This window comes from Protomyctophum bolini (assembly GCF_963924005.1).
Source record: "Protomyctophum bolini genome assembly, chromosome: 16".
Taxonomy (NCBI): domain Eukaryota; kingdom Metazoa; phylum Chordata; class Actinopteri; order Myctophiformes; family Myctophidae; genus Protomyctophum; species Protomyctophum bolini.
In genome coordinates, this window is record NC_137877.1 from 33,477,719 (window position 1) to 33,549,807 (window position 72,089).

The 72,089-nt window shown below is 43.2% G+C and overlaps 5 protein-coding genes across 5 annotated transcripts in view; 2 read left to right on the top strand and 3 right to left on the bottom strand.

Annotated features, from left to right (window-relative positions):
* Positions 1-18,114: 18,114 nt before the first annotated feature.
* LOC308330687 (atypical chemokine receptor 3-like) lies at positions 18,115-23,730 on the bottom strand. The gene is made up of 2 exons (XM_080785658.1): positions 23,575-23,730; positions 18,115-21,016 (listed from the first exon to the last, which is right to left on the bottom strand). The coding sequence occupies exon 2, from the start codon at positions 20,951-20,953 to the stop codon at positions 19,790-19,792; it is 1,164 nt and encodes a 387-aa protein (XP_080641784.1). The 5' UTR covers positions 20,954-21,016; positions 23,575-23,730; the 3' UTR covers positions 18,115-19,789.
* Positions 23,731-40,990: 17,260 nt separating this feature from the next.
* LOC308330469 (ribosyldihydronicotinamide dehydrogenase [quinone]-like) lies at positions 40,991-42,406 on the bottom strand. The gene is made up of 6 exons (XM_080785339.1): positions 42,328-42,406; positions 41,993-42,208; positions 41,777-41,907; positions 41,583-41,696; positions 41,390-41,491; positions 40,991-41,301 (listed from the first exon to the last, which is right to left on the bottom strand). The coding sequence occupies exons 1-6, from the start codon at positions 42,329-42,331 to the stop codon at positions 41,002-41,004; spliced, it is 867 nt and encodes a 288-aa protein (XP_080641465.1). The 5' UTR covers positions 42,332-42,406; the 3' UTR covers positions 40,991-41,001.
* A 4,625-nt stretch (positions 42,407-47,031) lies between these two features.
* On the bottom strand, positions 47,032-49,115 carry LOC308330921 (ribosyldihydronicotinamide dehydrogenase [quinone]-like; the record flags this gene model as incomplete). Its single annotated transcript, XM_080785991.1, has 6 exons — positions 47,032-47,331; positions 47,432-47,533; positions 48,361-48,474; positions 48,554-48,684; positions 48,770-48,970; positions 49,112-49,115. The coding sequence occupies 6 exons, from the start codon at positions 49,113-49,115 to the stop codon at positions 47,032-47,034; spliced, it is 852 nt and encodes a 283-aa protein (XP_080642117.1).
* A 12,265-nt stretch (positions 49,116-61,380) lies between these two features.
* nhlh2 (nescient helix loop helix 2) lies at positions 61,381-61,755 on the top strand (the record flags this gene model as incomplete). The annotated part of the gene is made up of 1 exon (XM_080785992.1): positions 61,381-61,755. The coding sequence occupies one exon, from the start codon at positions 61,381-61,383 to the stop codon at positions 61,753-61,755; it is 375 nt and encodes a 124-aa protein (XP_080642118.1).
* Positions 61,756-64,138: 2,383 nt separating this feature from the next.
* The window catches only part of LOC308330471 (vang-like protein 1), a gene marked incomplete at its 3' end in the record, with an annotated part of 22,002 nt that continues 14,051 nt past the window's right edge, over positions 64,139-72,089 (top strand). The window contains exons 1-2 of the mRNA XM_080785341.1: positions 64,139-64,268; positions 71,563-71,807. Of these exons, the coding sequence (XP_080641467.1) occupies positions 71,740-71,807 (68 nt within the window). The 5' untranslated portion in view covers positions 64,139-64,268; positions 71,563-71,739. The remainder of the gene's footprint in view (positions 64,269-71,562; positions 71,808-72,089) is intronic.

The following is a 72,089-nucleotide window of genomic DNA, read 5'->3' on the forward strand; positions in this document are numbered from 1 at the left end:
AACTCTACTCTGACATCTTTAAACATGGCACCCCAGATGATGATGTGAGAAGAATAATAGATCGATGTAAATTTATATCGAAGGGCATTTTTGAAGTTATTTTTGATAGAATTGTTGATAATGAATTTGGAACGGGAATGCAGGATTGTTTTTATGGACTGCTTGTCCATGATCCTTTTCACTCTATTTTTAAACGTACTACATCACACGTTGATACCAAGAGTAGCTATCACTCTGCATCTGTGGCAGCAGCAGTAGAGCTTGCCAGGAAGAGGCAGGGGAGGAGTTGCACAGAACAGATTGAAGATGAACGAGAGGAACGGATGGAGCAGCTAAAGGCAACAAGAGGAGTGGAAGAGCAGAAAAAGAAGGAAGAACTGGAGCAGGAGCAACTACAGAGGGCTGCCGCAGAGAAGCGAGAGCAGCAGAGGCTCCTGGCTGAGCAGGAGCAGGAGCAACTACAGAGGGCTGCCGCAGAGAAGCGAGAGCAGCAGAGGCTCCTGGCTGAGCAGGAGCAACTACAGAGGGCTGCCGCAGAGAAGCGAGAGCAGCAGAGGCTCCTGGCTGAGCAGGAGCAACTACAGAGGGCTGCCGCAGAGAAGCGAGAGCAGCAGAGGCTCCTGGCTGAGCAGGAGCAGGAGCAACTACAGAGGGCTGCCGCAGAGAAGCGAGAGCAGCAGAGGCTCCTGGCTGCTGAGCAGGAGCAGGAGCTACTACAGAGGGCGGCCATAGAGAAGCGGGAGCAGCAGGAGAAACTCCTGACTGCCATGAAGAAGCAACATGAAGAGATTCAACAAAAGCAGCCAGGCCTGGGTGCGCCGGCTGGTGAGGAAGAAACGAACATCAAGAAGCAGCTGGAGGTGACGGAGGGAGCAGCAGCGGTGAAGCCCAAAGACCCAGCCCAGCAGGGTTCAGATGCCCTGGCCTCACATCCCAAGGCACCAGGGGATTCGGTGGGAGTTGGTACTCTGCAGGCCGGAGAGGCCGAGCCTAATGCAGTGGCTGCGATGGCCTACAAGGGGGCTACCAATCAAGACTCCCCGGCAGCAGTCAAGGGGGAACGGCAACCTAGAGGAGTGCGAAGACAACCAGCCATGGCTAGAAGGTTCAAGGCCCAGGACACTAGGCTCCTGGAAGTCAATGCTGAGCATGCTCTGATTGGAGATGGAGTACTCATGGTGGGAGAAAGACTGCATGCCCCATTCCTGCCGATTATTTTTAAAATTCTAAATGAGTATGGGGTCACGTAATTTGATGTAAAATCATGTTTTGATTTATGCAACCTGGTTTTAAATCACTAATGATTTTGGTGGGAGTGTAACGGACCCACAGGGCTGTTTCCATGATTAATTTGTGTTTTCTTTGAGCTTTTATTTTGACGTGTTTCCTGCCCCAAGTCAGTTCTCCAGGGCTTTCATTGTAAAGGTTTCCTGCCCACAGGGCCAAATCAGTTTAATTGAAATGATCAAGTTCACCTGTGACTGTGAGGACAACGCCCAGGATGGGGCTGCAGATAGCAGCACTTGATCATAAATGCCACCTGCCAACCTCAGTGGTAAGAGGATTGAGGAACAGATACTGCCATGAGAAGGAATGGCAACACATGGAGAAGTTTGTCAAGGAAGGAACTAAGGACGGATGGCCAAAGAGCCCTGGAACAAACTGCACATGCCACTTTATTAGCGCCTAGCTGGAAGGGGAACAAGGTTAATACTTTTATTTGTCATATCTTGTATTTTCACTGCTTATGAATTTGATTGGCTTATTGTTGTGGGGTTTGTCATGGTTGATACAAAGGGGTTTTGAGTTATGTTTCACAGTAAAAAGTAAACCGTGATTAACTTTAATTATTGGTTCATGTGAACATTTATGCTGTTGGTTTAGGTCTACTGTATATGCATATGTCTCAACCTTTACTGTGTTTGTTTATGGATTTATTGATTTACTTATGTTATGTATATTTATCTTTTCTCAGTTTCTACGGTGAATTTTGAAATAAAGTATCAGTCAAAATCATCAGTCAGTCTCCAACCTAATTGGCCAGCTGGGTCCGCTACACAGCTTCATATTGGAGACTTTATTCAATTTCAAACAAATGAAGCTCTCTGTTCACTGTAACTCACACCTTCTGCCCAATAGGAGAGGAAGAGAACAAAACAGTGGAATATACAGTATATAGAACATAAATTCATAGATATCCTACTGTACCTTTTGATATTGCAGAGTCAGTGTGGTTGAACCGTCCCTCACCTCTGGGCAGGAACAGAGCCGTAAAAACAGATTCCTGCCAGGGATCCACAAGTGTCTTAATACCACAGGAATGTACAAACAACAAAATGTTGCATCTTGACAACCATAGAAAAGGAACACGACAAACGTCCTTGTCTCCCAACAGTGGTGCTGTTGTTGTCGTTTGATGTTGCAACATCAAATAACCTCATAACAGTAGCTCTTACGTGAAGGAACAGATTGTCAGAACACACATAATTGTAAATGTATATAAACATCGTAACCACGTAAGCCCTATATACAGGTATTACGTCGTACGACAAATTCATATCGAAAATAGCCGGTATACAAGCTCACAATGTGTCACAAACTTATTTTTATTTCATTTTGAAATCTTTTGAAAATCATAAATCTGCAGCACACACACACACTGTCTTCTAATGCAAAAATGACGTTTTAATGCGTAACACAACCTTTCAGTCCGGAGACCTTCATCAGGTTATCTTGTTATGTTGCCTCACCTCACCTATAATGACAACATGCCCAAAATAGGGATCTACTGTAGGTTGAAAGTGGTTAAGCTTCTAAATACAGTATATGATGTGGGTTTACATTGATTGCAGCATATTCTGTTTCACGTCAAGGGTAAAGGTAACTTAAAAAAAAGCATATGTGTGTGCCTGTGGAGAGGGGTGTGCGTGTATGATTTACAATGGGACTAGTCAAACCCATTCTATGTGGCATATACAGTATATAAGACCGAACATAATGTTCAACCACCCATTCATATGGTCATAGGAATATGATAACCGTTACTGTTATGGCTGTGCCTAGTGGGAATATAAAGTTTCAGCACAGACCCAGGATAAGATTCGTATACTATATACACCACCAAGCTACATCACAAAGACAGGGAGAGCTCTGTCATTGTCTTGGCAACAACTCTGTGTTCTGGGCTGGAATTTCTTTTCTTTTTCAGGAAAGACCAACTCGTTGCCATGCAGGGACCCATTTTCATAGTTACTGTATGTCCAAGGATGAATCTAGAGCTTGATTTGTTCCCTAAGTGATTAAAAGGTAAACTAATCTAATCACATCCATTCAGTAAGGTTGTGTTAAATCTACGATGAGGATGTAATATAGTATCATTCTCCTGCTAATATAGGCTTGAAGGCATTCAGGTGTGCCAAGTACTGTGGTGGATTAAAAAGTCAGATGGGTGGGCCCACTGGGCTGCATGCATTTTCAGAGCATGTTTATTTTAATAGTCAATCAATCGATTGTATTGCAGTTTGGAGTAGAGAAACTATATGTAATATCGGTATCACAATTAAAACTTTTATATTTATTTTAATTTTAAAGAAAATATTTATTTTCTATCATTAAAATACTAGTATTTTGGCATTTTTTGGGGGGCCCACTTACAATATGTTCACAGCCCGCAGGTTGAGAAACATTGCTCTCTATGGTACCACTTTAATCATCTAATTTCTCATTATTCATAAATCTCCATTGGTTTTTATGGTATACTTTATTCCTATAATCGCTGTGCTGCAGTTTACTAACCTTTTTTTCTGTATCTGTCCTGTGTTTCATTACTGCGATACTGCCATGACAACTGAATTTTCCCTGTGGGATCAATAAAGGTCAATCTCAATGCTCTTGTAAAGACATTTATATGTGTATATATAGCCTCAAATGTCACTCGTTGACACAACTTTGACACATCTCTGTGGCCTATAAATCAACCACAGAAGCCAAAAACACAACATGATGCAAGAGTAGGGGGTTCAAACAACAAAAGAAAATTCTTACTAGAACAGTGAGGTTTACTAGAGGGACTCCTACAGTACTGAACGGTGACACCCCCTCCCTCATGGGACGGCCTGGCCTATTTGTCTTTGGGCACCATAGACAGCTCGGCAGCTCTCTCAGGACCCCATAGACATCTCGGCAGCTCTCTCAGGACCCCATAGACATCTCGGCAGCTATCTCAGGACCCCGTGGTCTACCTGAGACTCAGAGAGGTTCCCAGTAGCGTGAAGTAATGCTGAAGGCCTGTAGAACCGCTGCACTGACCTGTCCCTGAACTCAAACTGCTGACCCCCTCCACTAGACCTCTATCACTAGTGGAGGCAGGGCTGGACTGGGACAACAAGAATTTGGCCCAGACCGGCCCACCACAACCAGCGTGCAGATAGCAGAAACTCTACCGCTCGCTCCGTCTCGGCATACACACAAACAAACAAGCCCTAATACCACCACTTTTACAGAACAACATAGGCCTATATCATAGCCCCTGTCAATCACAGTGTATGGGACACAAACATGCGATGTGCCCCTGCCAGTCATTTTCAACAAAAACGTGCCTTCCAGAAGCCGAAGAACAACACAGATACACGCATTCGAGAAAGTGCCTCAGCTGTGCATCATACAGACACAACTTCCTGGGACTTCTCACAGCATAGAGATTGGCAGGCAACAAGACTCTTACCAGGTTCACTTTAAAAAGGGCTCTGTACTTGGCCCTCCTCAATTTTTCCCTCACAAATAAATATCTAACTCACACAAGCCGTCATACTGCGATACGTCGCCAGCTTGTAGGTTTGCTATTGCCTAATGTTTGCCTATTTTCATTTATATACTTCCAGAATGGGTGCGCTATAGGGTTCATGTTGTTAAAATGATGATAGCAAGGCTCTGCTATCAATGAGATAAGTCCATAACTGTCATCTGAGGAGAACCAGGTGATGAGAATCGTCTTTGGAAGAGAAACTATGGTGGGCTAAATGTTCTCTAATGTACACTGAAACTCTCATGACTGATGCTAATGGAACAGAAAAGCTGATACTGTAACTCAGACACATAAGTCATGAACACCTTTGCCAGTGTGCTCAGTCAGATTGTGTTTCTCTTTAAATATGACAATCCAGTTTTGTGATGAAAACAAAAGCACAGACTTCTGGTAGCGCAAGCACAAATCCCAGACGAAGGTTGAACCTTTCACTTAAATCACAGATTTCAGGCCACCTGAAGCTTTTAGCGAGGCTGCCCTCGTGAGAAAGTATAAACTGTTCTGCCATATGGTCTCGCCAACTTCCATGACACACATTTTTACACACAAATACGCAATTACGCACATGCATATATGCACGCACGTGGCACGCATGCATGCTACGCGCTCGCACCACACGTACACACACACACACACACACACACACACACACACACACACACACACACACATGCACCAGCACATGTACTTGTATGCAAACATGCTATGCACATGTGCCCTGCAGACACGCATGCATGCACATACATCCACCACAAACAAACGTCTGCAGAGCACAGGTCTTGATTAATGAGTGTGTGATGAGAATGGGAGGGGGGAGCCCTTTGATATGTGTATATCAGTGTTTCCATTATGAGGCCACCAACTCCATGTGCTATTTATACACAATGCTTCGGACATAATCCACAGAGCAGGAAGTATCTGCTAATGGCATTGGCTGGAAAGTGACGTAAGAATGTAAGATTTAATTAAGCAGGTTTAAAGGCTGAAATTCGTTTACCCACAATAATGAAAATGAGGGAGGTGAAAGAGAGTGCAGTGCAAAAGACAGGACTAAGACACTGAGAAAGTTTCATGTGCTGAACAGTTGTGTGTGAGCGCATGATGTTACTGTACTAAGTTGTATGTGTGTTTGTGTTGCTCCAGGCCCTGTAACTAAAGACTAAAGTGTGTGCGTGTGCGTGCGTGCGTGCGTGCAATCCGTGCATGTGTGTCCAGCCTGTGGCCTGGTGTGAGTGAAGTTCTCTCTCTGCGTGTGTTCTAGTTGTGGACCGTGCTCTGCTGGACTGAGGTGATGGATGATGCCTGGCAGTACTGGAGCTGCTGTGTGTTCATAGGTGTGCTGTCTGAGCACATTTTCTAGACAGTTATGAATGATGGTACTTTTGAGTGTGTGTGTGCGTGCGTGCGTGTGGGTGTGCGCTTGCATACATTTGCACTTGCAGGCTAGTGTGTGTGAACGTGTGAGCGCATGATCACATTTCTGCATGTCTGTGACTGAATGACAGGTTACTGATGGCTGTTGTGGTTTGTGTCATTCTAGGATTATTGATTACAAAGTGACAGACATGTGAAGGAAAGCCATTTAACACTGTAGTGCAGAACGGTAAAAAAATATATATACCTGTACACACACCTCCTGCCCTGCACTTGTGTATGTGAGAACCCCCGCTCCTCATATAGTGTTACGTAACGAGGCCTGACCCAAGTACCAAGTCTAAGGCCATGATGGAAAGCTATAGGTTTGGGTTGCAGCCATTATTTAGCATGTTCAGTCTCAATGAAAGTGCTCATTCATCAGTCTCTGACAGAGGCAGGTATGGGTTTACAGGCCGGTCCAGCAACCTGGAGGAAACTTTAAGGGTTTCTCCACCATCTCATTTTGCTCTCTGTTGAAATCTGCCCGGCAATGCTTGCAGGGCAAAAACATGAAACCATGGACATAATAGAGTCCAAACAAACCCAGTCTGTATCTTGAGAATAATGCTGGATATAGTTTCAAGAAGATTGTTCGTATTACAACGACACATGTTGCAAGCGTCTTTTGATTGTATTCCTGTGGGAACCTCTTCAGGACAGTGTCCTGGCTTTTACATTGTGTCATGTACACTGTATGTTCCTCTTCAGAATACATTGACCTGTATTCAGAATTGAACATGCAACGATTTCAAAGATTTTAACTGACTGTGTTCAACTCACCCATCGATAATTCACACAATCCTGTCCGACTGTGTCTCCCCCATTTAGCTCGACCGACTTCACACGGGTGTGTCGCAGAGGACCCGACTCCGAGGGCGTCGGATCAGCAGTTCCTGTATATCAGCAGAAATATCTATAAATCCACAGATCTGTATTGAAGATTCTACTTTCAAATGTTCATGAATTATGTTTTGATTGCATTGTTGTATTGTGCTTTTTGCTTTGGCAATGTAAATGTATGTTTTCTCATGTGAATAAAGCCCTTTGAATTGAATCTGTCCGTTTGACATGCCTGTGTATGTGTCTTTATACCCACGGTAGAGGTTCGGGCCGACACTTGATATTTCTGAGTCATAGTGACAGGGTTTTGTCTATCTGTGTCCCTTTTGTACCTATGTTACCAAGTGGGATTGGCTGTTTGACAGTGACAAAAACCTTACAATGTCAGGAATCATGGACCTGAAAGCAAGCTTGCAGGTGAAAAAGCGTTTTCAATGTGTTCCAGTTCCAGGCCTGGATAACATAAGTGGACAAAAACAAACGGCAACTCAAACAACATAACTTAGAGAGGTAGGTGTCAGCTCTCCCTTAACCCTCACTCAACGGAACCATTCATATAGTCTACACAGACTCCACCCATGGCTAAGTAATCAACCAACCCCAATATACTAGCAATTCACCCAAGATGCTCCCCATAATGTAATCAGCTCTTCAGGCACCTCACCCCACACTGCCCACAGGCTTCTGAGCAGATAAACACAAGCATTAGATTCCATGATGTCACAGCAGATATATGTGCACCTTCTGTGGGACTGAGAATCTACATGTCACCAGCATACAATACAGCATAAATACAATGAATGTGTATTGTTGAACATTAGACAATTAGGCTGTTATAGGCTGCTCTGTCACGATTAAAGCTATACAGTTTGGAGTTCTCTTTATCTGCCTGACGGTGTCTGTCCACCTGTGTCCATTTATATGCCCATACTGTATCTGTCGGTCCATGTCCCTTTTATTCCCATATATGAGCATGACCATACCTGTATACCTACAGTAAGGGGTGCCCAAGGTAGAATTACTTAAAAAAAGTTACTTAAAAAACCTTAACTTAAAAAACACTTAAATGCACGTAATTTATTCGAATTGTTGTTATTGCAATTCACGAGCTGCGTTCGCGCGTCTTACTTGTATACCCCTGGTATATGGTCAGGTAGCATATATCCTGCTCATTACCATTAATGCCTTTTGAGAATACACACAATTTGCGGCCCCCCACACAAATCATTCTACAGTTGTGGCCCCCGAACTAATCTAGTTGAATAGTAGTATTAACACCTTTCAGTATGGCTGTATTTCTCAGCTTGAGAGTGTGCAGTCAGGCCCGTGAATGTCAACAATGAAGTGTGTGTGAGGTGTGAGTTCCTGTATGGATGCCAATGAAGCATGGAAATGTGTTCATGCTGTACAATGAACTACAGCCAGAGTATATGTATATTCTGTCCTCATTTGATTCTTAAAATGTATTTCACAAACCATCTTTTTCCCATCCAACTGACCATCCCTTAAGGGACACTTCACCCTTTTTGCAAAGAAAAAATATGTTAATGACATTTAGAAGATTTAGAACACTTACTGTGGGTCTTTATGTGTGTAATATGAGGTTTTAGATATTTTTGATTTTAGCAGTGAGCCCATGCAGTGTCTCTGATGTCATCGACAATGGGCACACTACAATTCCCATAATGCTTTGGTGCACTGCTCCTCCTTGTGGATAGGGGGAGAGGCTGTCTTACTGAGACAACATCCAAGGGCTATTAAAAGAGGACAGAAAGCAAAGACCATACGGTGGAATCCATATTGCTCCCTGGAAGGAAAGAAACATGCGCAATGGGCTATATGCAGCTAACACTTCCATGTTCAGCTTCCTTGGTCTCAATTGCGCATGTTTCTTTCCTTCCAGGGAGCAACATGGAGTCCACTGTACGGTCTTCGCTTCCTAACCTTATTTAATTGACCTTGATGTAGTTCAGGAAGTAAGTGAGTCCAGTGTCCATGACATCAGAGACACTGCAGCTCACTGCTAAAATCTAAAATATCTAAAACCACATATTACACACATAAAGACCCCCAGGAAAGTGTTCTAAATCTTCTAAACGTCATTAACATAGGCCTATATTTTTTTTGCAAAAAGGGTGAAGTTTCCCTTTAATTGACTCTGGACCCCGATGGCCCTTAGATGTTCTATGTCACAGGTAACAGTTGATGGGGCAACATTGCAAGGTTATGGACACTCATCCAGTTTCACTGGGATGATTCTCAATACAAGGAAGAAATATGTACAGTTACAGTATATATGTCCAATAAGACCTCCTGTGTCCAGTAAATAAAAAAGATCAGGGTTGGAATGTGTTTAACTGAGGCCCATAACCCTCTCTAGTCTCTCTAGAGAGGCTAAGCTTCCTGCATAGAATCATATCAATACGCCATTTTACGCTTTGGTTTGATAGAATATTCCCATTTTAGTCGCAACTATTATTAATGCTAATAAAACATATTGATATAGAAGTTCTAATTGTCTGAGGTTATGAATTAGAGCCCACATTCTGTCAAGGTCAAGTTCTTTCATTTAAGGTTCATATAAATCCAAAATCTGTCCCATGTCTCTTTAATTTTTCTGTCTCCATTCACTTTGCCCAACATATATTAATATGATGAGATTTTAACCATTTCCTCATTCCACTCATTAAGCCCGCAGGTGTTCTAGGGACCTTCCTCTTATTCCATTTATTAATGCTAATACCAATATACATTTTTCGCAAGGATATAGAAGTCACTCTTTCGCTGCAACCAAATCTGTATTATTTTAACAATGAAAAATATCCAAGGTTACAGTTGTGACAACCACAGTGATGACCCGAGGCTAGAAAAGCAGTAAATGATACATGAGGTGATTTAAAACCAGGCTGCTTAAGGGGATGAAAAGGGAGCACGGGGCCACTATCCCTTCAGCCTCTGAAAATACTCTATTCAAAATATAAGTCCCAAGGGGGAATACAAACTCTGGTGTGTTTTCATTAGGTCAATTGTGCCGGTGAATGCTGAGATTTGGTGTCAGATATATTGGGCGTGCCGCCTCTCAGCTTCCCCACCTCCCCACCCCTTGCCCCAAACACGGAAACGGCAACTTCCTATCCCCATTCATCTCAATTCAATTCTGTTTTATTCCGCAGAAGCCATTTTCTTTTTACAAACTCATTTGTCATGCCGCACAAAAGTTTATTGGATGTGGTGAAACCGAGCCTGGCGGAACAGTAGCGAGGAGAACTCTCCTTTATCACAAGCAGAGGAGTGTGACAGAAACAGCACACTGGGGGTTACCTGAATAATGCTGGTCATCGGTGAGTTGAGGCGTCATTATGCTGTGCACAATGGAGGCCAACCGCAGCTAACTTCAGCCAGTGAGACACGGGAAGTTCAAATTCAGAACCAGGGTTTTCAGTTATCTACTCCACTTATTAGGGAGAGTTCAAATCCAGTTCACTGAGTGTGTGTGTGTGTGTGTGTGTGTGTGTGTGTGTGTGTGTGTGTGTGTGTGTGTGTGTGTGTGTGTGTGTGTGTGTGTGTGTGTGTGTGTGTGTGTGTGTGTGTGTGTGCGTGTGTGTGTGTGTGTGTGTGTGTGTGTGTGCGTGTGTGCGTGTGTATGCATTTGTGCATTAAAAAACTCACTGATCACACTTGGATGATTTAGGCATGTCGTGGTATAGAGTGTATGCGCGTGACATCATCATCAAACCAGGAAGTTATGCGGGAACGCCTACTGAGTGGCAAAAAACTACTTTCTGGCCATGACAGCCCATGCATCCAAAGAGAAAAGTCCTATCTGATTGCATTAAACAACGTTAAACAATGTTAAACTCACTTGCATGTTGCTTTGCCATTCACTTTAAGCATGCGCATACCCTCTATTGCCTGAGCTATAGTATATGGACCTGCAACCAAAGCCACAAGCTTGCACAGGGTGAGTGTAGTATCAGTGAAGACTATGGTGGGGGCCTTCAAATGCGGAGGCCTGATCCTGACAAGGGATGATGGCTATCCCCTGTTTCAGTCAAGACACTTCGAGGTGTTTTGTTGAATGAAATCCAGACCGTCTTTCCCACCCTGGGGTGTGAAGTGTTGAAGTGTGTGTGTGTGTGTGTGTGTGTGTGTGTGTGTGTGTGTGTGTGTGTGTGTGTGTGTGTGTGTGTGTGTGTGTGTGTGTGTGTGTGTGTGTGCGTGCGTGCGTGCGTGCGTGCGTGTGTGTGAGAGAGAGAGAGAGAGAAACTCCCCTGTAAAGTGATAGCCACACTGATACCAGCATCTGTCACTACCCCACTATCCAGAGGAGGAGGAAGAGTGAGAGAGAACGATAAAGAGACAGAGAGAGACTCTTTTTCGCCCAGTGACAAGGGAACCTAAACACTGACACGTCGTCAGTGACAGAGTTTGTTGAAAGCTTGAATATATACAATGGGGTGTCTGTGACAAAGCATGTGAATGGATGATGGGCAAGGATGGCGGAATTCAATGTCACATCTGCAGCTATGTAAACCCTACAATATCACACACACACATTAATGCAAGCCACCGGCAACAAGCTTTGATTAAATCTCCTGCAGATCCACCACCTTTTGTGATGTAACGTTAAGCCATATGTTATGTCTTCTTCTTTATTTTATTCTATTCCTTTTGGGGGTTGGATTGAACTGTGAGTTTTGTGTCTCCAAATGTCGCGGAATGATTTCCAGGCAAAAAGCCAGTGAAATGTATTAAGCTTTTTGGCAACCTATACTACAGTATATGGATTCCAGTATCCCCTTGGAGAGAGAGAGAGAGAGTGTTAAGAGTGTATTCATTAAAGCGTCCAGTTCAGAGGGCTTCATCTCATCATCAAAAAGAAGTACAGTACATGTGTATAATGCATGTAACAGAGAGTGCAATCAATGGTGCAGATGTTTGTACATGCATACTGTGTGTGTGTGTGTGTGTGTGTGTGTGTGTGTGTGTGTGGGTGTGTGTGTGCGTGCGTGCGTGAGCGTGTGCATGAGCGTGTGTGCATGTGCGTGTGTGTGTGTGTGTGTGTGTGTGTGTGTGTGTGTGTGTGTGTGTGTGTGTGTGTGTGCGTGTGTGTGTGTGTGTGTGCGTGTGTGTGTGCGCGCGTGAGTGCGCATGCATATAGTCCATTGTGCATGTGTTTGTAAGTGGATGCAAACATTGTGGTGTGTGAGCCAAGACACAACACTCCATCTGGCTATTCTTTACAGAGGCCTCTTGCGTGTGTTGTATATGTCTTGCGTCGCAGCAAGGAATGCGACTAGGAGTTTATAAAGCTATAAACCTTATTAGGGAGGGTTCTGGTTCAGAGATGTCGTGTGGACTAGTCTAAAGGCGTCGCATGGGTTGGTCTAGCTGCTTTTGTCTGAGCAAACAGTCATTTTACTGTGGAAACTCAGAGTCTGACCCCAGACAGGAACAGAGAACATTCATCTGCTCAAACACCGTCACGCACCGAACCAGGGAATGAGGGAACAGAATAATAGTATATTTTTAGGTGTCACTAAATTTCCCACCCTATATAGTTGTGTTTGTCATCACTCACGAGTTCTCTTAAAGCATTGCCGGCGGTAAGGTATGCATTATCTTGTGAAGAATAAAAAGGGATGATTGACAGACTGTTATGATAAACACATCCACAGAAGAGAACAGGGGTTCTGCGTAAATTACAGCTTTGTGTCTTTTATGGTCCATGCTGCAATTCCCATTATCTCCATGTGAGAGTTATTATTTGCAAAAAAAAGGAAAAGAAAAGTACATTATGCAAGTAAAAAATAACATGACAAGAACGTATCATGAGTAGATAGTGGATGGAGCCTGCACACCATAGGTACAAGAAAGACGTTCTTTATTGAAAATTCTCTGACATTCTATTTGATTACATCAGTTCATGTGAACAAACTGAACATACACAAAAGTTTGTACTTTTATACCAAGGGAGTGCCCCCATTAACCAATCAAAACACCACATTTTGGTGCCCCTCCCATCACTGCAGGTGTGACACGTCAACCCTGAGTGAAGTAGGTGGGGACCCAGACATATTGATGTAAATATAATATGTTCAGAAATGTTTAGTGCACTAATTAAAAACATTTTAAAAACATTTTAAAACATACATGTATATCTATACTCATTTCACCTGTACATCAAATAAAGATCTACTAGGTCTGTGGGCTTAATTTACATTTCCAATGTTTTTCCTTTTGTTGTATTGTTTTCCTTTTGTAAGGTAAACTCTAGTAACTAAACTGAAAAACTGAAAAATACTGAAAAGACAAGAAAAGAAAGAACGTATCATGACCCAACTCACACACACACATCACCGACTGCTCACATACAATTACAATTTACAATTTAGGCATTTAGCAGACGCTCTTAATCCAGAGCGACTTACATTAAGCAAGAACAAAAGCATGGGAATACATCACATAAAAACTGTACTGTAGCTGAGTCATAATAACTGCATGGCAAAGAGTTTGGTAGTGTTGTGCATTTTGCCCCCTTTTCCGGACATGGCTTTGAAGTTCCATCATTAACGCTGACACGAGCGTGCTGCTGATCTGGGGTGAGCTATAGGCAGTCTGCTCTCTTCACTGGACGGAATGTCAGATGAATTAAGTGGCGCCTAAACAACCGGATCCACAGCTCAGGCACGGATCGTGGCATAAATCACCTCCATATAATATCAAGGCTTCATGGCCATGTGTCCTGCTTACGGCAGTGAGTGTGTTGGGTCTGGAAGAATTTATAACTTTCACCCTCATATAGTGAAGAAAGAGTGAGAAGCCTCTCCGGGTTTACAGGCCGTAGGCAGCAGTGATAAAAAACAACATGGCATGCCATAGGTTATATTTCAGGGTAGATTTGATGGTTGTTTTTGAAACTCTATGGGGCAAATCTCTACAGGTCAATCTTTGTCAAGACCGTGTGTGGTATGTACGGTCCATGGGGGAGACTATTTAAGACATGTGATTATATATTGTGGGGCTTGTGGGTTGTGTTTAATTATCGTCTTTATTTGGAACAATCTGTTTTCCCTCTGTAAACAAAAAGATGTCGGGATAGTCAAACGTTACTTTATGACATATTCCATGATGCATCATATGTTCACACATTAACACAACTCAAAATAAGTCACACCTCAGTTCCTGTGGTCGTATTCCTGTATAGTCTGCGGTGTTGAATAAGGAAATGCTACCATGCAGGCCTGGTTTAAATAATCTCTGGCTGTGTCAAATGATGAGCTTGATTGGTGATGTTTGATCCAAATTCAGACAGCATGGCCTTTCACCTCAGTTTTTTACTTTCTTTCAGCTCAGCATCTGCCCAACATCTGTCTGTAACACCGTTCTCCGGGAGGGAGCACTAAACTATCCTCCTACTTCTTCGGCTGCTTCTTGTATTCACACCAAAAACTCCCTCTGAGCTACAGCAGCTGCTGTTCTCCTTGAGCTTCATTAATAATTCAAGCAAGGCCTTTCATTTGCAATACATATGGAATTCATCCCAGATCCACTGAAGCAAGCACAAACTTGATTGAGAATTAACCCTGGGTATAGGCCAGAAACAATCTTAGTTGTAGCTATAAAGCTTGCAGTGCTGTGTATAAATGTTATTGTGTGTGGGTGTGTTTCTGTGTATAAATGTGTGTGTGTGTGTGTGTGTGTGTGTGTGTGTGTGTGTGTGTGTGTGTGTGTGTGTGCCATAGGTGCGTGCGCGTAGATGCATAATGGTTGCTCAGGTAATAACTAACTCTGAGTATATGAAAAATATTACATTTCCATTACATTTGGAGATGCATATTATTCACAAAGTTTTAACTAAATTAAGTCAATAAAGCAAATACCATTTGACCCCAAAGCCAACTTTCATACAAACAAAGATAATCGCACAACTTTCTAAATTCTAAAGGTGCTTCAAAAACACCTCCTGGGTCCTAAGGCTTATCGGAATAAATTTAAAGTATCAATAATTGTGCCAGTCCGTTATTTGGTTTATCCTAAAGAAATTCACATAAATAATTTTGTTTACTTTTTGTTCTATTTCTTTTTCCTTTTCTGATCTGAGATTCAAACTCAACATGAAAAACAAAGTCATGAATGTTCAAGAATGTGGTAGGAATCTTGCAATATGGGACTAATTACACAGAATTATGACAGAGGATCCCAGAATTTTGTTACGGTATGAGAATGACTGAACCCAATATGCAAGCCACAAAACAGGAAGGTTCAAAATTAGAGTATTTATTTATATCCAAGGCAGATAAGGGATACAAACAAAAGGTAGCTGTAAGCTAGCTCAGGAGAAACTCAGGAGAAGACATTTCAAAAGTACAAAGAAAACTAGGAATCCGAAAAGGGCAAAACTCTAGAGTTCAAGGCAGTAAACAAAAAGGCTACATAGTACGAGGCAGTAAAACATAGTCCAAAAGTCAAACCTCTCGAGAAGACAAAAACCAGGAACCAGGAAGAAAGACAGGGTAGAATGACAATGTTCTGACAGTGTGTGTTTGTGAGGAGTCCAGTTATATAGGGAGCAGGTAATGGGCAAAGTGTTCACAGGTGGGCTGACGAGGCAGTTGGAGACAGGTGAGTGAAGGGACTGAGTGAGTGGAAAGGAAAGTGGGAGTGGCCAGGGCTGACATGGTCTGTGGGGAGACAGACCCTAACAAATTTATCCCATTCAAATATTTTACTTGCAAGCACGCATCACACACGCGCACGCACGCACGCACGCACGCACGCACGCATGCACACGCTATTTTCAAATTGCCGAAATGTATATAGGGCTGAAGTGGTTAATGTATTTTAATATTTTTTCAATATAATGTAGTGGAGTAGAAGTACTGACATTTGGAAATACTCCAGTAAAGTAAAAGTACCTTTACTTAAGTGTAGTACTTAAGTAAATGTAATTAGTTACTTTCCACCACTGCACACACACACACACACACACACACACACCAATGTGCTAAAAGGTTTAAATCACATTAAGTTTCCCATGGACCACCGAAAGCACCAGGGTTGCGTGAGGAGCAGCATGACTCCTGCCCCTAAATTCCTGCTAGATTGCTCTTTAGCTCTACTCCCTGTGTCTTTAATCATGTTATCAGTCCACTACAGTAAGGTATATGGAACATCAATAATACCATAAAGCCATACTCCCTCCACCAAATGCATATGTGGCCCATTAACTCCACATATTAAATCAAATCAAAAGAGAAGGCATCATCCAACATACACTATAACTCATATAAAGTGTACAAGAGGGTCTTGATAAAAAAAAAACAGGATTGGAAGTTAGAAAACAGATAATTTGTAGATATAACATCTGCTGTGCCATACTTTTTTTTATGTCTTTTTTTGTGGCTTTCGCCTTTATTTTATATTTTTTTATGGAGGGACAGACAGTAGGCTGACAGGAAATGGGGAGAGAGATGCAGTAAAGGCCATCGGGATCGGGAGTTGAACCCGTGGCAGGCGTGGCACACTGCCAGACTGGATTACCAGCCATGGTGCCTGGACCATTGAGCCATGGCCCAGGCCTGTACCATACTTTTGACTGCTTTTCTGAGCGCCGCTGTGCAATTCATCAGCTTTAGGATCACTTACTTACTGTGCCATATATATTATTCCTGAGGTTTGAGGCAGCATTTGAAATGAATAGATCATCACTTTGAGTGCGTCGGTGCGTGCGTGTGTGCCCCTGATGGTGAGAACTGAAAGCAGCTGATAAGACAGAAACTCAAAAAACTTGATGGAGTTTAATGCCCTGGAGTTCCAAGCTTTATTTCACTCACACTGGGCATGTTTAACTTTGTGCGCGGATGGTTAGCTCTGGGATGATATACTGTTTGACTTGCTCTGGGTAAGCATGTCCTACCGACAGGAATATCAAGAAGGGAATCATTCACAGCCGACAAATTGTAAAGGGAAGCAAACAGTTCACAGCCTAAGACTGAGCCAACTAAAACAAAAGCTGTTCAATCATAAAGCAGCAGGGGTGTGTGTTACATTCATACAGTCTGTCTGCAGCTTCAGTCTAGTGAGACATTGGACACATGCTGTGTAGGACATGGACTTAGATAGAATAGCGACTCAATTTGAACTATCAACTATTTTCTGTTCTTCTGAAAACTCATATGTGTACAGTGTTCTGTGACATAAATGAAGTGCACTTACATTGAGTTCTTTCATGTGTAAAAGTGCTATAGGCTATTCTAGCTGCTTCACACAATGATGTATGCCGCATGGCACTTTGTCTTACCAACCTCCAAATCCACTGTAACGCCTTCTCTTTTCTTGGCTCATGATGATTTCATGCCTACATAAGCTATGAATTAATGGTGACAGTAATTGAGAAATATACCCCTCCTCTACGTGTGAAGCTAAAGTCCATGTTGAAGCCATGGTCCATCTCTGCACTGCAAGGGATAGTCCATAAATTACATAATGTAAGACTAAGCACATCCAGTGGCATTAGTCTATGACTTCATGTCCATTGCCAGGTTGTCAGGAGAAGCACATTTGCCTCACTTTGTCTTATGAATGCAGTTTGGATTTGTGATTTAAAATCCGTATTAAAGGGATCTAATATAATATCAGGGTCTGTTACAAGTTATGAATTGAGTTAGTTAAAGAACACACAAAGGCAAAATACTTTTTTTCTTACTTATTTCATATTTAATATATAACAAAACACATGGTAAACATTACAATACCAATGGAATTCCTCTGTTCTTGTATAGGCACATGGTCATGTCTTCATTCATTTTTAATCTCAACGCAGAGTCTTTTCAGTGTAACAGTATGCATGCGTAACCGATTTAGATGATACGATGTGCTCTTTGAAACATATCAAACAAAATGTGTTTCCGACCACAGACAGTGAGCGAACTGTATATCTCCATGTTTATGACGGATTACACATCAGCGCTCTCTGTTGAGCTGTGTGATGCATATTGTGTGGCCTCACTTCTTCTCCCTATATATCTATGTCTCTCTCACGCATGTGACACACACACACACACACACACACACACACACACACACACACACACACACACACACACACACACACACACACACACACACACACACACACACAAATCTCTAAAATACATAGAGAAATATATTTGGACTTGCACATGCACTCAGTTATCCTTGCTACCCAGTCCTTAAAAAACACTTAGCTGTATACACCACAGCTGCTACCTACATGAGAGAGCAATAAAGCTGTTCCCAGTTATTGGTCATAAAGGCATAGCTGTCTGAGGCTTGTGTGCTGCTGACACAGCAGGATTAATACCATATGGACATGTGTCGTTTTTGCGCCATTAACTTTTAGCACTGATGCTAAAATTAGCTGGCACATTCAATCACTATTCAGTTGTATACTGTATTTCAAAACAGGACTGGAGCTATGTATACTGTGCTCCCTTGCAGGTCAGTAGTCCTAGTAGACGGCGGGAAATGAGGGAGGGGAACTGAAGCCTTCGGGCAAAGAACCATACAAGTATTTTGGAGGTTTGGGTCGACAACCAGACCGCACACACATGTAGTTAATCCAATTCATTTAGAGATAGACTGTTATGCGTCATCTGAAAAGACCTGAAACTTCTACTACACAGTCAAATCCAGTACATATTTACAGACTCCGAAAGGGTGCATTTTAACACAAATAAGTACTCTGGGTTTGACTCTCTAGTCTCTAGTGTCTACAGTGTACTGTATATGTGAACATAGTTAACATGCATATTATTGTCGGGACTGTGGAATATTTTTATACACTAATACAAACGTTTTTGTGAAACAGACCTACATTAGTGACAGGGGGTTCTATTCTCTGAAATACTCAGCAGTGAAGGTCATTTCGCGATTTCCGCAGTCAACTAAATAGAGGCCTAAAACAACATTAGACTTAAGCTTGATTTATAGAGTTCTTTATCTGAAGGTTTCATGGAAGTGAGGTGATAGTTTTATCTGACAGCAGGACTGGACCATTGAGCCAGTCAGTGACTCAACTAAAAATAACGAGGCAGCTTAGAGTGAAGCATAATGCAGATTATCAAAGGCATGAGAACTTGGAATCACAGTGCGCAAAATGATGAAAGCATACAATATATAAATATGATTCAATACAAAGACTAATATTATTCTACCAATAATAATGGTACAGTATTTAATGCCCCTCTGATTATGTACAAAGTGGAGGAAAATGTTTAGCCCTCTATTACAAATAAGGCAGATCCACTCAAATACCCATACAGTACACACACACATGTGCATGATGGACATACAAAGACACACATACACAATGCAAAATACTACATAGTTAGTTCATGATTGGTCCATATCTTTGCTGTAGAGAGAGAAATTTACAGTCACTGTTTTGGCTTTAACAACCTTTTACAGTATAGGGAACAACTCTCTTCATAACATTTCTAAGTGCTTTACACCTCTCTGTCCATCAACGTTGTATAGAGAGCCAGTCTGTAGACATATTACTGCATAAGCATGAAAACCTGGTCAGATGAATCTAAATTGACATCCTGCCGATATTTATGGAAAAAGAAATCTACATAAACTTGAAAGGCTGTCTAGAGGCAATGAGTAGAAGCGACTGATTTACATTTATGTCATCACTATTTAGAGACGGTCTCCTGGGGTTGATTACCGCGGCCTGAATGGAGCTCAGATTTGTGGCGGGATGTCAAGAGCCACAGCGGAGTATTCAGGGTCGGACACGTGGGAGGCCTCTATGAGGCGCGCCAAGCCAGTCCTAGTGGAGTACTTGAAGATGAAGGCCTTCATGAGGTCATAGCGGTAGTTCCTGTTAATGAAGTTGTAGAGGATGGGGTTGAAGCAGCAGTGGACTAGGGACAGGCACTGGGTGAGGTGTAAGGCCACATACAGCACGTTCTCCAGCCAGCAGCTCAGAGGCACCAGGCCCAGCTGAACCAGAGCGTCCACGAGAAGGACGCCGTGGTACGGCCCCCAGCAGCCCAGGAAAACCACGATGTAGGCCAGGATCACCCTGCGGCTCACACGGCGCTCATGGTCCACCGCTGAGCAGGCAGAGGAGGAGGAGGTTGAGGAACAGGAGCCGTTATTAAGCGCTCTGGCCAGGAGGGCGTAGAACACGGCGATGACGGGGAAGGGGAGGGCGAAACCCAACAGGATGAAGCTCAACTGGACGCCCACCATCCACTCGCGCGGGGTGTCCTCTGGGTACACCGGCCTGCACAGCATGGTGTCCCCGTACGACGACTTCACAGCGCGCAGGAAGTAGGTGTCTGGCAGCGAAGCGACCAGTGCAAAGAGCCACACCCCGACGCACGCCCCCCAGCGGATCAGCTTCCTGCGCCTGCCTTTCTCACCGTCTCCGCGCCGCGTCATGCTAAAGTAGCGGTCCACGCTCATGCACGCCAGGAAGAAGATGCTGCTGAAGAGGTTGACGGAGAACATCAGGTGCGTGAGTTTGCACGCCATCTCGCCGAACGGCCAGTGGCCGTGCTGGGCCAGCGAGCTCACCCACACAGGCAGGGTGACACACACACACAGATCTGCGACCGCCAGGTGGGCGATGTACATGTGCGTCTCGTGGCGAGGGACAGAGTCTCTTTGGGAGCGGACGTTGACCCAGAGGACCAATGCGTTAGCCGCCAGGCCAATGATGAAGATGAAAAGGTAAATGATGCACATGAAGTACAGCAAGAAGCTGCGGTTGAATGCCGTGGCGCACACTGTGGTGTCCACGCTCAAATTGTTGCTCAGCTCGTCCGTGAAGTTCATGTCCCCCCATGACGCCAACAGGTCCTCCAGCTCGCTGGTGCTCAGACTCATCTCTTGGCCCATGGTAGCAGACTGGGAGCAGACTGGGAGCAGACTGCCGTGGAACGCCTCTCACTGGAACACGTCCTGTTGAACCAACACATGAGCTTAGTACTAGTAGGCTACAGTAAGTATAAACCCCCCAACCTCCCAGACAGAGTTTTAACCCTGCATACTTGCTCGAGAATAGCAACAATTGCCAATTGCCAAAGTCAGATTGGGCTGAAACCTTGCCCAAATGTGGAGTCATACTTCATAGATATACGTCATAGATGACTGACATCATTCTGGCCACGTGGGATTTGTGTGTTTGCACCGTTTGTTGTGCATCACCTAATCAACATGAGTTAGACTTTAATATATTAGCACCCCACACATTTTTTATGAATTAGACTAGACGGTAAACGGAGATAATATAAAACACAGCATTATTTATATTGTGGAATACACTGCACTTGAATGAGTGACTTGTTAATAAAACCACAAAGCCTCTTGTGGTTGCTACCAGATACTAAAGAATGTTAACGTGGTTAAATCATCATAAATTAAAAAAACACAGTTTTTATGAGTTTAAAAACTTTTAAAGTAGTGATAACTGGAGAGTTTAGGAGCAGTCACCCCATATTTGATGTACACGGGCAGGGGGCAGCACTAGAAATGTTTACATTAGCCCCAGAAAGCATAGAGTGCAGATTAGACGTGAGGAAATGGGACCTGGAAACCCAAACAGAGTGTATTTCCGGAGCGTTCCGGGCATTCCGAGATATAGCACAAGCCAGAGTGGGAAACCTGATGCCACAATAAAGAATGTTTTTGCTTTTTCTGCTTGTTATAGAAACAAAAAAAATCCCATGCCCCCCTTCTTCTTTTGAAACGAGCGAGGAGAGTGTGAGAGACGAGTTTTCACCGCCCCAAGGATCAAAGAAAAGCCTCCTCATATCATCGACTACGTCAAGTTAGAACATCTGAAACTAATAAAAGACACACACACAGGGTGGACACACACATACTACACACTAGAATCCTCAGTGTTCATTTATGCTTTTTGAACATGTACAAATGTAACATTTGTACATTGTCTTAGGTACATTTAACACTAAGTTAAATGTAACTATAGTTTGCTGTATAGACTGGTGTGGTTACACTGATCTGCAGGGTGTCATGGTGCCTCAACCTGACCTATATGCTTGAGACTCTACTCATTGGTGTGATGTCTTTCTTGGCCCCTCTGACTGCTAGCGTCAGTGTAAGGGGCAAGGGGTGAAAGGTGAGGGGTCAGAACCAGTACACAGGGGTCCTTAATCCTCCCGCTTTTGGCTGAAAATGTGTGGCCAATGACTAATGAGTGAAATGTGTGGAAACATCAGTGGAGGGAAGCCCGGCTAAAGTTCGATTTGGTTACATTTGTATACACTCAGAGGTACGAATGGAAAAATGATCACTGAGGATTTTACTGTGCACAGCTACATAAAGGGGTCACTGACCGCTGGGCGTCACAGCGGGTTAGAGTGCAGTGAATGTGACGGCGCTTAAACCAGCTGCCTGTGTCAAGGAGAACGGGAAATGTGCCTTATATTCACAGCATCCTCCTCGCAAAGCTGTATGGGATTCTATCTAGTGACAACTCTTATCTTATCCCCATCAGGTTCAAGGTTATTTATTGTTAGGTCTTGTGTGCAAGTAAGAGTAAAATGACCTATTTGTTTCGGCTCCTCAGACAGTATAGTAGCTTATAGGGAAACAAGGTTCGGTTATGACACTGAATCCTGTCCAAAGTGTCCATAATAGGCTTATACAGTTCATGAGAGATTTCAGCAAAGTCACTCTCGCTGAAATCTCAGATTTGCCATTACCTGCAGCAACAGCTGCAGGATGCTGATCCCTTCTAATTGAGGGATTTTGTATGCTAAAATGCACCCTCACACTGGTATCTGTCTAATTCCCTTCTATTATATGGAAAATACCTGGAGGTGCCAGGTAACCACATAGGTTTCAAGCTCATTAGCTCCTTCACACTCACACCATCAGATAACACAAACAGCACATATAGGCTTTAATCTATGTATTATCCCTGGCCCTCTTCTGTCTGTCTGTCTGTCTGTCTGTCTATCTGTCTGTCTCTCAAACACACGCACTGAGTCAGTGGGTGCGTGCCCACAATAAGCTGATGAAACACACATTAGTTGAAATGCATGCATAAACACTTTTTTAAACAGCGCTTGTTTCTCAATGCACGGCAAATGCAATGTATTGGCGTACGTCGCTAGAAGCCTATCAACAATGTGTCACTCATGATGCCTGGTTCATTGTAGCGTATTGTATTTATTTGGATAGGTTGATGTGTACGGCTACGGCACAGCGCTGCATGCGCACCAAACCGCCTGGCTGGGAAGCAGAGCAGACCGGGCACTTGACTTTGCAGCCAGACAGACAGACAGCCAGACAGACAGAGGAAAAATAACAGCGACTCGTACGATATTCGCTGAAATAGCATACAATAAGCGTGAATAACAACATCAATCGTAGGCTATTATAGGAAATGTCAATAAAGTTTGTTTTACGAACTAAGAGAAACTTAAACCTTGTATAATACGTTTAATCTATTGCCCTGCCCTTTAAGCGACTAAAGAATTATAGATGCTTACCTCTACTTGTTTTTCTTGAGTTGTCCCTGTCCCCGTTTGCTCGGATGAAGAATAAAAATAAAAATACACTTTTCGATTTTGAGATAAGCTCTGCTCTTCAGTTTGCGCCCGTCCGACTCTAGATCTCCTCAGACAGTCAGTCAATGAATCTGAGATCGTAACTCCCACAGCACTACACTTGCTGATGTTCTCTGATTCAAGGGTTGGTCCCTACTCCCTACCCTGAAACGTTTGTAATTTGCATACGGTACAGTTTCGGCCAAAAAACGTTGCATGCATCGGATTTCATATGCATGCAAGTTTTTTACATCTGGGCTTTTAACACTAGAGTGTCCAAGGCAAACATTTGGACTGTTTTTAAATGTTACACAACATTTAAAAATGTATGTTGACAATTTGACATACGTCAACAATCAACATAAATCCATTGAGGCCCTGACTTTTCCTATGTTCGTAGCCTAATTGTATTTGATTAAAATTGCATTATGCAGGGGAATTGGCAACAGACTAATAATTAACAACTAATTAAGAAATAAATAAAACATATGCCTATACTGCATACACCGCCTATACTTAGGACATTGACATTTTAGGACTTTATGAATGCCATTCAAGTTTTTGCCATTTTTAACTGCAAGCCTATAGCTGAAAATAGCAATCTACAATATCACAATGCATTGTCATTGCTAGTGAGCGATCAGCATTTTGTGGGCATGACATTGGCACATACTGTAACTATATACAGTAGTAATAATGCTTTACTATTCCAACCCCTAAACCTATACTTTTAAATGTATATAATTCAGCCCCAACCTGAATATTATACATATATACCTGTTTCTCATATTCTATTATTGTGGTGCAGAGATTGGTCCTCATAACACAAACACGCACGCACGCGCACGCACACACACACACACACACACACACACACACACACACACACACACACACACACACACTAGCCAACTGAAAACAGATGTGGGGAGAAATATTAAAAACGGCACCATAAATCAGTGATTCTCAATCAATGGTCCTTGAGGAGGCGGTTCCAGGTGATCCCCATGAAGCTAAATGATGGAGAGTTGGTAACGAGATGGGCCCTTATAGATCTTTAACCCTTACGGGTCCATTTGGTCTCCTTTTACACACTTTATTATCTTAAACATTTGCATTACTTAAGTTAATTTACAAGAAGTCTTCACAATTAGAGAATGTAGAATAATTGTTATTTTGATCAATGTTTGCCTGCTATCTTTCTTATGGTACCAACAGCATGGAAATGTGGACATAGCCTATAGTTTAGGCTAAATCTCATCATGGCCTTGATATGAAAAGGGTTGAAAATCTCTGCCATAAATAATGAACAGTCTAGCTAGCTGTTGTGGCCATTCGGTAGAAATAGGCCTATACTCCGAACTCTTGAGTTTTGCAGTCCTTGTCACTGTCAACCCCCACTGTTGGACCTTATGGAAGGCACAGACAACCATGCTTCCTCCGAGGGAGCCACCAAGGCATACTGTTTCTTTTCTTTAAAAGGTTATCTTTGGAAAAACAAAGAAGGTTCCCGCACGGCCGCACACTGTCAGAAAACTTGCCAAAAATGTTGCTCTTTAAAGAGCAAAACTTTGTTTTTCAAAGATAACCTTTTTAAGTATGCTTTATTTCCCTATGCACATAACGCACCTGTCACTAGCCTTCTGAGGTGTGCATCTGCCTTTTGCTAAAAAATACTGTTTATTTTCACCTGAAGGTAAGGGATTTCATCAGGAGAGCATTAACCATATTATGAACCCTATATATTCTGGACATAACAGGCAAACATTCGGTGAAATGAGCAAAACTACAAGTGCTTGTAGACTGCCTGTTTTTCTTTAAATAAATAATAATAATAATAATAATAAAACTTTATTTGTATAGCACCTTTCATGACATGAAATGCAGCTCAAAGTGCTTTACAGAGAAATGGAGGATAAAAGAAAAGCAAGGCAACAACATTAAAAACAAGCAGTAATGCAATACAGTGAGGACATGAATAACAAAAATAAAAAAATAAAAGATCAATTAAAAGCAATGTTGTAGAAGTGGGTCTTGAGCTGAGCTTTAAAAATGTCTACAGAGGCTGCCTGACGAAGGTACAGTGGGAGCTTGTTCCATGCCGACGGCCCGTAGAAGCAAAAAGCTGCTGTGGGAATGTTTTATCCCACAATTTTGTAACCCATTTTTTCACCCAGTGTCAATTATCTAATGTAATCCTGGGCGCTACACTTCCTCTGCCAACCTGGGAGGGGTAGCGGACTGACCTCATGCTTCCTTCTATGCATGAGGAGTCCAAGCTGCTTCTTTTCACCTGACAGGGGAGAGTTTCCCCGGCCGGACACAGCGCGTGGAAGGAACACATTATTCCGACCAGTTCCCTTCCCCTCCATCAGGCGCCCCGGCTGGCCAGGGGGAGGTAGTTTAGAGACCAGGATTACGGCATGTTTTTGTGAGAGTACCATACCCTAGGGAACACAGGGAGAACATGCAAACTCCACACAGACCCCTGGTCAAGAATATACTGTATAGGTTTAAGTCTGTGTGTCACACTTTCTCCCCTCAGTTCCCCTCCCAGTTTAACGGGTGTCCCAACAACCATATAGTGGAGCGACAAGGAAAGCCCCTGCCGGCTCATCACCCATTGTGGCAACCCAGGAGGTACAGATTCACAATAAACTTAAATTGTCTTTTATTTAAAGTGTTAGGGAAAGGGGAAAACGGGGCAAAACATCAACATAGGGTTCCTCTTGTCAGGGGCTTAGGCTTCTAGTCACTTGCAGTCCTGTGCGTAGAGCAGAGAGAGAGAGAGCTAGTGACTACTTTAGTTGGGGGAGAGTGCTGTAGGCTCTCCCTTGAGGAGCAGTCGGCTTGAGAGATCTCCCTCATACCAGCCTCCTCATGAACAGAGAGATTCCTCCTTCCTCACTCCTCCATTAGTTCAAACTGACTCACCAGACAGCTTGGGCGTCGGCTCTTTAACAGCTTCTGGTGATTGCCTTACTGGCTGCAGGTGCGTCCATGTCCAGGCTCCCATTGGCTGTAATACCTGTACAGGGTGATATACTCCCTCTATCACCTCCCCCAGCCTCATTCTGTGGGGAATAGGCCTGGCTGTTTCCCCTGGTTTGCCACATCATGAACACAAATGCGTTTTTCTTTTACCCTTATCTTCCCTTGACTGTTTTTATTGCATTGCTATGGACCTGAGTATGCTAAGATTTTACTGATTGATTAGTTGATGGATTTTTAATACATCCATGGAGGCACCAGCTGTCTCTAAGTGCATGGCATCCAGAGTGGCGACCCCAAAAATGTCCTTGAGAGGGTTGGGTCCTCAGCAACATTAGCATGAAAATAAGTTAAACCACTTATATTTTGTCTATTAAAATATAGCCGATCTATACATTTAGAAAAATATACTAATTAGAATAATTCTGACATTCTTTTTAACACAAATCTTCTCTTATGGTGTCTTTTCAGAGGGGGTCCACGGCCAAATACATAATGTGGGGGTCCTTTAAAAAAAACATTTGAAAATGTACGAGAACCACACTGAGAACCACCCTGTGAAACCAACAGAAACAACATTGTACGCATATAGAAGGCGTAAGCTATAACGATCTGGCAGCTGTCAGACAGTGCCTCTCCCTTGGTTGATTCATTTTGAATCCATAGATTCAGACAGTAAGCATTTAGTAAACCACCACCACAGCCCTCCACTCCCACTGAAGAACCACAGGATGTTGAATTGAGCATTTCAAAGAAAGAGCAAACGCCCTCTAAATAACGAACTCCTAAACACACACATACGCGCACACACACTCACTCACTCACTCACTCACGCACGCACACGCACACACACACACACACACACACACACACACACACACACACACACACACACACACACACACACACACACACACACACACACACACACACACACACACACACACAGTGTCACACAACAAGAACAACTCTCTGACAACGGCTGACATGGTTACTTTGAGTCCTGAATGTTATCGTTTGATTGTCTAGCTCTAACTGACAAGAATGACTTAAATGCACTAGTGAACGGATGGATACATAAATTATCCTTGTGTGTTCCCACATGAAATGTTGCATTAACTTTCAGGGTATAATTTATTGTCATAAAGGTCTTATGGGTTAAATGGATTTTAAGCAGTTACCCCCCCCCCCCACCCCTCCAACCACCACCAAAAAAGTAAAAAGGGGTTAAAAAAGTAAATAACAAAGTCAGGTGCAGGAGGATTGTTGGCTTGGTTTTTGTTGTCATTAGCATTGTTGAGCCTCAGCATCTCTTCCAAGAGAGCACATCCTCTTGGAAGCGTCACAAAGCATTGTGGGAGCCTCATGTGTTCAGTGGGAGCTCACCTGCTCCACTTCTGCCTGTGCAGCTGTACTAGAACACTTAACGCTCAGTGGTTGCGGTTCTGACAGCGGTTATCAAACTCTGACACATTTGTTACATTGGTACACTTTATGACTTACATTATGAATAAATCAACATCATTTCACTGTGCATGGCACAAACTTTGAACTAAAAAGAAATGGGACCAGAGATGATCATTTCAGTGACGTACCGATGACCCAACCCAGTGTGAAGAGACAAACAGAGCCCAGAAGCTGTCAGAAAGCTTACAAGCGATGACATGTTGATAACGCCAACTCCTGTTAGAAAAACATTCATATAGCCAAGTGTTTTATTATGATAATCGTACCAGTGTATGGCAAATGTTACAGCAGACTGCCGTTTATTATGATTACACTCCCTGAATTCAATGATGAAACAGTATACTCTCTGTCCTCATGCAAGATCAGAGTATTACGGTTTATTTCATTGAGGCTTGAAAGAGAGCACATAGCCATTGTCCTCCATATCAGGAGCATCTAGGGGGATTTGTTAGCCATTCTGATAAGCATCCGTAGTTCTTCAAACTGCTGCCAACCTCTGTTCCACAGGCCGCATTTTACAGAGGCCAGACGAGAAGTTCCTCTGAGAAACAGCAGGGGTGACGTGTGTGTGTGTGTGTGTGTGTGTGTGTGTGTGTGTGTGTGTGTGTGTGCGTGTGTGCGTGTGCGTGTGCGTGTGCGTGTGTGTGTGTGTGTGTGTGTGTGTGTGTGTGTGTGTGTGTGTGTGTGTAATGTGTGTACAGCAATGTGCAAACACAGCAGCAGAATTGGTGAGCTGTTAATTAATAACAATAATCGTACCAGTGAATAACAACCACCTTAAAGAGTATCACCGTATGCATTATCCAGGTTGATCTCAGAACAGACAACTACTGTACATACAAATAGAGCAGATACCTTTAATTACATTACATTGACATCTACAAATATTTTTCTTTTAACAGCAAACAAGCAGTTTGCTGCAAATACAGGTTTGTATTTCAGTATTTAAGTTTTACATAATATATTTGATTTCAAAGTTCCAGTGTGACACAGCTCTGTTCACAGTTCACACATTGCTTAATTCTATTTAATTGTACACACATGCAAATAAACCCCCATTGAATTGAATTGAATTGAATTGAGAAGGAAGGAGATGTGCAATACATCTGCAATGTCTTTGTGAATTAAATGAATTAATGACTGTGAAAGATGACATCAGCCAATGTCAAAGTTTAAGTAGAAACTGTCTAATGTCTGCATTCATGTTGATCAGTTTCATGAGGGAGGGACTGAGGGAGCCCTCAGCCCTCAGCCCTTGGCCCCAACAGCCCCAAAAACTGTACAGCATTTGCCCTGGTACCACACATGTTTCCACACAAGCTAAACAAAAAGATCAAGAGATAGGGACTAAATGAAGGGAGACAGCGAGAGAGGGATGGGGTTTTGTGAGACTGAGGTGGGTGGGTGGGCTGAAAGATGAAGAAATCAGAGAAAGATTGAATGAGTTATTCCTAATGACTGCTACACATCTTGCCATTGTATGTGTGAACACAGCGGGGGGTTGGGTGGGGGGAGGGTCCATTTTGGTGAAAAGCTACATTCACTTGTATTCAATTCAGGGTCCCCCTCCACAACCCCACTCTCGTGTTCTATGGGTCCTGGCTTTCCCCCGGCCCTCCCCCGGCCGCAAAGTTTCTATTTTAGCTAATTTGCTGCTCATATATGTATTTTATGCAACTGACTGAGGTTGGAAGGACGTGAAGGGGGAGGGGAGATTGGCATCTGATATTTAGATAAGGTTGAGAATTAATTCAACTTGACATTGTGAGGGACATTGTGAGTCATAATTGCTGATGTTCATGCAAGCTCACGATGACTCGTGATCCTATACGCGTTTCCCTGGTGGTCCGTGTTTATAATACAGGTGTGCGTTAAGGAGGGAAAGTGCTTCTCCATCACGTAGTGCAGCAGTCAGAACATTACATTCCATACCATCACAGGGCGTGCATCCCTCACACACACACACACACACACACACGCACACGCACACAGGCCCATGAATGGACCGCAGCTGAAACCGGAGAGGCTGACTAAATGTCAAACATGCTGGGAAGGTCAGAATTTACTCACTGAGAGGCTTTGTTAAACAGGTATGCCGTTGTGAAATACTTACTTGTGTATCTCTCTCTCACTCTCTCTCTCTCTGTGTGCTTAATGATGGATCTCTCTATGCTTATTGAATCCATCAGTGCCTCATACATGGCTGCTTCGAATGTCCATTGCTCATGCAGCCCTTTTACTTTGCAGAGCTGTCCATCATCTCACCATATAGTGAGTCAAACAAAAGCAAACTCTGCCTGCCTGCAGGCTACACTTTACTAGATTGAGATCAGCTGCAGTATCTATGCTCTGCGTACAAGCACGCACGCACGCACACGCACGCACACACACACACACACACACACACACACACACACACACACACACACACACACTACACAGAGGATCATGTGGGTGACATTGAGGAGCGGTAGGTGTTCCCTGAGGGGCAGAAAGTGTCCAGTGTGGATTGGTGACTGAATGCTGTACAAGCAGTATATGACTGGAGGTCCAGCTCAATGTCTTCCCGCTGATGCCCCTGGCACTAATCTGGTAATCCTACCCTGAAATCCTGACAATTGATGACGTCTGGTTTGGAGAATGCTGCTAAAACATATTGCGGACACCCTTCTCAGATAAGGTGACTGACTTGTGCTTCTGTCATGCTGTCAAACACTAAATGAAAAATGGTCCGTAAGGAATGTGTTGGGATTTTGAACAGCCCGTGGCAGTGATAATTGTGTCATCTGTAGGTGTTGCATTGAGAGCGAATGAGACTGTAAGACAAGTTCAATGTTGCAGTACAGTCAGTGGCGTGAACTTCACCATTCAACTCTCGTCTAGATTAGATCGTCCAAATATGCCAGTACACAGACAGACATAACGTAGACACTAGACACAGCAACATCACAAATGCAAACAAGGAACGAGAAGTTCTTCAAGTGCCAACATAAGCACAGAGGGAAGAACAAACATTGCAGGATTCTTATGATAGAACCATAAATCCGCATCACAGAAGCAAGCTAGAATAAATAACGCTGATAAACATACAGTACTTGTTTATCTATGTTATTTATTCTATGAGCTTCTACCAACTTCATTATTATGTTCCAGTGTACTTCACAAGAACCAAATGGCCATACTTTTCAAACTTCTCTGTGCAGAGCATGATGGATCGGAGTTACCAGGGCAACACGTGATGGAAAGTTACCTCTGGTTCTTTTGTTCTGTCCCAGGTGGTTCCCATTCGTGGTATGCCCGCCAAATCGCATACACGCGAGTGTATGTGCATACACGCTGCGGGGGGAATAACGGCCAGGATGTGGCAACCCAGACGGCATCTGGAGTTGGGTCGTGTGTGCCTGGAGCTCCCGGTGAGGAACACTCATACAAACACGCCCCATTCGTCCAGTCTCTCTGTTCTCCCCCGTGGTCTCATTCTGGAACCCTGGCTGGAACACACTCAGTTTCATCAGAAGAAACGCAATAAGGGCAGACGAGCCGTTTCTAGCCTTTCGTTGTTTATGCTGATGTTTGACAGTGAGAAAGGCAGGCAGGGAGATCCAACCAAAGATAAGGACAAGAGAGCCATCAACCGAGAGAGGGATCAAGAGAGAGCGAGGGAGGGAGATGTACAGCATCCCCCTGTCTGTGTCTGTTTCTCCCATCAGTCTGTCTGTACGCTGCATGCATGCGGTGGAGATAGCAGGGGTACGTCTGCTTCTCATTACAACATAGAAGGGATTTGGAGAGGAGTGTAATGGCTGACTGCAGTCTTAACCCCGTCACTCCAAGCCTTGCTCTGACACCCCGAACCACCAAGCGCTCTCCAAGCCTCCCGGTCATAATACTCAGCGCCTCTCTCGCTCTCTCCGCAAATATGAAACAGCTTTGCTGTCTCACGTCAGCCTCCCCAGTACCAGGCACTCGATCCATCAGAGCCACAATGGAGGCCCAGCGCGATGTGTCCCCCCCCCCTCCCCCATTCATCAGAAGCGTAATGGCGGGCCTTCCGTGTGAGGGTTTCAGAGTTGCAAAGTGCAGGCTGGCCTGGGTTTTATCAGTGTTAACTCAACCGAGTAAAGTGCCTGTCAGGGACCTGGTCTGAGTGAGTAGGTATATGCTACACAAATCAAGGGTGTTAATTTAACTCCAAAAGTGTAAGAGTTTTAAGTTTCAGTTAAATCAACACTACACATTCTGCTGCATATGAGTTGTTCTATGGCAAAGAAAGAACAGTTTTATACCGCAACAGCTAGGAGCTAGGGCTAGGCCAATGAACAAGCAACTCTAATGTGTGTCTAGTGTGTGTGTGTGTGTGTGTGTGTGTGTGTGTGTGTGTGTGTGTGTGTGTGTGTGTGGGGAACGTTATAAAGCCACTCTGTGCAAATAACTTACATCCACACCTGAGAAAAGGGAAGATTATCACAAAGGAAGGATGGAGTTGTAGAGAAAATAGGCTAAACGATGATAAACATGTCCTCCAGAAGTTCAGGAAAGAGAGGAAGGAAGGAGGTAGTGTTTGTTGTTTTTTTGCTTTGTTTGTTATTTTCACCCTAATTTTCCCTTATTTCTCTCAGGGCCTTTGAAAGAAGAGCTACTATATTTGTGGTCACATTCCTCCACAGCTGCTGTTGCCCATTCATCATGCAAGACTGTAAGAACTACTCTGAGAGAAGCAACCGCACGCACACAAGCACGCACACACTGAGTGAACACAACACGCACACTGAGTGAACACACACATGAATGAACACCCACCCATATATGCATATACTATAACCGTGTGCTTTTCACATGCATGCGAGAATGCATGCACCTTGTGCCCTAAAAAACATTTAGCCAAAAGAGAAGTCTATAAAAATGCCTCCTCGTCATGCACCAGGCAGGCAGTAAATTGTAAATTGTACTGAAAGTGTTGTGTCTGTCATCAAACATATGTGTCTCCTGCCTGTAACATGTTAATACCCGAAGAGAAATTACTGGCTTGAAGTTTATGAAAGACATATTCACGTGACTGTGTACTGTATAATAAGCCACGTTTAAGTTTCAGTCGGTTTCAATTTGGTCGAGAGACTGCAATATTCTGAGCTACAGGGCATAACATCTCATTAAGAAGATGTAAAACCGGTCTTTGTTTTCGAAATGATGGAATGCCTGATTTATACTTTGTCGTACAAAAGTATACGTGTTGCATGCTGAAAAGAGGTGAGCTTGTAGATCAGCTATTTTCTCGGAACTCATGGAGAATCTGTTAGCAGGGCGCCTTCTTCTGTGAGTCTGTGACTGCCTGCCCTAGTTTTGGAGGAACGTTTTGCTCAGGTGCGAGAATTCCTCAGTTCCAGAAGGGTGGCACGCACGCACGCACGCACACAGATACACACACACACACACACACACACACACACACACACACACACACACACACACACACACACACAATGGGCACACTATGAGTCAGAGGGAGAAGGGGGCATTCTCGTCTTCAGTTAGGGGGAAGGGAAGCTTAATCCTTTCCTACAGGGTAGAGGGGCTTTGCGCAAAAGGTTAGGCATGCATCAGCGTGGTAGTTTATTACAGGCCTTTCCTGCTGCCAATCTTAATAGAGCTGCCCTGAACTATGTCTCACTTTAGCCACGCTCACACAACTACATAGAACTACACACACATGTACACCCCCTCCACACACAGACACACTTATTGTACGCACGCACGCAAGCACACACACACACACACACACACACACACACACACACACACACACACACACACACACACACACACACACACACACACACACACGCACACACACACACACACACACACACACACACACACACACACGCACACGTGCATCCACTGGTAGATGAATGGTATTCTCTCTGCTGAGGGATAATAGATTAGATTTTAATGTATCCTCTGACAGAGTGAAAGGATAACACATGGGTGATATAAATCTCCCTCAGTCCTCACCCCTTAACCCCTCATCTCTCACTCTCCCTCCCAATCACTTCTGCACTCTTTTTTCGCCTTCATTTCTCTCCTATCTCTTCCTATTTCTAAAAAACATTTCTCTCTCTCTCTCTCTCTCTCTTTCTCTCTACTGGCACCCTGTTGAGGGTCAGGCTTTTTAATGGTTGACCTGTCGTTAACCCTGTCACATCTGGCACAAACAGAGAGAGTCATTTACTGCCCCGTCCAAACACCCAAGAGTCAATGGGTAACAGATCAATCACATTGACACTGTTTAGCTCCGCATATAGGTCTACATCACTATCATAACTATCATGGTTAGGACGGAGACTGTATATAATGCAAAAACAGTTGTAATGTCTTCAAACTTTTTGTATAGTGAAAGGAACACATCTTACAGACTCTCACGTCTCACCAACGCATTAGAGAAACGGCTGGATGGCACTTACACCTGCACCTTCTAATGAGAGCGCAAGTTGGAAGAGCCACTTCTCTAATATACGGCAACCTTCCCCGTGTTTCTTCAATAGTAGAAAACTGTCGTTCACTGATGTCATCGCTAGGGACACATCAGTAAACAGCAACTGGGGATGGACCGGAAGTCTGCCGTGGCATTGTGAAATCCATGATCTCAACCGCGGTCGAAAAATTATGATGATAACCTTAACCTGAACCTTTTCACAGGCTGCACATTCCCCAAACATTTTTATACAATAATATATACGTATGTATGTATATATATAAAATACAAATAATATTTTGTGGGAAAAGTTAAAAGGTAGGTGGTATTACACTAGTTATTGTCTTTGTATGTGAATAGCACCTGCCGTTTAAGGCTCAGCCATTTAACATTGTAGCCCCATGGCATTTTTCTGAATGAATGTGTGTATTTAAGTTTGAAGTGAAGCAGAGTTGCTCTTCCGGAGAGCCTGGGAGGAGAGTGCCCACTTCCTCTCATTGAGCCACCAGAGAATGGGTCTTTCCACCAGCTAGTGAGGGACAACAGAGATGGACAATGGCAGAGCAGGATGGGCACAGAATCACAAACTGGGATCACCCTAAACATATAAAAACACCCACACCTCATCCCAGCCATTTTAACTTAAGAAATATGTTTTTCTCATTTACATTGCCCACTACTCCATTATACATTAGAAGGAGCTGTTCTTTAAAATAATGGGTCTGTTGGCCTAGGGTCACGGTGGCACAGTCGGTAGTGCTGTCGCCTCACAGCTAGAAGGTACTGGGTTCGAATCCCGCTGGGGACCCTGTGGGCACTGGGGGCGTGTTTCCTCCTCCATCAGTGCCCATACCCGAGGCGGGGTTGGCGAAAGGGCCTTTCTGTGTGGAGTTTGCATGTTCTCCCCGTGTCCCCTAGGGTAGCCTGATGGAGGGTAGAAGCAGCTCCTCGTGCATAGAAGGAAGCAAGAGGTCAGTCTGCTGCCCCCCCCCCCCCCCCCCCCCAGGTTGGCAGAGGAAGTGTAGTGCCCAGGATTACATTAGATAATTGACACTGGGTGAAAAAAATGGGTTACAAAATTGTGGGTAAAAAAAAAAAAAGAATTGGTCTGTTGGAAGCAACAATTCAGGCAGGTATCGTAATAATGTAGATGGAAATCAGCGATTCATACAATTCAGACTTAAAGGTGATATAGGCAAGTTTTCAGCCAAAAATCAACATATTTATCTATCTATATTTGTGGCCTTATTCCCTCTATCTTCCCCTATATTTTGATGCTGAGCTGCTGCCCTGTAGACATACACTCTCCCTTTGTCTCCCTCTATGTGTTTGTATCTGTTTATATCCACTGTTGTTTATGTCGCGGGACGGAAGCGTCGTGTTGGGAGGAGGGTCTGTGTGGGGGGTGACGCGGAGTCTTAGCCAATTGCAGCGCGAGGCTGTGACTGTGTGACTGTGTGTTCGACCCAGCAGTATTATAATGAAAACGCAATGCGATTTCATTGCAACTTGCAATGAAATCGCATTGGTGAAACTAAGATATGGGGATAATATTATACTTGCAATTTGCAAGTATAATATTATCCCCATATCTTAGTTTCACCATTGTTCATGTGAAATAGTATGTTTATGATGTAATATGTAAGCCTGTTGAAATTATGAGAATCGCTATGTATAGCGCATGGTTTGGTGGTCCGGTGTGTCAGATTTGGATGAAATCAGATCAAAATGAAATGACATCATCCGTCGCCGTGGAAACGGCGTCTTCGGCGCAGATGTTCTAACGGCGACAGAACGCGTAGCTGTCCTCGCAAATGAAACTAGGGGCTACTAATATATACTATTCTCTGCCTATCGGGACGTAACTCGGACGGCGCTGAGTCGGGTCTGGTGGCCGTCGCAACGCTCGGCACGGCGACTCGCTCGGCTAGCGCCTCGCTCGGCGGTGCCTTACGTGGCTCAAGGCCACCAGACACGGCGCGCCTCCGTCGCGAGGCGAGGCGATTTCAAGTTGATCTGCTCTCACGTTAAACCGGCTCACCGGCCGGCTTGAAGCTTGCATTCAACCCGTGCTCGCCAACGGTGACAAGCCGTCGCTGATCATCATAGCGATGAATAACCGTGGACAAAGTAGTTCACATGAACGATGCTGTAGTGGCTGGGGCATTTGAGGGGCAATATGTTTTATATGCACGATTACAAATGAAAGATAATTGAATTGAGAGCCAGTGAGTCTGCTCCACTACTTCCTACTTCCTCATTTGCGGGACTCGTCGTGTCAGTCTTGTGATATTGTGATTACGCTACAGTTACCCTTAAAAAAACATGTCAACTCAATGTCATTGTTGTAACTATGATATCGATAGAAATTCATAATTTTTTAATGTCATATTTAGCCATACGAGCGCAATATCCATAGCGTCCCTCCCAGCAGCAACAACAACCCCATAGCCTGAAGTGACCTGGCTCAGCCAATAGAATGACGGGGGGAGGGGGGGTGGAGCTAGATTTTAATTTGTTTGGAAACACTCGATCAATTCTGTGTACAAACACTGAAAACTTGCCTATATCACCTTTAACGCAGACGATTGTTCTCCACGTAAACCTAAATGGTTTGACCAGGTTGCCTGTCTGTTGTACCATGTGGTAAACTGGAGAAGGGTGCGTTCAACCGAAACATGGTTTCTCCCTGGGGATCAAATCTAAGCATTGCATGCAAGGCTTGCAAGCCATAGAAAGATTGTTCTTACTCAAACAGATCACAGGGTGTATGGTTCAGGATCAGTGGATTTCTTGTGTTTATAAGATGCCATAAGTATTCAACAGTAAATGACCAGGGCTAAATATTTAGGGAATGCACACAGTCCTGTTAGTTTAACTTAAAGACTGTAAGAACTGAAGGGTCCATTTGTACACTCAAGTTTACCTAACACTCAGGATTTAGTGGTGGTGGCATAACGTCACTGTTAGGAGGAAACCACCTAACTCCATTTTTGAGGTTCTTGATTCTTTTTTTTAAACACTCTTTACTTCTGTGTGTTGGTTAAAATAATATTGAACCAATGACATGTATCAAAAGCGCTTCGGACCACTAACTCCACCACCTCTCTCCCTCTCGACAATATATGAAGTCACAATACCAACTTTGATGAGGCAGTACTGCATTGTTTAAAAAATATAATGTTTTCTTCATTTTGTTCTCCCCGACAGCAGAGATATGCAGGTGATTGGTAGCCCTTTCTCATGGTGACCTGACCTCATAAGTCTTTGCTATGCAAAGTTGTCTTGGAATTCCACTTCTCAGGCTGTTTTGTCTGTACATCTGAGAGTGCAAGGCCATTTCCTCTGTCCTGACCGGAGGCCGAGACTCAAGTGCCCCCTACCTCAGTTTCCTCCATACCAAAACAAAACGCCTTCTCTGGGAATGAAGGCTGTCTCACTTAGCCTACAGCAGCGGTCCTCAAACGTTTTTGCCCGTGCACCCCCTGTTACCTCCTGACCTAGCTGACGCACCCCCAACACCTATTTGGCCGAAAATGATACCTTTTTTAATGTTTATGGCAAATAATCAAGGAATGAATCACTGCACTGATAGACGCAGCTGCTGTATACTCCCGCAGCTGCTCTATACATCTCCTTACAATTTTGTTTACCAGATTTTGCCGTTTGTTAAATATCACCATTACCCTTTTCATGTCACGCACCCCCTAGAGGGCTTTCGCACACCACAAGGGGTGCACGCACCACAGTTTGGGAACCCCTGGCCTACAGTATACTGAGAACCCCCAACCTGCAGAGTGCAAATCGTTTATGAGCACCAAGACATAATTATACCAGACCTGCAGACCATGTATCAAAAATATATATATTTAGTCCTTAGCAGCTCCATTTCAAAGGTGAAGACTAAAGTACGTTGTGCACAAAGACATGAAGAACAACAATCAGCACTTCGGACCCTAGCTTTTGAACTTCTCATCAACCATTATTCCAAAAATTGGGATGGAGGCAACTCTACGAATTTCATTACCCTCAATAATTCAATAATGAGTTTGGCTTCCTCAGAATTGTATTTCTTCCTACCTAAGCATATTATACTTTTGGAGTGTAAGTAGACCATGATTCTTCACCACCAGCTGAGAAAACAGGTTTACCTCGAAACCTTGTGTGTACGAGCACGGAATGTGCTCGTAAACATTCTTCCTCATTTTACCTACACCCAACAATTTTGCATACTGTTATTCCAGTAGAAAACCACAACTAGGCTACTAGGATTTGCCATTAGGCAGCACCATCAATTTTTTATAAATAATCCATCCTAGTGATCAAACTGCTAAAGAGCTGGACAACTGTGTGTCTGACAGACTCGACACTGCAGGACACTGCACTTGGGAATGGGTTCAGAATTATTATTTTTTTTAAGAAAAAAGCTAGTTTGACACGTCACATGCTACTAAAGTATAATGAAATTAAGAACATTTTGCCACACAGTATATTGGTTGATAGTACCCCAATTTTCAGCAGCTGTCAAAAACTCCCCTAGGGTGTTTAAATAGAAACCAACGGGGAATATGTTAGTAGACACCCTTAAGGTTAGGGTGAGGGTTTGAGATATCGGACCAATGGTATGTCTAACCAAAAGCATGCACCCGCTATAGACACCTCAAGCAATCATTAAGGTTGGTGAGAGGGTGCGTTAAGGGTTAAGGTTAGGGTGAGGGTTTGAGATATCGGACCATGGGTATGTCTAACCAAAAGCATGTGTGGTCCGAGCTAAAAACACCAATGCACTAAAAACATATATACTTATAAAGTTACCAATAAATTACAGTGATAATTGTAAAGTGCAGAGGTGCTTAGCTTAAAAACTAAATTAAAAATGTAGCCAACTACGCCACCTTTGTGAGAGGTCTGGTCCTCTGTTAAATAATATGACTATAAAAACAAGGCAACACAGGTTCGTGGACAACTTCAAATATAAAAGGCAAACTTAAAACAGGCCGATTGAATGAACAACCAAATACTTTTATTTCACTAAAATAAACAACTCTTAAAATGTCCTTATTAAAACATGTGCAAATTGGGCCAACAGGGGGGAATTCAGTCCATGAGGGGATCACCATGGGCTTCTTTCTTCTTGGTTCACTGTGAATATACAAGGAGAATCCGCCAGTACATCTGTTCCACAATAATTTACTCTAGTGATGGTTCCACAGATAGGTTGGCAACACTACAGAGCAGGTACTTACAGACAGCCCAGGTTTTACCCTGGGCCCTTCTGATGATGGCGTGTAGTGTTGCGGCCTCTACGCTCTCCTCTGTCCATGGCCAAGTTCACCCAGCTGAACTTGGACTCTGAGGAGTCGTCTCGTCTTCTCCCCTCACCTCTGGGCAGCCCCCCCTCACGGCAAGGGGCGCAAACTCTGGAGGTCGTGGTCGTGGCGCTTATAGAGTCGAGGGACATGGCTACCACTGGCCCCCCACGGGGGTCGTGGTCGTGGCACTTACAGCCCTTCTCGTGTCGACATCATGGCTACCACTGGCCCCCGGCTGCATCTTGGCCCCCAGCCATGAGGTCACTGCCCTCTCCACACCCTCCTTCAACCTTCCTTCTGGTTCTGTAGTCCTCTTTCCTGCTTCTGTTTCTCTCCCCTTCTCCAAACACTCCAAGTCTGTTATATAGGGCTCCTGGTCGACCACACCCAAACCAGGTGCAGGTCCTTAAAGCTGCAGGGCCTTGATTAGTCATGTGGGTTAGTGGCAGTCAGTGGAACAATAAAAGGTTATACAAAATCATGCAACTCAAACAGAAATAAATATAAGCAAACAATAAAGTAAAATCACTCGACAATAATCTCACTTAACAAAACAAAATCATAAAACACAGCAAATACAATAAACCAAAACACATCTAAAATTCCACCGGCTCACACATGCACCCGCTATAGACACTTCAAGCAATCATTAAGGTAGGAACAGTCTCACAACATACTTTACAAGGGCAAGTGGGAACGACTGGCCACTGACAACATAGGATTTGCCATCATGCAGCACAAGTTTTAATCCAGTCTAGTGACCAAACTGCCAAAGAGCTTTTAGCAGGAGCTCACTTATACTGGCTTTGTTCAGAATAAAACTCATGGTGCTGTAGATACTACTTTAGTTGCATTCCTGGCATTACCCTACATACCCAAGCACTAGTACATTTGCATATATAGGCAAAATTACACAAGTTATAATCCTACATGACTTTGCACAAATCTTCTATTGGAGACGCAGCACAAGCATACCGTTTAAGTTATGGCTGAACTAGACACTTGGACAAATTCAGAAATCTGTTATGGAGCTGCAAACCAGGGATAGAGATCTTGACAATGTATTTAGGCTTAAAATTAACTTTTATTTCAGAACAAGACATGACACTTTTAGAGTACAGTTGTTACTCAGACCCCAGATTTTATCTGGCTGTTGGGTGGAAGCGATTTTCCCAGGTGGGTTCCCACCGTCAGGCCAAACGCCTTGTTTGCATGGATCTCCTTGACCTCAGGTTTCAGCTGGAAGCCCGTCTCTCCATCGAAGCAGTCCGAGGGAGTGAAGGAGAGTGGCGCCTCAGCCAGGAGACCCTTCAGCCTTGATCGCCAGGCCTCCAGCATGGTGTCACGGACGTCACAGGCAACACATGATGGGGCCCAGAAGATCTGAGGAGCCAGAACTTGGAAGCCACAGTAATGCAGGATTCCGTTCTGGAATGGGGACAAGTGACATCAGTATGTTGGTTGAAATGTATTGCATGTATACACAGTTAGAAATGTACAGTTAGTTTGCCAATACCTGCATTGGCCACAGGGTGACATTCATGTCTCCATTGATTCCATGGTCACTGAACATGGACTCCAGAGACCCAGTGGTGAAAGAAAGCATGGCTTTCTTGTCCTAGATTAGAAAGGAAGTCAAATTTCAAAGACACGCCACAACAATACAGTATACCGTGTACCAATGCAGAGCCCTTTAGTCCTATAATTACCTTGAAGATTCCTTGACTGTACCTCTTCTCAGGAGTGAAGGCAAAGCCCAGTGTGAGCACTCGATCAATCCAGCCCTTCATGATGGCAGGGACAGTGAACCAGTACATGGGAAACTGAAACAAGTTACAAGTTACTTAATGTTGAGGGAAAGCAATATTTTAGCAAGCAGTTTTTTCCCCTTTCGAGAACTCACCTGAAAAATGACAAGGTCAGCTTCTTTGAGTTTCTCATGTTCCACAGTGATGTCATCAGACAGCTTTCCTTTCTCACATGCCAGTTTGGTCTCATTTGCATACTGGAAATTCTCAGGGTTATGCAACTCTCCTGCAGATGAGAGCACATTTGATTTTCCCCGCACAAGCTGATTGAGATGAATTTAGTGTCTTAAAAAACAGCTCAAAAGCCTCACCAATGATGTCCTCTTTAGTAGCTGTGGCTTTAAAATTCATAGCGTACAGGTCAGAAACCTCCACCGTGTAGCCCTGCAGAGCAGTTAGAACCTCCACAGCAGCATCCTTAGCAGCAGCATTGAATGAACGAGGGCTCTGGTGGGCATACACAATAAGTACCTTCTTTCCTGTTGCTTCTGCTGTTGCGGCAGCTGCTGCTGTTGGTGTTGCTGCATCTGCTGATCAAAGTAAGTTCAGATTCAATGTAAAAACATAAAAAAAAACTCATACAACTCAAAAAACTCAAGCACCATTAAAAAAGTCTAAATAAGTCAAATAACTAAAGAAGACTCACCCATCCTCAATCACAGTGTCAAAATGATAAGCTAGAATCTGCAGTTGCAACAGGAAGGAAAGACATGCTTCATGACTGAAGGCAGATCTTTTATGCAGTCACTGCCACTCGCACAGCTGTCTACTAATCAAGCAATCAATTCAATCAATCAACCACAGGGAATTCTTGAAGATTTCTGACTTCCGCAGGTCTGTTGTTGCTGCTGCATTGTTTTGAACACAAGGTAAACAAATCACTACTCTGGATCGTGTTCACAGTTCAGAGTCAGCTATGCCAAATATTGTTATCACCATGATTAACATGCATCCTGTATTTTAAGCCATCATGTACAGCAGGGATCATCAATATGTCCATACACGGACAAGTGTGTCTATGGCAAGAGTGGTCCTTGTATTTTTAGATGTAGTTTTTACATAACATTATAATGTTCTTATTTTGATCATAGGCCTACGACCCAATTACTGAATGTCTCCAGATTTTCTTATATATGCCACTGATTTACTATGGCACTACTGTATTAGATTAGATTAGATTAGATTAGATTCAATTTATTGTCACTGCACATAGTATACAAATACTTTGACAATGAAATGAATAGTGGCGTCCAACCAGAGTGCAATACAGTAATGCAGGCACATTATATGGCACATTAGGAGTCCACATTAGGAGTCCACCAGTAGCCTACAGTGGTTCTCAAACATTTTATTTTCAAGGACCTTCATACCCCTGAGAGTGTACAACTGGAACCAAAAAGTAATGTAGTCTAGTGTACAGTACCTATTATGGGGAGCATTACAAAAACATCAGAACATCCCAAATCTAAAAGAGGAGAGCATCCTGGCTTCCTTTGAGGGAGCCAGATGTGACTTATATGCCTTGGAATGTGTTTCTGCTTGAGGCAGGAGGGTCTGGGGAGGAGTCATATACTGTAGGTGGGAGTTTGTCGAGAGATGCTGGCATCTGCACACTAATCTCCCAAGAACAGATTCTGGAAACAAACAGCAGAGGGTGCTGTAATTTCCTTCTTTTTTTTCTCGATGGGTCTCAGATGCAAACTCAGCAAAGACCTTTCATCATAGATAAAGAATCAGCCGAGCTAGTGACCAGGGGGGCAATAAACATTCATTAATGTGACATCTTTACCTTTAAGAACCCCCTTGACAATTACATAACGGCCTTGGATGTCTATAACAGAATTAAGAGGCTCAAAAGCAAGCTTTTTATTGACCAAAATGGTCAGGTAGCACAGAGCAGATATTCCAGCACCTTCTCTGGGGTGGAAAACCTCTTCTTGGAGCCATCATGAAGCGTCACTTCAGAATAAAATAGAGTGCTGGGGAAGATCACAGTGTAACTGTAAGGGATATGTATTTTCAAAAAATCGCTCTTTCGCAGCACTGTATGATTTGCGCCTCTTCATCTCCACTGTGAAGTCGTGGGAAAAAAGTTGAGTTGGCTTCAAATTCAAATAATAATAATAATAGCTTGAATTTATATAGCGCCTTTCATGAACCCAAGGACGCTTTACATCAAAAACAATGAACAACCAGCAAGCAAAACACACAACCAACAAAACAACAAACAGTTATTTGCCATAAGCCTTAGAGAGTGTATTTTCAAGCCTTAAAGAGTCCAGTGTTGGAGCATGGCAAATCTCCACTAGGAGAGAGTTAGACCGGGTGGGGGCTACCCTGGGGCTCTGCATGTCCCCCAAGGTTTAGAGGAGGTCCAAGTCATATGGACAGCAGGTTCTGTGACAGAGTATGCTCCTGAGGGAGGCCTGAGAGATACTGTGGACTCGGAGCCAGGGCGTTTTGTGGGTGAATAGGAGGAGTTTGTATCTATGCGGATTGCGGAACACACTGCACTGTGTCAGAAGTCAGAACAGAAGCCGCAAACTTTACTGTGTTGGAAAAATGTATCCAACATTATGCAGGCCTATCACATAGGCCTATAGGCTACACAATGTTGCTGGTTGCCATCGCAATGGAAATGTATATTAACATCAAAACAAAATCTGTAAATTGAAGGAGAAAGGATTGCTTTAGGGCAGGGCAGGCTGTTCAATGAAATCCAGGTACCGGTAAGTAATTTTCATATATAAAAGGAAACCAACCAACGGCAGTGGAACACATTCCCAGAATGACTGTTTGACCTTTACTGGGAGGCTGCTGTTCTTGTAGGCTGTAGTCTGTCTGTAATGACATTGATGTTGCTGTCTGTCGCATGGCTGCTGCTCATTGTTGGACAGCAGTCTGTGTGTATGTGCAGTGGCAGATGTGTACATATGTGTATATAAAGTGCAGCCATAGAACAGTAACATGTATCGAAGATTTTTGTGCAAATACTAACATGCAGGTGAGGCATAAAATAGAGTAGTCCTCATGAAGGAAAGTAATCCACATGAGGAAAGTATTCCACATAAGGATGTAATGCTAAGTATGTTTTTCTCCTGTTTGTGCTTAAAATGTGTTGCTCTGGTTCAGTGAAATGTTCTATTCTTGCATCACTATGTGATGGATATAAAGTTTATTTAAGTAAGTACATTTTATTTATAGAGCACATTTCACAGTCATCAGTCACAAAGTGTTTCACAACAATAAAAGCAAAACATATCAATAGTAAGAAGAAGAAGAATGAAAAATAAAGCAAAGAAAGAGAAAACAGAACAAACGGCACTGGTAAAAAAATTATAATAATAATAATAATCAAGAGATCAATACAGCACTATGTTACAAAGGCCTGTCTAAAAAGGTGGGTCTTTAAACGTTTTTTAAAAAGGTCCACTGAGGCCACAGATTTCAGGTGCTCCGGAAGGTCATTCCATAGCCTGGGGGCGAAACTAGCAAAGGCTCCATCACCTTTAGTTTTTAGTTTTGTGGGTGGGTGGAACGACCAGCAGGGCTTGGGATGAGGATCTCAGAGGCCTTCTAGGAACATATGGGTGGAACGACCAGCAGGGCTTGGGATGAGGATCTCAGAGGCAAAAGATGGGTGTGATGTGGAAGGATCTCCTGGACCTGGTCAGCAATCTGGCAGCAGTGTTATGAACCAGTTGCAGGCGGTCTAATGAGGATTTGGAGAGACATGTGAAAAGATTTAAACGCCAATGCTCCTCAAATAACGCCAACCGAGGCTTAAAAGCTAAATACAGGAAATTGGGCACAATTTCTCTTCAGTTTTCAATGGGCTACGTATGCTCGCCCTGGCTTTGTTTGTGTTTGTGTGAGTAGCTGCAGTTTCAATGTCTGTTCAGTGAACATGGTTCATTCTGAATACAGCATCGTTAAACCATGAGACAGTCCATCATCTGACTTCCATTAAAGAACATCCCAAAGCTGCTCATCACTGCTTATGTTCATATTAAAATTCCATACTATTGACCTCATGATCATCCCAGTACACACCACCTAATTTTACAGGGAACTGGATTGGAGATAATCACACATCACTTTTATTTTTTGAGGGGCCTCCTATATTGAAGACAAAAGTGAGAACACAAATTGTGATTGGCCGGAATGAGATTTGTGATGATAAAAGGGCCCACTTCACACAGGTGTTATTTTTCACAAAACTTTAATTTGAAATTAAAAAACCCACGTCCAAGTCCAAGCCCAAGCACCTAACCCCCAATTCGGATCCTTTTGATTCAAATGTGGAAAACAGCACTTCCCAGACTAGAAATCAGTATCAAATTAGAAATATATGCTCCTCTGGTGCATATCTCCACCTGGCTGGGTTGCCTAGCCAGGCTGTGCACTGCAAGTTGTGCTTTCAGGATCAATAAAGCTCTGTCAATAGATCTGGTAATATTTTCTGTAATGGCATGCTCATTCATGGACAATATCATTCAAAAGAAGCAGGGTTTTCCATGAGTCCAATAGTAGAATGGACTATGAGGAAGTCTGAATATCTAAATGTTCAATGCAGCAACGTAAAATTCCCCTTTAAATTAGCTAGTGTCAGATGGATATTGGTTTGTCCTGCTAAACAATTTACTAATTTAGCACGACCAAATGCCTAAACTAATGACAGACAATATCCAGTCTAATTGATACTAGCGATGTCCCGATCACGGCCATTTGAAAATGATGTGATCTGTACAACCCCAGCAATGCACAATGTTACCAGTGGAAAACGACAACTAGACTACTCCTACTGTAGGGTTTGCCATCATGCAGCAAGCCTAGTGACCAAACTTCTACAGATCTTTTAGCAGCCAGGAGCTCACTTATACTGACTTTGTTCAGAATGAAACTCATGTTGCTGTAGATATGTTTGGTTTATGTTTGAGTTGCATTCCTGGCATTACCTAGTACTGTACATACCAATTTGACTAGTACATTTGCATAGGCACAATGAATAAGTGGTCACACATGTTATAAGCATATATATATATATATATATATAGAGTGAGTTGACCTGGCCGAACCAAATGCCGCTGCACTCGCCTGGGCCAACCACTGGAAAGATATGATAAGAGGATGGCCAGACACGAAGAAGAAGCCTATATATGACTTGCACAAAAGCTTTAGAGACTGCAGCACAAGCATACCGTAAGTTATGGCTGAATTAGACACTTTGACAAAGACAGAAATCTGTTATGGAGCTCTACACCAGGGACAGACCTTGACAATGTATTTAGGCTTAAGATTAACTTTTATTTCAGAACAAGACATGACACTTTTAGAGTACAGTTGTTACTCAGACCCCAGCTTTTACTTGGCTGTTGGGTGGAATCGATTTTCCCTGGTGGGTTCCCACCGTCAGGCCAAACTCCTTGTTTGCATGGATCTGCATGACCTCAGGTTTCAGCTGGAAGCCCGTCTCTCCATCGAAGCAGTCCGAGGGAGTGAAGGAGAGTGGCGCCTCAGCCAGGAGACCCTTCAGCCTTGATCGCCAGGCCTCCAGCATGGTGTCACGGACGTCACAGGCAACACATGATGGGGCCCAGAAGATCTGAGGAGCCAGAACTTGGAAGCCACAGTAATTCAGGATTCCGTTCTGGAGATGGGGAAAACACACAAGTGTCATCAGTTTGTTGGTTGAAATGCATTACATTCAGTTAGGAATGTATACAGTAGAGTTCTCGGGAAAACAATACCTGTATTGGCCACAGGGTGACATTCATGTCTCCATTGATGCCATGGTCACTGAACATAGACTCCAGAGACCCAGTGGTGAAAGACAGCATGGCTTTCTTGTCCTAGATTAGAAAGAAAGTCAAATTTCAAAGACATGCCAACAATGCAGTACATCTCTGCTGTCAGGAATAAACCACTCAACTCCAAAATGGTCATTTTTCAGGAAATCCTTATATTTTGAAAACAAAGCAATACTGCCTCGTCAAAGTTGGTATTGTGACTATGTATTGTCAATTACTTGCATGAGAAGGGGAGGGGTGGTGGAGTTGGTAGCCCCTCTCGGGACCCTCCTTAAAGCCTTTTTGAAATTTGGATGATCGCTTTACGTAGGGTCCCTGTGCATTTCTTCCACGCTATGGTAGACAGATGTACATACCCTCTGTTCAGGCCATGCTGCGGCCTGGTGGTACGTTTCAAAAGATGCATAAAGCTGCTATAGGAGACAACTGAAACGTGAGAGAAATTTCTCACATTTCCATTGTCTCCTATAGCCGCTTTATGCATCTTTTGAAACCTCAACACCACCAGGCACAGCCTGAACAGAGGGTATGTACATCGGTCTAACATAGCGCGTGGAAGAAATGCACAGGGGCCCTACGTAAAGCAATCGTCCAAATTTCAGAAAAGCTTTACGGAGGGTCCCGAGAGGGGCTAGTGGAGTTGGCTGCTTTAGCAGACAGTTTGAGGGTCCAATGGAGTTAAGGTTGTCCAAAGGACTAAAACTACATTCCATTGGTTCAATATTTTCAAAACACTTAAAGGGAGTTCAATTTGCAATTATGCAAAAAAATAAATCTAAAACCTCACATTGAGGTTTACGTTGCCGTCTTCCCGACAGCAACGACACCATGTACCAATGCAGAGCTATTCAGTATCTTAGACTCCTTACCTTGAAGATTCCTTGACTGTACCTCTTCTCAGGAGTGAAGGCAAAGCCCAGTGTGAGCACCCGATCAATCCAGCCCTTCATGATGGCAGGGACAGTGAACCAGTACATGGGAAACTGAAACAAGTTACAAGTTAGTTCATGTTGAGGGAAAGCAATATTTAGCAAGCAGTTTTTTCCCCTTTCGAGAACTCACCTGAAAAATGACAAGGTCAGCTTCTTTGAGTTTCTTATGTTCCACAGTGATGTCATCAGACAGCTTTCCTTTCTCACATGCCAGTTTGGTCTCATTTGCATACTGGAAATTCTCAGGGTTATGCAACTCTCCTGCAGATGAGATCACATTTGATTTTCCCTGCACAAGCTGATTGAGATGAATTTAGTGTCTTAAAAAACAGCTCAAAAGCCTCACCATTGATGTCCTCTTTAGTAGCTGTGGCTTTAAAATTCATAGCGTACAGGTCAGAAACCTCCACCGTGTAGCCCTGCAGAGCAGTTAGAACCTCCACAGCAGCATCCTTAGCAGCAGCATTGAATGAACGAGGGCTCTGGTGGGCATACACAATAAGTACCTTCTTTCCGGTTGCTTCTGCTGTTGCTGCCGCCGCTTCTGCTGAAGTAAAAAGTTCAGATTCAATATGAAAACATTAAAGAACCCATACAAAACGGGCACGTTCCATCAGCGGAATAGCCAACCCCGCAGACATTTCAATCCCAATTAAACACCATTAAATAAATTCTAAAGCAGACTCACCCATCCTGAATCACAGTGTCAAAATGATGAGCAAAGAATCAGCAGTTGCAATAATGGAAGGAAGGAAAGACTATGCTTTGCAACTGAAGGCAGCTCTTTTAAACACATCACTCCCATTCTTTCAGCTGTCTACTAATCAAGCAATCAATCAAATCAACGAACAAGTCCAGCTGGTGTGGGGTTCAAATCACAACGTTTTCTCTCACTTTTGTAGGTCTGTTGTTGAACCATGCATTGCTTTGAACACGAGCTAAAACAAATTCACTACTCTGGATCATATTCACAGTTCACAGTTAGATTATGTTAAGCATTGACTTGGTATGATTACCATGAATATGCTTCCTGTATTTTACGCCAATGAGGCCGGATCATGTAAAATTAAGGCCAATAAAATTAAACTGTGTGTGTGTGTGTGTGTGTGTGTGTGTGTGTGTGTGTGTGTGTGTGTGTGTGAGAGAGAGAGAGGGCCCCACAAAAATATATTAGAATTTGACAACTAAACATAGTGAGGAGTCATGTTGTCTCACATAGAAATTGTTTTATGGTTAAAGAAGTTAGGCTTTTAAATTAGGACTATACAGTTAGGGTTGGGTGATGGGGGTTGGATTTAGATATTACGGGTTAAAGTTTGGCTTATGTCTGATACTTTGTTGTGCACCAGTGTACTGTAAATAGCAGATCTACAATTTCACTCATGCTGCGACATGTTGTGAGCTATAACTATATTAGAATATTAGAACTAAAAAAAGGTAATAATGGAATTTATAAAAGAGATATGGTAGAGGGCCATGCCAAACGGTGAGGATGCGAAGCCCACAACCATTGGCCAAAGGCTGGCGCTATAGCACTCAATTGAAAATGCAAACTTTGACCACACATTGCATGTTGTTAATGCAACATGCAATGGTAAACAGAAGGTCACTGGTTTGACCCCTGGCACTGAACTAAATGTATGTGTCCAAGTGTACCAGGAGCAAGACACTTAAAGCTATACTATGCAACTTTGTCCTAGCAGGGATTCGAAACTGAGTCTCCTCTGCAAGTACTGACATTGTTACCACTGTTGTTACCACACACCTGTTTTGCTCACGGGAGATATTTTTTTATTTTTACACTACGGATATATATTTACACTACGGATATCTTTTTTTACATCACCAAGTTCGCACAGGTCTGCTCCATAGGTCTGCTCTCTGATTTAATCCAAAGAGCTAAGCTGTGTGATGTATAGATTCTGAGTTAAGACCATTAATATCAAGTCAACCCATATTCCTCTCTAGCACTCTAGCAATTATATTCAGCTGGTAGTCATTGGCCGGTCAGTGGTGCAAAGTAACTAAGTACATTTACTCAAGTGCTTACAATGCACAGTACAATGTTTACATGCAGCCACATACAGTGGGCCTACAATATACACTACATTGTACTGTGTCAGTGTGTATACATAATTATGCTCATACACTTGTTTACCATAGGACCAATGATATTGAAATAGAGTCAACAGGGCCATCATGTGGCCAGTACCAGAATGTACACTTCCTTTTATTGTGGGGAAAGTATGCAATAAAAGTGTAGGCATTTGGTCGGACATAAGAAAATACAGTACATTTATATGGTAAACTATAAGGAGAAAATTGCTTTTTTGAGATGATTTGATTGGCTGAGCACAGAATGTGATGTATGATGATGTAGGCTATGACGATTGGCCTGGTCTAGCCTATAGCCCAGGGATATTCAATTGGCGGCCCGCGGGCCACATGTGGCCCGCGGAGCGCCTCCTTGTGGCCCCTGGAAGAATTTTGAAAAAAAAAAAAAACTTTTTTTTTTTTTTTTTTTTTTTGAGAATAATAATAGGGCTAATAAAAGTTACAGGTATGGTGTGTGCGATATTAAATGTGAGATTACCATAATGACAGTAATCATTAAAGGACCACTTTTCAACCTATCTTCATTTAATAGGTCCTCACTAATAATCATGATAAAATGACACATTTTTTTCTACTCGGTCTGTGTCACATAGGAGGGCTGTGGGCAGTTCAGAAACCCACCCAACAGTGACATCAATGGAGAATCCAAGCTAATAGAAACTGCAGGCTTTCTAGTCCTGAAAAGTTTGAAAATGGAAGCCATCATTCTCACAATAATAAACCCTGTTAGGGTCCATTTGGTTCCATTTGTACACTCTCAGAGTTACAGACCCATAAGGGTCCATTTGATTCCAAACCATTTCCCTGGGGACCCCCTGGAACTGCCTCAAGGACCCTGGGGGTCCCCGGACCCCGAACCCCACTTTGGAATCACTGCTCTATGTAATGTTTGTGTGTGTGTGTGTGTCCGTCCAGCTGATGGTCGTTAATGTCAAAGCAATGCTGTTTATGCACTGTCAAATAGGCCTACATCTATTCTAAGGTGGCATATACCTGTATAGGCATATTACCCTGCTCATTACTGTTCGGAAATATACATAAATCTTCGTGTTTGAGCACAAAAAGCATTTTGAGAACCCACAAATTTCCGCGCTTCGCGCGCACACTGTGCGGCCCCCCACACACAATCATTCTACAGTTGTGGCCCCCGGCCTAATCTAATTGAATACCCCTGCTATAGCCTATATACTTATAGCCTAGGCTATACACTTACCCTAACGCACTTGACCATATGCTATGTGTTTTTTTTTAGTTTTTTTTTAAGGCTGGACCAGGGTGACATGTTTCAGAAATTTTTATAAAACTCAGACAGAAATAGGCTACCTCAAAGGATCATGGCTCAGGTTTGTAGAGGCTATACTGTACATATTTTGTTTATTTTCAATTTCTACTCAGATTGATAGTTTATTTATTTATTTTATTTTCGCAAACAGCTAATAAAGCATTCAATCAATCAATCAATCAGACAGACAGACAGACAGACAGACAGACAGACAGACAGACAGACAGACAGACAGACAGACAGACAGACAGACAGACAGACAGACAGACAGAGACACTCACCCAGTCAGTCAGTCAGTCAGTCAGTCACTCAAACAAATACAAACAAAGTTATATCACCGACTTGCCGTCTTGTGAGTCGGTTACCACTAGATGGAGGTAGAACCTCAGTGCTCCCTAATAGTCACGATATTTGATTTGGTGTTTCTTTATGGTTTAATCAAAGAGTTGGTGATTATCAGCTAGTTCCCGTGAAGAGGTTATAAGGCCAACGTGATTAATAGCTAGCCAGATGGTGAGTCATGAATTGTACTCTATATTGACAGAACAGTTCCACTGTCCAGCATGCAAACGACAGTCTTTAAGATTAATTCCACTGATCTAATCACTGTAATGACCACAAGTATACTGCTCCAGGATTTACTGTGATCCTTTGGCACAGTCTGGGCACTGCCACTCTGGCTGGCATACACACACATTTACAAAGTTATCAGTTATTCATGTCAGATAGATAAACACTTTATGGCGAGAAGAATGTAAATAAATATTGGTTCGTCTTTTATTTAATTATCACAGCCAATAGATCTATAATATATGCTATATATGTTGCTCCACCAGGGAGCAGCACTTTATGAAATCAAAACACTATTCCCATTATTGTTCACAGAATTATCTGATAACTTCTCTAAGAATTGTGTCAGATTCATGGATGGTACCAGGTGTACATTTGTTGGATATTAGCATAAAATGAACAGTTGGAGGATACAATAACAGTGTCATTCATGAAAAAACAATACCATAGCAAGCAAGCAATCATTTTTATAACACTGAAATATAAATGTTACCATACAAATGTAATCTGTTGGCCGTTATGAGATATGCCTGCAGAAACAGATGTGGCCTTCAATCGTTTGGCATAAAGTCAACTGACACTTTTTCAGTGATGTGTTATGTGACATTGTTCTGTGGCATTCAAATACTCACATTATATGACTGGTTTTAGCCACAGATACTACTCAAGATTAATTATATGCACCAGTGCTCTGATTATAATCATGAAAGTCTTTGAGAGATCCTGCACAGGGGTCATCCATATGTCTGTTCATGGACAGAATGTCTCCGTGGCAAAGCCTTGGCCTTATCCGTGGCAAAGCCTTGGCCTTATCCATGACAAAACCTTGGCCTTATCCGTGGCAAAGACTTGGCCTTATCCGTGGCAAAGCCTTGGCCTTATCCATGACAAAACCTTGGCCTTATCCGTGGCAAAGACTTGGCCTTATCCGTGGCAAAGACTTGGCCTTGCATGTCCGTGGCAAAGACTTGGCCTTGCATGTCCGTGGCAAAGACTTGGCCTTGCATGTCCGTGGCAAAGACTTGGCCTTGCATGTCCGTGGCAAAGACTTGGCCTTGCATGTCCGTGGCAAAGACTTGGCCTTGCATGTCCGGCATAGACTTGGCCTTGTCTATGGCAAAGCCTCCGTGGCATAGACTTGGCCTTGTCCATAGCAAAGCCTTGGCCTTGTCCATGGCAAAGCCTTGGCCTTATCCATGGCAAAGGCTTGGCCTTGTCCATGGCAAAGGCTTGGCCTTGTCCATAGCAAAGCCTTGGCCTTATCCATGGCAAAGGCTTGGCCTTGTCCATGGCATAGACTTGGCCTTGTCCATGGCAAAGACGTGGCAAATTGGAGATTTTATTTTTTACATACCATTATAATGTACTTATGAATGAATGTCAAGTCTCCAGGGTTTCTTCAGAATGTATGACACTGATTTAGTATGACACTATGGCATGTTATGAGCCCACTAGTATTAGTGGGCTCATAACATACGATATTATGTCTGCTCCCCGTCTAGGATATGCATATGGGATGTGTATATCTTATTCCTTTTTTTACATAGGCCTATATTATTGTCCACTCTATATGTCCTTGGTAAAAACACAAGCCAGCATGGCCTGTGTGTGTGTGCGTGTGTGTGTGTGTGTGTGCGTGTGTGTGTGTGTGTGTGTGTGTGTGTGTGTGTGTGTGTGTGTGTGTGTGTGTGTGTGTGTGTGTGTGTGTGCATTCGTGCATATGAATATTTCATTCCCCTGTTTTGTCTTTTTTCTCCTTTTTTGGTCTGTGTACCACCAGAGGGGGCTAAGTACCACCAGTGGTACTAGTACCACAGGTTGGGAACCTTACAGTATGTGAACATGGCAGTTTGGCTAACAAGAGCACCCTCAAGATTGAGCACACCGCAACAGCTGACGAAAAGGAGTTAATAAAAACGAAAGGTGAAGGATAACAATGATGGTAACAATGGCTTCTTCCTAATGGACTTTTGATACTGATAGGCCTACAGTAGGCTATGAGAACAGAGGTAGAATGACTACTTGACAATGCTTCCTGTGTGACTCTGCTCTCCATTGAAGGTTGGATGGGCAGTTTCCCTTTCATTCAGTTCCAGAAAAGTTTCATTCAGAAGACGGCTTTTCAATATCACCATGACAAATTGACTTGAGATTGTATTTGGCATAAGGTGTGACCAAAGGGTTTATAGGTCCATACACCCGCGCCTCAGCTCATCTTGTCTGGCTCTTCCTATAGCCTATATATCAAAGTAATAAATTGCGTATAGTTCCACAATAATGGGACAAAAAGGTGTCTGGCATCTCAGACAGCTGTGACCCTGAGTTACCTAGCAACAGCTTGTGCCCAAAAGGAGAAGAGGTATCTGCCATACACAATTGGTAAAAGGATGGATGGAGCATCAGGGAATATTATACTACAGTATGTTGTGTGCTGAAAGTTCCTGCACTGGACGTGTGTGTGTGTGTGTGTGTGTGTGTGTGTGTGTGTGTGTGTGTGTGTGTGTGTGTGTGTGTGTGTGTGTGTGTGTGTGTGTGTGTGTGTGTGTGTGTGTGTGTGTGTGCGTGCGTGCGTCTGTGCGTGCGTGCGTCTATTACCTGCAAATCCTGTAAATCTGTTCCATGTACTTTTGTACTTGGATATGTCAATAATATTATGTAGTCGACATTTTAAAGTTGACTTAAAGGTGGTGTATTAAAGTGATATTGTTGGGTCAAAATAAATATGAAATAGCTCAATATTTTGATAGTAATCATTGCTATAACAGGGGTCTCTCTCTGTCTCTCCAGTAAACAGAAAATACATTTTCAGTTCAGGATTCGTATTTCATCCAATCGGGAGGGAGAACTTGTCTCATACGATACAGGATAAACAAGTGAAATTGGATGTGAACCAAAGGAAAATGAGCAGACAAAATTGGAACAGACATACTATGGAATTGAAGCTAATAAATGGGTTCTCTCTCCAGATTGTATGAAATTGGCAACCCACCTGGTTTTGCTTTTTCTGTTTATTAAAGAGCTAGAGAGACGGGCAGAACCCTGTTACTGAACAAACACTGATCAACAATGATCAGAATATGAAACTTTACATCATTTTGTGTAAATATATAAACACAACACCTAATTAATGAAGGTTCCAGGCAACCAGTGGTGGAAAGTTAAGTGCAATTTTGAGGTATTTTTTACTTTACTTGAGTATTTCCAATTTCTAGTAGGCCTACTTTTACTTCTATACTCTCAGAGGCAAATATTGTATACTTACTCCACTGCAATTATTTGAAGACTAAAGTCTTCAGCCCTAAACATACTTCAGCCCTATTTTTGGCCATTTGAAAATAGCACGACTACAAGCTCACAATGCTTGATATTTAGAATTTCCGGACTTTCACTTGTAGAGTATGTTTCTATATTGCAGTATTGATACTTTTACTCAAGTAAAAGTACATTTGCCGCAGGCAGCAGCTATTCACAGTGAGTGTTTCCACTGTCAGCTCTCTGTGATGTGACTGAAGTGAGTTCCTTCCTCCGAGGACCTTTCCTTCTCTTCTCTGTCAACCTGACATCGATGCATACCTCTCCGTTTCCCACCCGATGCCCCTGTGGCAAGAGAAACGAGTGTCCTGTGTATTGCCTGTCGAACTGAATTGGCTAAACTGAAGTATTATTTAGTTGCTTAGAGACATGGCTAATTTAAGTGGCAGACTTTTTTGTGCCGGTGGTGAGCCAACATTAGCATTTCTCTTGCGGGCAAAATCTCACTTGGGGATTCCCTTGTGTTGTCATCAGGTGTGTAGACCGCCCAGAGCAAATCCATCTACTCTGCTTTTCTGTTCACGCTCCTCTGAACCAATTATATGTTTGTCACAGGTTTGTTTTTTTCTGCCTAATCTTATTTCCCACTCTTGTTTTTCAATTAGGCTGCTGTATGGTTTGGGAATCTTCTGTTGTCTTCTTCCAAATGCTCTTGAATGTGAATGCTAAATGTTCTTACATTTTGAATGAAAGAATTTGTGCTTTGTTGGGTTGAGGACGTGCATGTAAATAGATTGTTTGCTTTGTCAGTATATGAATGGAAGGAGATGACACTGGAATGTATTATATTATGTTGTATTCAACCTTGTAATTTTAAGTGTATGCCAATGACGGTCAGATTATTATTGCCTCATCAATATCTGTGAAAATAATCTGGATACTTTTGATACCGATATGGCATGTTTATGGCCGATTACGATATGCTACCGATTTTATCGTGCAGCACTAGTCATACGAGGGTCGGTCTACTCTAGATGAAGAGAAGCGAGGATGGCTCACCAGGACACAAGGACAGGTTGAGAACCACAGAACTACTATAACGTTCTCATCTTTCTCTCCCTCCTTCATCTCTCTCCTTTGTTCACACCCCAGTAGCCATGGTTACAAAGCTGATCGATTAGATGCCATCTGATTCCAAATAAGCAGAAACAAAAGATGCCAGCAGATGGTAACCAGCCAGAGAGAAGGATTGAGGGAGGGGTGGAGAGATGACAGGAAAGGGGGAAATAGGAAACAACTGTGGTTTATACAGTATATCAGTATCTATAGTAGGCTATGTATATTTATTATAGCTTTGATACTTCTGGACTTATCTCTCATGCAAGACAGCTCCACTCACTGCCCTACTGTTCTTAGTAGGAATAAACACAGAAGCAGCCGAGAGGAAGTGGACTAAGAAAGGGGAGGAGCCACAGTTTATTTTTCGACAGAAAAAAGGTGCTGCCTTTTTACCAAATGGGTTCCCAGATTGCTGCTGGACTAACCTTGAGATGAGGCTGATAGGAAACAAGATGTTTTAGTGCCTGAAGGAATTTGTAATGGCAATCCTTCACTTCAAATTTTGTTGCCCATTACTTCACAGGTGGTGGAAGTGATCGTACGCAGCAGTGCACACAGAAACATGATTGATGGATGTCCAGTCGTAGAGCTTGGTTTAGCTGTATTTATTGAAGAGTCGTACAGATGATGAACATACCAATATATAGCGGTTATCCTGTTATTTTTGTCTGCTGGCTGCATGGTAAGAACGGTGTGCTCCCACCATACCCTGTGTCTAGTTCCTCCCTAGTGCCCCTGTGTCACCTTTATAAGTGGTCACCTTCTACAAGCTGTGCCCCTCAAGCCTGCCACCAGGTGGTCAAAAATAATACTGGTAATAATAATAATACAAATAATGCCTCTCTTCTAATGGCTCCTACAGAATTATTGGCTGTTTGTCCACAGACTCCACACTTTAGAAAGGAAAAGTAAATTAGCGTTATGGACAGAGGACAGGATATAGAGGCAGAGGACAGGATATAGAGAGAAAATGTCCAAAACTAATACTTAATACTAATTATACCTAATACTTCGGTAGACTCGATGCATATAGGCGGAGAAATTGGGATTCTTGCATATTTAATTTGCTGCGGATTGCATTCACACCTGCACCGAATCGTAATCTAGTGCGATTGGAAGCGAAGCGAAACCCCCGTTTTTGCTCGGAGTAGAATGCGGTTCTTTGATACGCATTAGGATTCGAATGAGCCTTCACACCTGCCAAACAAAGTGCACTTTCTGAAAATGCGCAGCAGGATTCGTTTTAATCGCAGCAAAGCTCTCTGGTGTGAATGTGACCTAAGAAACAGATGGTCCTCAAATGCACTCAATCCTCATGGGAGAAAGAGAGACTCAACATGAATAGGCCCACAACCCTACATAGTCAGAGACACATTTATTTTGGGATTTAAATTCTGCCATTTGCACATGCACTAGATACAGTACATGAGCTTTAGACTTAAACTGGGGAGAGGGGAATATACGCAGTACTTGGACAGTCAGACAGACAGACAGACAGACAGACACACAAACACACAGACACAGACACAGACAGACAGACAGACAGACAGACAGACAGACAGACAGACAGACAGACAGACAGACAGACAGACAGACAGACAGACACACAAGCTCAATGACAAATGCAGACATGTGCATGCACTTGCATTCACTTTCTGTCTCTCTCTCACACACACACACACACACACACACACACACACACACACGCACACACACACACACACACACACACACACACACACACACACACACACACACACACACACACACACACACACACACACACACACACACACACACACGCACACACACACACACACACACACACACACACACACGCAGGCATACAAACACACGAGAGAGGAGGTGAAAATGTGGTGTTTGGGGCTCTGTCCTTTTACATTATCAAACAGATGGTGTCCAGGCCGTAGCTGGCAAGGGGTGCACCCAGGAGAGGTGGAGGGGATGGGGGATTTGCGGGGGGGGGGGGGGGGGGGGGATCGGGGGAGAAGACATAGGAAGGGGAAGATAGAGTGTGCAGAAGGGCAGAGAACCTGTAAGTCCTCTTCTAATTCTATTATGCTCACATACTGTATGCTGAAAATCACAATGGTTGTCATTGATTACTGGAATGTTCTAAGTCTATCATCTAACTAAAAGGTGAACCAGTTTTACAACAAAGTACAGAAACGATGAACAGATTGGCAGAATTGATCGCAGTTGATTCAGTAATTAGTACAAATTAAGCAGTTCAAAGGTCACTCAATATGTCATCCTATACCTAAAGGTGACACTTGGGAATCAATAAATGTGATCCATCCTTCTGTCAACATGACGGAAACATGATGTGTTGCCTTCAGACTGTATAGTGTCTGGAAAGTGAGTCTTGTCATTGCACCAATCATGGAAATAGCACGTTTGTACATATAGGACTGTGACATGCAGTATTACTCAGGTGCATGACCTGGCCTGTTAGCTATGTGACCACATAAGATAAAGCTGTATTTGTAGCAGACGCCAGGCAGACAATTATGTTGACAGATATACTGCACAGGGCGAGCTAATAGCTCTGTGTAACAATACACCATTCTCTCCTCCATCCTCCCAGATGCCCATGCCAGTCCTGTTTATTCCTCACAGACTCAGAGGATGAGGTGCTATACTCCATACCACAATTATTGTTGACACCTGGCTGTGCACGCGCACATACTATGTTCACACACATGAACATGTACAGTACACGCCATTCACTCTGACCTCACCCCCCCATGAGGCTGACAGTGTGCCTTCATTTTGACAGAGTGGCTACCACCCGGCCAAGCTATTCCCAAGACAACCCTTAAATCTCATCGGGACCGGGGAACACATGATGCCATATGCTTGTTTTTCGCCGCTGCTGTTAGTGTTTTGTGAGCACGTATAGGCTACTCTTTCTAGGCTACAACATGTGTGACTATAGGAAGGCTAGAAGCTTAAAGTTATAATCATGGTGCTTTTCAGCAGGGTGAGCAGTGTATTCACAATGATATTTCCCTCTGATACTGATTCTGTCCATCCATAGACTCCCCTGCTTCCATGATAAATATCTCCTGGTACTGCTGTATCTGTGGTGTCTGCTGTGCTTTTCTAGCAAAGTCTTAAATAAGGGAACGGCGACAGATGTTTCAGCATTATTTCTGTGATAGAGGCAATTGCTGATTTTGAAATTCGATAAAAAGAAATGCACATTTCGCTCAATTTTGTCTCGCTACATTCTCAAGTAACGCTAAACCGATTGGAACATATAGATTCAAATGTTTTTCAGCTCAGTGGCATGCAGGACTAATCAATATATTCCCTGTCAATAATCTTTGAGATTAATTTAAACCACAAAACAACATAAGAACACAAATCCACACATTATAATTGAGTAAGATTGAAAGACAGAAAGAGAGAGAGGAGAATAGATAAAGGTTTTTGGCAACATATAATAGGCATAGCCATTTAGCCTATCATCTCTTCCTGTGTGTCGTCACTTCAATCCAGTCTTTATCAGGGGATCGTCATATCTGGCGCACAATCAGCAGGAGGAGGAGGGGGGGTCGGCACTCTGCATGCGCTCTTCAGGAGTTCCGTGGAGAAGAGGAGGAAGCTGACAAATCAAGAAGGCGAACTGTCACTTAAGATAAAAGGATAACCCCTGCCTGCAGCATAGCGTGTTGTTGGGCACCTGGACAACATGATGATGGACAACAAGGAACAAGACAAAGAGGAATTGGTGCAGTTTGTTTATCTTGGACTTTGGCCATCTATTTGATGCAAGGACGGAACCTTTATAGGCTATTTCCTAGTTTTGATTTATATAAACTAACTAAACTAAAGGAAGATAACAAATGTGTTGTTTTTTTGTTTTTGTTTTTTTGTTTTTTTGTAACTTTGCATTTCAAGACGGACCTCACTGACGTTCTGAGGCGGGATGTGGCTTAATGAGAAAATACAAGACAGTTGCATTCATACCGTGAGACTTTGGAACCTGGATCAAGATTTTAAGAATTAACTTGGTATGTTGAAATAAGATCACATTACTTATTTTTTAATCTAGTATAATTGCATTTATTTTAATGAGCGATTGGCATAGCCTGTTCATATAGTTTTCAGACTTCTTAAAAAAGATCGCTCTATTGCTCCCTTAAGCAGTTGTAGTATAGTGTTATTGTTAAAGCACATGCATGGAACTGAACTGTGTTACTTTTATTATAGGTTACTTTGTTTAGCCTTAAATGAGTTATTTAAAAAAAACGCTGTTCACAGCTCACATTTTGACAGGTAATCCCGGCTGATAAACACTATTTCCATGATATTGTTTCAGCACCATGGACAGCACCTATAGCTATAGACAGCACCGGTCCCTCGTTAAAAGCTTGCAGCCAAAGGACATAATGAAGTTGATTAGACGTATTTGTTCTGAAGCTATTACCTGTGATTCAATAGTTTACAAAAAGCATTTAAAGACCAAGTTCAATTAAAGACCTGACTGTAACATCTCATCCGACCGTCTCGCTCTCGCGTTCGGCTGCTGCACATGCTATAGCCTTACTAAACGTTTGTCTTCTTTCAGTAGAGATTTTGAAGCTTAGAGGATGATGCTCAGTCCAGACCACCCGGACCCCGACCTGCCCTGGGGGCAACCAGACACGGAGACACTGCTGGACTCGTTAAAGGTAGAGTGCGCGCCTATGCCAGCCGAGCCCATGGACAGTGAGGGCAAGGCGCGCTCCCTGGCAGTGCCCGCTCTCAGCCGAGAAGAGAAAAGACGGCGGAGGCGCGCCACAGCCAAATATCGATCTGCACACGCTTCCAGGGAGAGAATCCGCGTCGAGGCGTTCAACATGGCCTTTGCGGAGTTAAGAAAACTTCTTCCGACGCTCCCACCAGACAAGAAATTGTCCAAGATTGAAATCCTGCGATTAGCAATTTGTTATATCTCCTACCTCAATCATGTTTTGGATGTATAGCCTGGGCCAGGTAAGGTTATAAAGACATGCCAGCTGCACAGTTGAAGAGGTTAATGGCTGGCACACCTGGCATTAATTGGCACAATTGGCCCTTGATCTTTGTTGCTACCAAATGGGTGGTAAAGCTGCAGAATCGGCTTTACATTTGTATGTAGCCTGTTTTTTGTTTACAGTTTGCACCAATTTGTGTAAATGGCCTATTTTAGCCTATCTGTTGCATCTTCTGTTTAAAAGCAATCATTATACATTATTGTAATGTAAAGGGATACTGTTCATGTATATGCACTTTTTTATAGCGCGAAATAAAGCCCACAGGCCCAAATACAATTGTGATATGAATGTCTTATATTTATGATGCCATATGTTGGAAATTCTAAACTGTTAAATACAATTACCCTCAGCAATAGCGAAGCCTTTCAATGTGCTATCACATATGTCAATGATTGTAATGTTCCTTTTAATTTAACTTCCTTCCTTTGCTATGGGTATATGCCTATATACCCTTTCAAATAAATATTTTACATGCGACTGCCGTTGTTATTGGTAGTATTTATGAGTATAGCCTAGGTCCACTGTAAATCCCTGGAACATGTGACGCGTTTAAACCTAAACACCATGTGTTTAATAATAAAACGCCAAGTGTTTATTAATATTCATACAATACAGTAGAACACGAGTTCACTCAAACACCTCACGAGAACACCTAGTGTTCAAATTCTAAACACCTATATGACTGACTTTGATTGTAAAAACTAAACACGTTTATGTGTTTAAAAAGTGTTACAGGGATTAAACATGTTCTTCTGTTTATAATCTAAACACTGTGACACGTTTAAAAAGTGTTACAAATTATGTGTTTAAAACTGTTTAAAACCTAAACGCTTGGGTTTAGTACTGTTCTTTGATCGCCTATAATGAAGGCCATATAGTTTCGGGTGGGTCCCCGTCATGGGACGACAGCACCTTGGTGGACAGTCAACAGCGTTCCCCCTACAGATGGGGCAGGTGTTCCTTCCAGACGAACCGAGACAGCCACATTACGACCCATCCGTCTGCCTCGTCCCTAGGGATATATATAGGGAATAGGCCCATAGCCTATATTGAGCAAAGTGTGAAATGAAAAACAAAGGCTGTTTTGATACATTTGATTGTAGTAAATTATAATTCTATAGCACTGTAATCCAATTCACATCAACCAAAAGTTAACAGAAAACCTTGTGCCTTTGCCTATGTCCTTTCCTTAGATATGCCATGTGTTCCTCTCGCGTCCATTTATGCGTGTCGCTGTGGTGTAATGTGGCCCCAGGGGTAGAGATTGTCCCTGTCCACTCCAGCAGCAAGAGTCTGCCAGCCCTTTGTCTATACGCGAGAGAGAGAGTGAGAGAGAGAGAGAGAGAGAGAGAGAGAGAGAGAGAGAGAGAGAGAGAGATAGATAGATAGAGAGAGAGAGAGAGCGCGCGTTCGCGCGCGCAATCATGGTGATGCAGGATGGCCAAGGTTTTTAAATCAGTGGGGCAAGGAAAACTGACTGGCCTGGTGACTGGTCTAGTCTGTAACTCTGTAGCCTATATATTTATAGCGTATGTAGGTCAAACACAGAAACTAGGCTATTTTCAAGTTTTTGCAACCCATGCATGCATACAGCTGCCTCACCTTCTTTATCAAGAGAGATCTTTAAGGTGTTTGAAATTCTATCGGCTATATAGCCTTTACATTCAGATTGAGGAACATGGTGAAAATCTGAAACGAGATATATATATTTTTATTTTGTTGTTGTAGCCTATGCCCTGTCTAACCAGGCATAGGGCATAGGCCCATGTGCTTTATATGGAGTAGGCTACGACTGCCCTCTGTTGACGGCATGCAACATATAATGCAATTATATAGACGACGATAATTTCAAAACGTGAGGAGACCGATAGCGAATGAAATTAAAAATCACTAAACTTATTTTCCTTTGGGCCTTTTTCCTCCTCATTATCTTCTTTACGACCAGGCTACACGTATACGGCCTACGGTTGATATCTAGGCTAATTGCTGCTGTCTCTCCTAACTCATTGGCCCTAATCAATTAAGTCAATGCCTGCACTGCAGCCTATCCTTTAAGTATAGGCATTTATTGTGAAACTTGCCACAACGCATGGTGCCTATTAGGTTAGTGATGGACGGTTTAAAATAAGTTTAGATATACGCATTAGGCTATAGGCTGCCGCTATACCAATAATAGTAAGATAGGGAGGGGGGGTGGAAACTTACATAGGCTAAACAGCGGTGCATAATGCATAATATCATTCCTTTAACAAGTGTAATATTGCCCTCTAGCGTGTACCTTCATAACTGCATCCAGCCATAGGCCTGCCTCTGGAAATAGAAAGTCGCGCATGGAGGAGCTCCTTCAGCTAGCAGCGGATGATCAGTCGGGTTTGCAGCCTAGGTGCGCCCTGCAGCAGCGCAGTGGCATAGGCTATCTTTCTTTACATCGTGGAGGAATGGCATAAGCTGCATTTTCAAGGGTGAGTAAAGCAAGATCTAGATAGCGGAGCCTAGTATCTTTTTTTATTGTGATTATTTCCATCATGCATGCGGCATTTTAAAAGAACACGAGCCAGGAATTATATACACTGATGAAGTTCAATAGCCTACTGCCGTCTTGAAAAAATGGTTTCCCTGTCTCACGAGACAGATGTATAACGCTTATTTGTAGTCTACGTGAGCTCACATTTTATGTTCTTCATGCGTGCACATTTGCCTATTTATTTCCTATGTAAACGCCTGAACAGAACACATAGCCTAACATGCATGGTATTTGGGCTGAGAGCCGGTGCTCTGTCTGCAATTGAAACGGGATCTTTTGTAACCGAACCTCTGTATCACTGTGACAGAGACAGAAGTAGCCGACTAGGTCTCTCAGTGCTGAGAGCATCGTTCCAGCTCAAGCTGTTCTGCTTTGAGCTCTATAGGTGCAGTCTATGTATACCGTTCATCATCAGCTGTTTTGCCTTTACGCCTATTCTGACAGCACAGTATAGGCTGCACAGCTGGAGGAGCCTGCTGCCAGTTATTGTAAGCTTGAATGAAGCAACTTCACGTGACTGCTAGGTCCATTCGTTTCTACCTTGGTAGCCTCATACCGTTGGACGCACGGAATTGTACATCACCTCCCTCCAGAGTCCATTCATTATTGAATCGTGTTGATAGGTCTAGTCTTAACAGGTGAGTGAGCTACACTCACCTGAGAAATAGGTTTTTGATGACAACAATCTAAAAATATAAATTCTCTTGCACTTGAGAAACCACATCATTGACCTTACCTTGCTTTGTTCACCTTTTCTCTTAAGGCTGCCTTACGGTTTATCTTGTTCAAGACATCTCTTGTTTCTTGCTAAAGTTGCAGTGCAGTCCACAGTGTGAGACTATGAACTATGAACCATCCCTAGGGTCCCTATAGCATCCCTAATCTCTGGGGATAACATTCTGTTGCAAGCTCACAACACATTTGTAGATTTTTACAAAGAGTTTGTCAAAGAGATTTGGTGTAGACTGTAGAGGGAAGAAAGCAGGGCCGATCAACCCTATCAGAATCCCCCATGGCGTCTGAACTTGGTCCCCTCCTTTTTCCCTTGCACCAAAGCTCTTGAGCTTGTAGATCTGCTATTTTCGCTGAATGTTCGCACCCAGAATAAGAACACAAGGATTCATGTTATGTGGTTAAACTCACCTTTAGAGTGACTGAGGCATTGGAATTCTGCACATGGATAGCAGAGATTGACTGCATTAATGGAAGTGTCGTAGTAGTTTGTTTGTTTGTTTTTAGCTTTCCACACAATAAGGTATTTTATGTACACGCCAGTCTGAACACTGGTTTATCCCCTCCCCTAACCCTCGAGGACAATGTCTCCATCTCTATTTCTACTCTATTTTGATGTTGTTCCACACAAGAGGATCAAATGTGAAAGTTTGCATTCCTGAGAGTTGTGTCAGCTCCTAACTATCTCCTTTACCTTTTGTGATGGCTCTTGTGTGCGTGCGTGCGCGTGCCGTGCCGTGCGTGCGTGCGTGTGCGTGCCACATGCATGCTTGTGTGCGTGTACATGTGCATGCATGCACATAATAGAATGAGACACAGTGGGAGGCCTTCCAAAGGGCAGCACTGTGGGAAGGACCTTCCAGTCATGGATAACAAGTTTGATTCCATGTGATGATAACCAGTATCTAGTTACGTAAATTTAAAAAAGAAACTACTGTTCCAGGTCTGGCACTGTCCTCTGTTGAAAAGCCACTGTGAGTGAGTGTTATTGCAAGCAAAATAAAAAGGGCTCCGCGGAGCACAGATCAGCCGGGTCAGGTAGGTTATTGTGGGCCAGCAATGTTCGGAATTCGTCAATCAGGATGGAATATGATGGATTGGACTAAATCTGTAGGTGTATAGGCTACTGTCAAACTGTGTTTGGCGGTCTGGGCCAGATTTTGGCCCTACAGTTTTTGTCCAAACATCACGCAAATTCTCTGTAGTCATGTGATCAAGAGGTATCAGTCACATTTCTCATGTTCCATTCCAATTGGCTATGATTGGCTCCCAACGTTTTGGGGGTGGCCGTTTTGCTCTAATGCTCCCAATGCTGGAGCCAATAGAGCAGGTGTACTAGCGTTTCAGACGATAGAAGCATGATGCAGTAGTGTCCTGAATGTCCCACATTATCTCTGGGGTCATGTGATCAATTAGATTTTTCAAGTGACTATGATCACATTTTACGGGCCCTAGGCAACACGGCCTGGCAGAGACCAGTCCTCCAGAGTGTGTGTGTGTGTGTGTGTGTGTGTGTGTGTGTTATACTACAATGTATCACACTGATTGTATTTGTGTATTGTGTTGTATGGTGTTAGAGATGCAGCCTAACTGCTTTTGAAACCCAGTGCCAGTCACTGCATCTGGCACAATTTGGCACTGTGCCATAATGGGTGCATGTTTGTACACATACACACAGGCGCACACAAACACACACACACACACACACACACACACACACACACACACACACACACACACACACACACACACACACACACACACACACACACACACACACACACACACAGGAGGGGAAGGAAGGCAGGGGGCTAATGGTTTTTGAGGGATGGGGGGGGGAGGGTGGTGGCACAGATGCCATGGTAACCCAGAGTCCTGGTACTAGATGAGCTGTGAAGATGATCTGTGCCAGGGTGCATGCTACGTCTGGGTGTTTGTTGGCATGTAAACATTGTATAGGCTTTCTTGCCCCGTCATGGGGAGGCTGATTGCTAAAATGGCTGACGCACGCATGCGCACATGCTACTGCACTCAAACATGTGTGCTTGATGTTTGTGAATTTACGGACCTCGGTATCTTTGAACTTACGGTATCTTTGGTGGTGCTTGTTGCAAGTCAACCAGTATAGGATCATCAGCTAAATGTAGACTTGTGTGTAGATCAGAATTGATCACAGTTGGCCTGGGCCGTGGCTCAGCGGTCCAGGCACCTTGGCCGGTAGTCCGAGTCTGGCAGTGTGCCGTGGGCTCGACCCCGATCCCGACGGCCTTTACTGCATGTCACTCCCCCATCTCTCTCCCCCATTTCCTGTCAGCCATACTGTCTGTAAAAAAAATAAAAAATAAAATAAAGGCGAAAGCCACAAAAGAAAAAACATTAAAAAAAAAAATTGATCACAGTTCTCCCTCTGGAGTGGTAGACTGTAATATTTGAACTTTTTTTTTCTTTTTAAGATTTGTTTTTGGCTTTTTGCCTTTATTGATAGTTACAGTGAAGACGGACACAAAAGAGGGAGAGAGAGAAGGGGAGAGACATGCAGCAAAGTTCGTCATGAACGGGACTCAAACATGCAACGTGCTGTCAGGCCTATACAGCATATGTGCAGGCATGCGCCTGGACAACTAGGCCAGCGGGCACCCCATATTTGAACTCTTTTAACCTTCATGTCTTCTTGTATCAGTCAATAGTAAAAAAGGGGTTTGCATAATTGGCCGTGTGTCAGTCAGTCAACAGTCTGACCTCGCTTGATGATCTCCAACTGTGTCCTAGCCTGCGTCTACTAAACCAACACATTAATGAGTGTTTGTTTTACATTAGTGTCACTTTCTGCTCTCGTGAACGTCTCCTCAGTGCAGCCAAGTGGAACAACGTGGAGAACATGTAATTATGGTTCGCTGGAGCCCGCATTTTCTGTAACATGTGCATCTCACTATAGTCACTATAGTGAGCAGGCGACTGACGTAGGCGGTTTGGGGAAGCAGGGCGTTCCCACATGTACAGTACATGGTTATTTCAGCATGCGTTATTCATGTTTATCCGTAGCATTGTAACTGATAGTTATTTTAACCCCCTGGCTGTGATTTTCCACATGGCCTGGTTCACTGCTCCTCTTCATGCTCGTCTCGTGGATGAGTGCTTGCTCAGAGCGACCTGCTTGGCCCACATACAGCCCACCACACGTCCAGCGACCAGCACTCTGGGGGTTAAAAGCCTTTATTCAAACCGTAGGGTTTTTCATTTAACCATAAGGATGCTTAGAGAGGGTGATTAGAGACCATTGTTTGCTCTCTGTGCCCTCCTTCTCTGTGCCACCCCTTTCTTTCTTTCTTTCTTTCTTTCTTTCACACACACACACACACACACACACACACACACACACACACACACACACACACACACACAGTCACACAGTCACACACAGCACACACACACGTTGATATAAATGGAGATACGAGGTTTCCACCCAACAGCGACGATATCACACACATTTACTCTCAGCAGGGGTTGATTGATTGTTGCTGCTAGAAGGGGCCGGCTGCCTCCTGTGTTACCAAGGCAACAGCGGACGCTCCAGATGTGGGTTAGGGATGAGAGATGACGCTCTCGTCTCTCTCTCTCTCGTCTCTCTCTCTCTCTCGTCTCTCTCTCTCGTCTCTCTCTCTCGTCTCTCTCTCTCTTTCTCTCTCTCTCTCTCTCTCTCTCTCTCTGCGTCTGGCTGGTGTTAAAATTTGATGTACTGACTAGTGTACTGGTTGCAAACACTGGGTCGGACACATTTTTATAGTTCCCTTTATTTAATTATTTTAATTATTATTATTTATAAACATTTTCAAAAAACATTCCCAAAAAAGCATTTTTCTTTCATGAATTAAAAACAAATTCAATGACTTCTTTCAGTAATTTCATAAAAGACAAATCTACGAAATTCCATGAATTAGAGTAGAGTCGTGAAAATAGCTGATCTATAAACTAATAACACGTTGCTTCTAGTTTGTGTCCAGGGAGACAAATGTATCTTTTGGGCCATGGGCTAAAATGTTCGGGAACCACTGGACTACTTCCAGTTCTGTCCAAGTCCATTACTTGCTGATGTCCTGCATGCATTTTGTAGTGTACTGCCGGTCGAGGTTTGATCAGATGCTCTCAGTTGTCAGTAACATTCGCAAAATGTATTGCTCAGTAAGGGCTAATGCCACATACTCTGCATTATTCCCTTTTCTGCTGGATCTGTATAGTATAGGCCAGGGTCTTTATGGTATCGTAATATGTGGTAGTGCACATGCACACGTATAACTAGAGTACATGTCCACTCATTTTATGTGACAGACAAGACATCATGCAATATTATATCATTCATTATATTGTTGTGTAATATCTGAAAGCATACAGTACTGTCAGCCTTGATAATGCAAATGATAAATCTGTGTGTCCAATTTGTGGAAACCATAACTCCCATGACGGCTATTTCGAAAGGAAGGAACAAGGAACGAAGAGCGCCTCGACCCACACATTATCCTAATACCTAATAGAAGTCAACCACAATGCATCATTTTCCACTAACCACAGTGCATAAAGAGTCATTACCATATACTCTACGTGGATCTGCGCTCCAGTATGCTGAATGAGCTATTTTGCTGTTTGCAGGCACCATCGGTTATAGTGAGATAATGAACAGGTTCTAAATAGGACCACGGCATTAGCATAATGCCTGTTAGTCAAATAAGACTGGGGTTAGGGATGATGATTGACAGGTGGTTCTCCGGACAAGGGGACTGTCACTGACTATAGATTGGCTGCTGTGGGTCACCAAGACATCTGTAAGGCGCACATGGCATACATTAAGCCCGCTTTATTCGACACGTGAGCTTATTTTGCTCCACCACAACGCCGTCATATAACGGCGCATTAATTAGGCATTTTCGCTCTGGAAGAGGAAATTGGTGAATTCACTTAGTTTCCTCCCGTTAAGACCAAGCTGAGGTTGTCTGGATGCAGATAGCATGCAGGCTCTCTAAATTTTATGTGGCGCTCACCTCAATTACTCTTTCCCAAACGCTCTTTGTGCATTTGTCTTCCTGTTACACAACATTGGAGAAAGCTGCCTGTCCTGTAAAATGAAATAATGATTCATAATCTTATGTGGTGTACCCGCTCATCCTCTGCCAGGCCTGTCAGTGAGGTGAGAGGAGCTGGGATAGACAGCCCTGACATGTTACTAGGGGCTGGGCAATATATACTTAATTGATATCATGATATAGTCTGGTATTTTGGACACTGTAATCGTGATATGATATTGTCTTTTCCTGGTTTCAAACAAGGAAGTTTAGAGAAGGAAAGGACATGGTCACGTGACTGGGCTGCGCCATGACACTTTCATTGATGCTTTCATGGGAGCCAAACTACACCCGGAAGTTCGGCAGAATGCACTGGAGTCAATGAGAGCTCATGAACACTATTTCTGAGACCTTTTGTAAAGTAATCGTTTCTGGCAAATAACAGAAGACATGTAACACATTATTGTCTGCTGTGTTGCTTTTCGATGTGTACACTGTGTAACTTTTTAGAGGTAGTATCCTAGATACCTGCTGCTGTTTAGATCCTTTTATTTTATACTGTGCACTCTGTGCACATCGAAAAGCAAGTTATTAGAAAACAACCTGTGATATGTCTTCTTTTACATTCCGATAATGTTTGTTATGAGCTGGTCCAGCCGGCTCCATTCACTGCCATGTATTCTTTTCACTTCCAGTGTGAGTTTTGGCTCCCATGAAAGTGTTTATGAAAGTGTCATGTCAGTCACGTGACCATTTCCTTTCCTTCTGAAAGCTTCTTTGGTTTCAAAGGCTGCATCACAGTAATGCGATGTTTTATATTTAAGTTTATTTTCTAAACTTACCTGGCAGTTCAAGATGTTCTATTATTTGCCTTTACCCACTAATTACAGTACTGTATATACTATAGGCAAAAGTCTCAATGTCAAATATGATAATTAATTTTGTCCGTAACTCCGTATATAGCCCAGGTCTATACAGTATGTCACCTGTTCTCTGTCATAATGAAATGCATGTGTTTAATCATTCAATCATTATTATTATGTTTTTAGCTAAAATAACGAATCTACAATCTATCTTTAAAAAAAAACATCATTAAAAGAGTGAAACCCTTTTTGTCTATTATAAAGACAAGACATACAGTAGAGATGCTCACACTGTCACAATAGAGACAAACGTGGTTAATATCACTCAATCTGTCACTGTGGTAGCATGCTGAACATTCAGCTTTGGCACAGGCCAAGACAAATATAGCCAAGAACCTGCTTGAGCAAACAGAGCCTATTGTTTGTTCAAGCAGGTTCTTGGCTATATGTAGTACATGTATACATCCACTGCATTATTTGTTAGCTGCTGTATATAGCTATCTTTAATGCAGAGCTATAATAGAAACTATCTCATGCATGGTATCTACCCCCCCCCCCCCTCTCTCTCTCTCTTATACTGTAGGTCAAGGTGTGCACCAAAGCAGCTCTCCTGGTTTAGCTGTCAGCCACCACAGATTTGTGAAGTCCTCAACAGGCCAGATTGACCATAGCAACCGTCTCCCCTCTGATCCTCTCTGTGCCACACACTGACCCCCATCCCCCACCCCTCCGCCAGCCGCTGGGTTAGAGCTGCATTGGAATGGACACTGAGTCGACCCACTCGGGCTACTCCTACTCCAGCCGCTCCGGGAAATCAAACAGACATGGGTAAGTTCACTGTTGGTTTTTCTGTTGACCTGTCTGCCCTATCTTTTCTATTCAGTCTCTCTCATCTCACCCCTGAGTCCTGTGTCTGCTCGTCACTGTACATTTAGCAATACTGTATCTGTCGCACACGGCCATCAATCTGGTATGAGGTTTAACTGCTGCTTATTGCGTTGGTTTTCTCTCCTTCCTAGGGAGTGCATTCAGGGCCGCAATCGTGCAGACCTCGTTGAAAGGCTTGCTTATGTCTGCCCGGCTGCTCTTTGAATGGAGTTTGTGTCTGTT

Excerpts from the sequence above, each read along its gene's own strand:
- LOC308330687 (XM_080785658.1), bottom strand. The coding sequence starts at position 20,953 with ATGGGCCAAGAGATGAGTCTGAGCACCAGCGAGCTGGAGGACCTGTTG.
- LOC308330469 (XM_080785339.1), bottom strand. Across the intron at positions 41,908-41,992 it reads TACTAAAGAGGACATCATTG|GAGAGTTGCATAACCCTGAG; the intron begins GTGAGGCTTTTG and ends TCTCATCTGCAG. Across the intron at positions 41,492-41,582 it reads ACAGTCAAGGAATCTTCAAG|GACAAGAAAGCCATGCTTTC; the intron begins GTAATTATAGGA and ends TTTCTAATCTAG.